The following is a 72,089-nucleotide window of genomic DNA, read 5'->3' as shown; positions in this document are numbered from 1 at the left end:
GCGGGTTTGGTGGAATTGCTGCGCACTGCTTTCGGAGGGCCGGGGTTTGTCTGTATGGTGGCACCTACGGCTTTAACCGTCTCGCCTAACGGGAGTAAAATGTCATCCTTTCTGAGTGGAAGCCCTGATGCTGGCCCTGCAGGCATTTCTTTGTTGACATTGGTCACTTTGGTTGGAAATCTTGCTGATGTTAGAGGCAGAGCCGGCGTGCCCCTGCTAAATGGTCTAGGAGGTGGGAAAGGACGGACAGGTGTCGGTGCGGCTGCTAGCCACTGGGGATGGTGATGGTCTGGTGGCCTCTCCCTTGGAGCGGGCTTGATGCTGGCAGCCGCCTGTGCCACATTGTTTCTTGGTCGTTCGTACTTTGACGACCTCCGACTGGCAGTTGCTGGGGCAGACTGACGATGCGCAATACCTCCTTGCCCTTGAGGAATCGGCAAAGATTTGTGGACACCAGCACCTGTTATTGGGTGAAAACGCAAATCCTCTGTTTCCCTAGTTGGGCGTCTCCTTCGCTGTTGTAGCATTTTGTCGGAAGGCTTCACCTTACCAGAAGCGCCGGCTGCGATGCCAACGCAGTTTTCCAAGCGCTTGTCGCCATCAATCCAAGCTGGCTCATTGTGCGGCGTTTCCGCATATTTCTGCGCCTCGGAAGCACGACGTAACGACGGCCGCTTGCTTCCTGGGGCGGAGGATTTGACGCGATGCCCTAGCGATTCGAGGTGAGCACGCTGATCTCGTTGGGCTGACGGTTGTCCCACTGTCCTTGGTCTATTATCACCAAACTTTTTGGGAAGCTGCGAGGTTTTCCGGCTCGTAGTAGAGATGACGACATGTCGGCACGGTTCAAGTAGATCTGTCCTTTTCATCTGTGGCGAGATATGCGTTCCAGAGAGCGGCGAACCTCAGCACGGGCTCTTCTTGTTCTTCTTCTTTAACTCTTTTTGCCGTTGCTGAGTCATCGTCTATTGAGGTATATACAATGAAATCACGAATACCCTATTGATTTACCTGAAAGATGTAAATGCTATTCTTGTTTTTCTAATGTAGAATTTATCTTGAATATTTCGCACTAGAGGAATTATTGCTAACGTAATTTCAGCCGAAAAGAAACATCCCTGGTAGAATAAAAAAAAAGCATATTTCAAGTGTGGTTGGGCCCTGTACCGTTTTTATACAAGAATCCACGAATACAACAACTTCGAACACATGCTCTTTCACATTGGCTGGTGGGTTTCTACAGTAATATCTATAGGTTTAGGACTGACTGAAATTTCGCACCTGGAGTATGGCTCGTGAAGTATGCTTGTACATGAATAAGCCACCTCTAACCGCATTACGAAGGGAGATAGCATTCTTAGACATTGGCAGCATAAACAGTGAGCGGTGATAGCATCTTTATAATTTTTTAATTCATTCTTTTTTTCATCTACATTTGTTTTTTTACATAGATATATTTAAGTCATTTTCTCTGTTTTTTCCATATACCACCGCGTATGAGGCAATAAAATTTTAGTTGGCAGTAAGCGCTTGTCATCGTTTTTTCCTATGTCCCCTGTCCCGCATTGCGCTGTACCACACTTTCTAAAATGGAAAACCAACTAGCCCAAACTATCACTCTTCTATGTAACACAAGGGTTTATTGTGAATGCGGGCTGAAGTTATTTCAATGCTGAATGCGCAAGAAGAGAAGAGTCGCTTATTCAGTCCGCTGAAAGAAAAAAAAGAAATCGGTCTGCTTTCTACGCACTCGTCAATGTTTTCATTCAGCTCAGCATCCAGTGCGCACGTGATATTCATCCGAGTACAAAAGAACCAGCAACTCATTTTGCCGTGAGAATTCAACTTTACAAAATGAAAAATGAAGTACATTGCGCACTCAAATCTTTCAATAAACGCACACGGCAGAATGGCTCCTTGAAGTGAAAAAAAAAAAAAGAATGTTTAGCCGAAACACAATGTTTCAACACCACGTGGCAGTTTTGTTCGTGGTTGGCTGGTTGGTTGGTTGGTTGAAAAACTTTATCGAGGTCCTGCAAGGCCCGCGTTAGCGCGCAGCGGGCGACTCCCACGTTGGGACAGTCAGGCCAAGCGAGTCGCCCGCACCGCGGGCCCGCTGGGCGGCCCAGAGGTGGTCGACCAGAAGCGGGCTGCGGAGGGCCGCCTCCCACCTGGCCGAAGCAGTATCGCGGCTAGTGTACGTTGCCTTGCACTTCCAGAGCATGTACGATGGCGTGGCTACGTCCCCACATGCGGGGCAAGCGTCAGTAGGGAGTACCTCGGGACAAATTGCGTGCATGGTGCTGAAATTAGAGAACGTCTCCGTCTGCAGTAGTCTGAGCGCAAGAGCCTCAGGCCAATTAAGTTTGTGGTGAGGGGGCGGACACTCTCTTCGCGCGAGGTGAAAACACTTGGTAATTTTGTTGTACGTGGTGGGCGCGTCTCCGCAACCTCGTTGCGGCCGAGCCGTCGCTTAGCCCGCGTGCGGCCTCGTGGGCAGACTCGTTGAGGTTGGAGGCAGCGCCCTCGACCTGTACAACGTTTGCGGGAAACCAGATTAGTGCGTGGTGCTTATTAACGTCGCCGCCGCTACACCGGAGCACGCGGAGAGCTTGCTCGTAGACGACGACACCCTCGAAACCTCCGACTGCCCGCCTCGAGTCGCTGTAGATGACCTCTCATTCGCCGTCCAGCATGGCCAGGGCAATGGCCACTCGCTCGGCAATCGCCGGGTGGTCGGTGGCCGGCGATTTGTTCTCGGTGTCCCGTAATAATGTCAATGCCTTTCAGCATGCAAGGAACACCGTGAAATCTCGATAGTTTATTGAAACCTCAAAGCTCTCGGAGGTAGACGCAAATTTTAGAGCTATCTCTCGTGCATTAGCGGCACTTTTCGCAAGATGTGGTGGTAATACGATTACCGTAGCGATGGGTGTAGCGGGAGGGAAATACTTTCCCTCAACCATTCGTGCCGTAATTAAGCATCTCAAACGCGCTTGCGGCACCAGGGTTGCGAGCCTAGCGGCATTTTACTATGCTAAATGTTGCGACGATGGGGCAGGAGACTAACCCACGTTACTTATAACTCACCGCCCCGCAGTCCGTGCTCGCAGCTGCAACGAGGAAACGTCGGGCTCAGCAGACCGCTGTGCAGAGAGCAGCGGGAACCGTAGCTCGCCGTCGACGCCGGACTGACAGTTCAGATCGTTCAACTAAAAACAAAGCGAAGAGGCTTCGCCGCGAAGACCCTCTACAGCGTCCTGCCGAAAATGGAACTTCTCTGGAATCGTTCCTCGAAACTAGGCTATGAATGTGCTGCGTGTGTTGCTCAGGTCTGCGACTTATTTTAAATACAGCAAAGCTATGCATTTAGTGGCAATAACAAATTAACAGGAGCTGTGTGCGCCAAGATGAACAACAAACGCGTGGAACACGAAATACGACAGATAGGGTGATGCACGGTGATGTGCATTAAACTCAGCCGTGTTGTTGCGACGTGTTTTCAACGACTTTTTGCCAGCCGAGAGCAGGAAAGCAGCCGTTTTCGGCTCCACCCGGCTTCTAGACTACCATGCTATACAAAACCAGCCACGTCACAATTCGGGGGAGGGTTTTCTCTTCGTAGCAAGACTCCCACCTTTGAATTCGAAATAATTCCATTGAGCGTTCGGATTTCATGATCAACATGTCAGAACACAAACGCTTCAAAAGTGCAAACTACAGTTCGCCTCGAATGAGCTAACCTTCGAGTTTGTGATGCAAACACATACATTGATTGTGAAACTAAAATAAGTTAGCAAATTTTGCGTAATATTCACTTCCTGATTCTATTTGTTCGCGGAAATTGCGTCGGCCAAAATGCATAAATCACCTGTACAAGCAGCATTTGCGATTTAGCACAGTGTTTCTTTAATTATAGATTGACCTGCAGGACGCCGAATAGTGGCTTTGTATCGCCGACAAATAGTGCAGAAACTCAGCGCCGTGCGCGTTTTCACGCTGTGTTTGCGGGTTCCATGCTGTGCTGGTCTTGTTTCCTTAGCATATCTCAGGTCTGAAATCCACTGTTTGACAGAATCCCGTCTGGACGGGAAGAGCCATGATGAAGAAAGGAAACGTCGACTAAGAAAGAAATATTTCTATTCTTGGTCGACGTTTTCGTTTTTCATGATATCAGGTCTGATAGAAGGAGCATTAAAGCACAACCTCAACGAGTGTCAGGAAACAGACGTAGCAAGAAAAGCTGGGCGTTTTGTAGAAATCATATTGGTCATTAAGATACACTAGCAACAACGACAAAAACGATTGATAAGAAAAGGACATAGAAAGCAGTAAAACGAAACTACGCGCTATGCACCGCGCGCATAGCCAGTAACGCGCTTCATCGAACTACATAAAGCACCGATTTTCGCACTTTAAGCTCAGTCGGTCACATGTGCTGCGGTCTCTGAGCGTGCGACTGGTGTGGTGCAGCCGTCTGGACGACGCTTGTCTCTCGCTGTCTTGCTTGCCCGCCTGTTTCTGCCCACTACTCCTACGTGGCAACCGAGAGATGGCGCTGCCGTCGAAGCCACGGAGTAGCCGCGGTGAAGGCCGACGACGCAGCCGCCGGGACCAGAGACGGGAAAATGATCACCGTATGGTCCGAGTCGGCCGGCTCCTCCACGACGGTGGCAAGCACCCTCACTTGGTGCCGTCACCGCTGCAAGGGCCACGTGAGGAAAGCGGGGTCAGGGAAGGCACCGCTAGCTCCGCGACGTCCTTTTCCGGGTGGCCGATGGTGCTGAGGTCTAGGAGCGTCGGTTCGTGGTGGCTGCAAAGTGAGCGCCATTTCCGCGCTTGTTTTTTCTCTCGTCGCGTCCACGTGCTTACGCGCACGAGTGGAGGCGCTGGAGGATGGCACAACCACAACGCGCAGTATCTGGGCTACGATCTTGTGCTCCGGCCCGGTGGCGGCCGCACAGTTTTGCGTGTTGACTCGAAATGTACTAGCGAATCGGGCGGCTGCTCTACCGATTTCATCCCTGCTCGCTAGCTGCCACGTTTACACGAGGTAATTAGGAGTTTGATGTTTCCCATAACATCTCTACAATGTAACAACCAGTTCGCATAAGCACTTGCCCTCGTGAGCGCGGCTGGGCCCTGCACAGCACAGCATAGGCACAATATATAAGCCTCGAAACAGCACAATATTGTCAGATGTGCGAAAAAGAAAGGCGTGAAAAAAAAAAAGAAAATTGCAAAGTACAATATAGCAGGAATATATCTAAATAATTCCTATTGAAAAATCCATATGCCCCATAACTCCTCTATCCAATAATCCGATATGAAACATATAGAATCCCATACAAAAACCTGTTTTTTCTGTATGTCATATGATGTTATTGGATATAGGAGTTATAGGGATTGCGGGGTTTTTCAGTGAGGATGGTGTAACAGATAATAATACATTTTGTTGAAGGCAAGGTACACATTTGCGTTAATTGCATTCTTTAACCTGTGATTTCAAGTACTTCGTTAAGGGGACCTGAACCTCTCTTTATCGAAGTGGAGAAAGGAATTCGAAGTGAAAATAGCCTATTTCAGAAACACATTGCCGCCAAAAATGTTTCAAAAAATTACTTCAATGCGTTCAGCAGAAGCGGCGTTATTGGCAATCTAAAACAGCCTCCATTGTGCTCACGTTCCTTCTTCAATGCCTTGCACTGCGAAGCCTATGGCGCAGTGGGACGTGCTCACAACGCTCCGCCTTCTAAATGTCACCGTGGGGTGCAGTTGAAATTTCATTTTGGATGTTCACGCAGGCGCCACGACTTCCGCCTTCGGTGCCTACGACGCGCTAAACCTAAGCCAAACGCGGTTGTCCTCAGTGCGCAGCAGTGCGCTTAGTCAGTGGGCTCGTGGCGACACATGGCGGCGGCGGCGGTATCTACGCCATATAGTCGACCGCAGCTTAATCTCAGCTATCGCCCAATATCAGCTGTTTAAGGGAATGACGAAATAAAGCGTCCAATGATGAAATAAAGCGTCCAGAAGAGGGTGAAGACAGGGCCTTCTGTTGAAAGGAGAGCGTTTGAGAGAAAGGTGACTTCGCGATACGCTTTGCAAGCTCCACACACCGTGTACTAGAGCTAAACATGGCTGAGATGTTCACAGAAGCGTATGCTACCCGCGGACTAAGTTATTTCACCAAGCCCGAGGGGTTGGTTAAAGCAGCAATCAGCAAGTAGTGTAATGTGCAATTTCATATTATAGCACCCTCAGTATAGATAGGTTGAATCAGATGGTACCAGAGCGGTAGTTTAGATTTTATTTCATTCGTTGAAGATCGTTAACGTAAATATTGAACAAAAGAGGACGAAGACTGGCCCTAAAGGCCTCCAGATCTCTCTAAAATCTGGGGACAGAATTTTTTCTTTATATGCATGCAGTGACAGCTCTGTTGAAAGTGGTTCGGAAAAAGTGAAATACATATTGGCCTCTAAAACCCACATCTTTGTCTCAAATAATTGTCTCAGACGCTTTCTTGAATCAACAAACAAAGCGACGATGACATTAGTTTCTCAATCGTTTGACAGATCAAGAAATTCTAATAAAAAAATTCCTCTAAAAAAGAGTTGTGCTGAACCACTGCAGACACCAAATTGTCCGGTAGATATTAGGCTAAACTTGTTAAAATGAGGTAGCCTTTGAATAGGCTAGCTGTCCTATAATGAAGTAAATGGAATATAAAATCGCAATAGGTGCATAGTTGTCACAATCTCTTCTTTAACCCTTCTTATGTACGGGCTTCAGTACACTTCAAAGGTTTTCGTGAAATTGGCTAGATGTTAAGGTTTTGTTTATAATATACAGCAATATCTTTTTGAGCGAAGTTAGCCACCAAATCTTTTATCTGACACTATCAAAATCTGACGATGTAATCTGCAACCTCATAACATCCCATAAATTCGTCTCAGACACCAATGGTAATAAAGCAGAATGGTCATTTCTAGATGGCGTTATAAAGTGAGAGCAAACGGGTAAACTTTGGATCTTCTGAGTGTAAACGAACCCCACTTGAGTGAATCGGACCGGGGTGCATTCGACGCGAAGGGGTAGGTTAGGGGCTTTTAGCGTGTCCGCTATTCCGGCAAGCGGGGGCGTATAGCCGGATGGCCGGGGGCGTAAACGTAAGCGGCCGGAGCGGTGCAGCCGACTGGTGGTGTAGCGCTCAACCAGATAAACACAGAGCTAAAATTGCAGTAAGCTACTATATTCTGCTTCGCTGCTGGCGCAAGTTTTCGGCAGCGGCGTAATTGTGAACACGAGAACACCGCTGTAGAAAATTTACACCCCAGCTAAGAAGAATACAGTAATTGGCTCAGTGTTTATGTGGTTGAGCTTTGCACCACCAGCTGACGCCACCAATCTGGTCGCTCACGTTTACGCTCCGCTCATCCGGCAAACCGCCCACGCTTGCCAGAATACCGGCCGCACTAAAATTCTGTATTAAGAAAGCGCACTGATTCGGTCCAGTTCGCCCCGGCTCAGTAGGGTTCATGACCGGTATCGTATAGGGGAAGGTCACGGCAGAGGGAGGATCTCACCATAGAAGATGACAAAGTGCCTCTGCATACTCTTTTCCAGGTGGGTACCGAATTCTCGGCCGCCGTCTATTCTCGAGCGCGTGTACATGCCACACGGAGTGAGTCGACGCGCGCGCTTCTTATGGATTGATCCGACCAAAAGCCTATTCGCCTCGATTCAACACGTTTTCACAAAACAGAGGACGGCAACTTGGCCCGACAAGCTTATTCGACCCGACTCTCCCATGAAGATGCTTCCGTGACGGTCGTATTATCTGTACAATACAAATGCGAGCAGGTATACGCGATGGGCATCAAAATGAGTGCACGTCTACCTAATTTTTGGTGGACTCGACTAATTGTGTTCTAAATAGTACCGCGGAACACCGCTATGGCATTAAATCGAATATGGCAGCGTCCATAGGTAAAGTTGGTTGAAGCACGAACAGTAACCCGCTTTGGGCACATCGAAGTAAATAATGCCAAGGAGATCATGTTGAGCCGGGGACGGTGGACGGTGCCCGTCACCTTACAATGCCACAGCTTAGTTTTTTACCAGGCCGTCATGAAATTACCTGAAACTTATGGCGCGACAACACGGATGCCAACGCCCAACCGCTGTGTGTTCATCTGGTATAAAAGCGCAGATTACATTGAGGGGGTGCACTCACGTGACGGAGCAGCGTGAGAAGCGCACGAGCGGCAGGAACTCAGCGAGGTAGGCCTTCCTTTCATCCCCGTTGGCGGAGAGCCACTTGAATGTGGCGCCGAACGTGTCCTCTACCTCGTTGGGAGCGTACAGGTGGTCATCTTCGAGAAACGTGCGCAGCTCCTGCGGCGTTCCGTCCTTCCAAACCTGCGCCACGTAAAAAAAGAAGAAACATAGTGTTCTCCGCTGTTTAAAAGGCGGCGCTTTTTGACGTCAACATGGGCAACGTTATGCTGGATATATAGAAAATAATGCTACATACACGCAAGATTCAAAAGAGCTCACTTGCGCTGCGATCGCTGACCAACCGTGCGAATGATGGGTTGTACATCGGGTCGTGGTTTCGGACGTCCTTAATGCAGTAATTGTTGCAATTTAGATTTCCGAATTTCCTAACAGTCATTTCTTTTTGTTTTTTGATAACACTTGAAAGCCACGAGTTTCTGCGTGCATGCGAAATGCATGGCTTGGTGGCAGTGAAAGCTTGGCAACGCAACGTGTCAATGCAGGCTCAAAGGTTCAAGGTGTCAGCGTCGCGGTTCACACCACCGTTTTTTAAACGCATCACCTCGAGCCATGTCCGAGAATTCTGAATAATGATTGTGAAGAGGCTAGAGTTTACAATGCCGGTTGTAGTAAGAAAGAGATGCCGCACTCATTATCGACGTGTGATACAAATCCACTTAACACCTGAAACAGTTGCTACCTCTCAAAGAAAATTACAAACTTTTTTCCTAGATATTCTCGAACGCTAGAGCTTGACGGCTGCTATTGAGGTAAACTAGTAATCGTGAAGACTTCATCTTTGCCTTTGTGTACTGTGCTGAAAGATGGTAGTGTCAGTGTTTAAACAAGCCTCTGTTTCAGTAATTTTTGTTAAGAGTTACTTGCTCAGAGGTACAGGCGCTCACCAGTACTAAAATCGGGCTCAATACTGTGACTATACATGCGTAGGCTGTCCCAACTAAGGTTTGCCAAGCAGTTCAACGAAAAAGAGATTAGAAAATACGTTGCTAGACCCCATTTTAAGCCGTACACTGTTCGGTCGTCAGATCGCTGACGACAGAACACCATTGGTGTTATACTTATATCCTGCGCCGTGTTCTATTTAATCTTGTTTTTCGTTGAACAATTTCGCTAACATTACATGGGAAACACGGTATACGTGTGTAACTTCTTTCAAGTGGCGTGGTACTCCTTTCGTCTCCTTGTGCGATTTATTTCCAGTTAGGGTGCTTTTTTTTGTCAGCAATTAAGAGTCTACACCTACGGTTTAATGCTCCTTGTACTGGCATTATGTACGATGAAGTGATGGTCTGCGTGCCTGCTGAGAAAATGGATCAAAGCATGCGGCCTCTGTTTTTACGTACTTATGTTTTTAAAATCGGAACGACTAAGTCACAGCCTGGGAGTTGCGCTTATAGAAAGATACGGCACAAGTGCACTTTTAATGATTATTCGAACGCCTCCCCAACGGCGCTGTCATGCGGTCCTACTATCGACGACGCGAGCGCGGTCCGTGGGTGGAAGATTACAAGACCTCCAGAAATGCGAAGTGCGTATGGCTCCAAAAACGAGGAAGCCAAATATAGGCACTGTTGCAATCGGCTCACCGTTTCTCCCCGTATGCTTCTTGCCTCTAGTGCCGCAAAGCAGCGGGAAAGAGAGACAAAGCGATTGTTAAGAGGAAGAGGCGCTATTTTTTTCAACCCTTTAGGAAGCACGGCTCAGCACCTTGGGGAGGGCAGGGGGACATAACGAGGAAATAAGACAGAGTAGGCCGAGGTGGTCATAGAGCCCCGGGCTATCAGCGGTAGCCGTGCAAGAAGTGGGAAGGTGTCCTTCGCAATGGCGGCTCAGAGGCCCACCGGTTCACTGATCCTACGGGCAAGGGCCATTGCCGAAGACGTCACAGAAGCCCCGGACTGGGGGGGAGGGGGGGGGGGCATTTTTATTTCGCCATCCCTGTCAATAAACTTGTTTTCATCATCGGTTCTCCCTGAGCCATGACAGCGCTCTGGCTTCAACTGCTGGTATGAGCATCGCGTACACACACTTTAAGCGTTCGAGCTTAGCAGCGGCGCGATAATGACGGTATAAGCTTTTATTGTAATACAAAAAAATGTCCGAAGGTGAGTGGAGTCCTAGGTCCAGGGCTCCAGTGCTAGCCGCAGCTGCCATGACCCGCTTAGAGAGGCGAATTTGGTCGTCTGAATGCGAGCTGAGCAGCGCAGCTTCCCAGGTCTCCGATGCACGGGAGGGAATGGGAGAGTAAGCTGGGTGGAATTTACAGGCCCACGTGACGTGATATAGGGATGAGTGTCAGGAACAATGTGGGAAGCCGGCTGTGTACATGGATGGATGTGTGGATATTCCGTAAAGTAAAGTTCATGGATTCCTATCTGAGGCGCCTTCTCAGAAGAAGACAAAGAATAAGTGCAAGTTCTAGTTGCAGACAGATCGGCACGCGTGCGCCACACGCGGCGAACGGTAGCCAACGCCTGAGCTACTGTCTGCAGATATCTTTCTTGCGCGTGTTCTAAATAAATCGGTGGCAGCCACCAGCGTCTGTGCAGACGCAACACTTTCGTTGAAGGCTGACCCATGCCGACGGCTTTTTGTACTTGGCATAATGGTACCTAGCCAATCACATTGAATTGGAAATAATACGAGTCTCTGCATTTAGGGGAAAATAACAGCACAGTGTATGATTCTTCCAGGCTGAGTTTATACGGCGCATTTCTCCCCTAGATATCTATATCGGCACAGGTTAAAAAATTCAAGCTGTCGCTGTCACAGATCGCTTCCACAATCAACGCGACCAAAAATGTGACCTTCACACATGGCCTAGAAAGCTGATCGGTTATAGTGAACAGGATAGGGCGCAGGTGTGCGGATGACAGCGCTCCACTGTGCACGACTGACCTTGAGGCTCTCGGCGAGTTCGAGCACCTTGAAGACTTTGTAGAGGCCAATGCTTTCGCACAGGGGAGGGTGGTAGGCGAAGTCGACGAGGAGCTCGACTTGTCGGATGCGCGAAGCCCACTGAGGCTTCTGCTTTGGCTCGGTAACCATGGCTTCCTTGGCGGGAATGAACAGCGCGTAGTAGCCGGAGTACCTGCGTACGATGGCGCCGAAAGTGATAATCATCAAATGGAATTAAAGCACACCTTTTGCCCGCACAAGCGGGTTATGGTTGGGAGTCTTGCAGACTTCCCTAACCAGATTGGTACGGAAACGCCTAAATCATGCAAAATAAGCAATGCCTTATAAACATGCGTTTCATTCGCGCTGCATACCTTTTGCGGAACGGCGAGAAAATACTGCAGATGTATCTCTTTGTGACAAAAGAATACACTAGAAGCAGCGCTGGTACTTGGTCTTCCGTGCGCGTGCCGCGTGACCTCGGCGCGAGCTCTTCGTGCAGTCAGCGTCGTCGTCTTTCGATTGCGAAAATCGATAGCTGTGTATTTTGTGCATCACGTATGGTACTGCTAAGTCCTAATTGGCCGCAGTCACGTAGACATTGAACGCATGAACAATTTGGCTCGTTCATTCGAGATGATTGGGACGTTCATTTACGTTCACAAACGCGCGAACGCATCATAACGCTTTTATACATTTTTCTTGACTCGGAATTGCCTTGGCTATCAGCCGTATCCCGTGGGCGATAGAGAAAAGTCGCAGTTTCGATTTTGGGTTTGCTTGGGGAGATATCAGGTTCCGTGTAAGCGAGTGCCTCCAGTTCCACTCGGTGAGTAATCGAAGGCAAGGACTGCCTTTATAACTCCTTAACTCCTTATGAAACTGGGCAATTCGAGCTTATGCATACGCTCAAACTGCCCAGTTTCTTAGCCCGAACACCATGGGGTTCGGGCTAAGAAATGGTCCATCTACATTTCAGTGACTGGTGAATAAGGTCTCGTGCTTTTTTATGGAACACAGTACCATTGAGATGCACGGAGGACTGACCACCACGTGAACAGACCATGCTGTACCGTTTGTGGCTAGGTGTTGCCTTTACGAACTCGTATGCTTTCCTTACTGGAATGGACAACAGTCCCATGTGCTACCCATGGAAAATTAATGAGGCGCTCGCACATATTATCTGTGTCTGCCCGCGATATAGTGTCCAGAGACAAGTGATGTGCAGAGTACTGGACCAGTTGGACAATCATCCACTATCAGAACTCAAAGCTTTAGGTCACTGCTCCGAACGAACATCCGTGTTGAAGGCTTTACTCGCGTTTTAACGTTGCTGCGGTCTACGGGGCTTCACGATAGACTTTAAGAATGCCGCCCCCTACCGCTCTATAGTGTGTGCGCTTTGTTCGTGCTCGTTTCTCTTTCTATCTCCCCCTTTCACTCTCTTTCTCTTTTATCCCCCTTAATGCTTCCCCCCGTGCAGGGTAGCCAACCGGAACTATCCCTAGTTAACCTTCCTGCCTTTCTCTGTGTTCTTTTCTCTCTCTCTCTCTCTCTCCCTCTTGTTGATCTCGACTATAGAGGCTTCTCTAACAGGGGTCTTCAAGAGGTTTATTGCGCATTATGCTGAACAAAGCATAGCACACAAAAAGGCTCAATTTGGGCAAAGGTGCAAAAATGTAGTATTATAAACAATGGAGACAACCTTTTAGAGAACACATTTTAGTAACACATTCCGAATGAATGTAATTGACTAAAAAGCAAACAGAAAACTAATTTTATAGGTTAAACTAACCACTCTATTCATTTCTAGGGATACGATGCTATGTGCACGAGCATGTTAGCCCATTAGTGAGAAGCTCAGGAGGGAACCACTGGTTTCGTGTGTTGGCGGACAATATCCAGCGCGTGATACTCCCACTGGAACTGCGCTGCGATGCCTTCAAGGGTCATCACTGAGTTCGGCCTACCCGAACGAATTATACCCGACCATGGGTCTTATTTCACCTCTCGGAGCTCTGAAACATTTTGTGGGAAAAGAAGTGTAATTCACACGTTGAACTCGCCGCCTCACCAAAAATCAAGTGGTCAAGTAGAACAAGTGAATCGAAGAGTGATACAATACATCTCAGTGTGTAAGAAACTGTGAAAGCAAAAACACGTGAGCAGTGAACACGAATCAATTAGTTTAGTCAGTGCGATCACTCTTGAAATGACCCTCTTGAAATGAACCTCTTGAAAACCCCTGTCAGTTAGAGAAGCCTCCATAGTCGGGATCAACAAGAGAGAGAGAGAGAGAGAGAGAGAGAGAAGAGTGCGCTCAGTGTGCAGCAGCTCCTGGAATTTTGCTCGAAGTGGATAGGGCGTGATATGAATGAATTCGCAAAACGGTGTGGTCGGCATATCGGTTGGTTAACCTTGCACTGGCGATCGCGGGGAGAAATTATGACTGCTGGGGACTGAAAGAAATCGTCAGAAAGAACTGCATGATGTTAAACTTTAATATAAAGCGAAAGGCGAGCTGCTTGGCGATGGTGCTCTCCAATTTAGTTCGATCTCGTAGTGAAGTGATGCTAGCAGGACACGAGTAATCAGCAAAAATAAAGCGCACAGCATGGTTTTGCGTGGGCTTGATATGAGTAAGGTAGGCCAGAACTGGATCCCAAATGGCCGAGGCGTACCCAATTTTTGGATGAACAAGTGTAATAATGAACCGCAGCTTGAGCATCTGGGGAGGGGCATGTTTTAGAGAATGTTTGATAAGGCCGAGTGAAAGGTTAGCTGAAGCAAGGGTGACGTACGTATGATAATGTCATGTTAGATCTGGCTGAAAGGGAATTCCAAGATATGTACGTATATGTAGTACTGAGTTCAATTTCGGCACGTACGATGTTGGAATCCGGCCATTATGTTGAGTAAATGACGCGAACTTTGTTTTGGATTTATTCACTTCATTAACCATGTGGTGCACCAAATATTAATATTAAGGTCGAACTGGGGCAGTTTATTATAGCTATCACTTCACATGTTATGGTATAGTAGGCAATCGTCGGCGAGAACTCTAATAAGGGAGGACACACAATTAGGCAGGTCAATAATATAAATTAGGAAGCAATTAGAAGCACCGGGCTTAGAGCACTATCCTGAGAGACACGTGATGTGACGTCCAAATAAGATGAATGACAATCACGAACGTCTGTGAACTGTGTTCTGTGCGAACGAAATTCTGTATTCCACGGACGACATGTTAAGCTGTGTTAAGGCGCCGGTCCTGTCATTTTTGTCCTTCTTCAGTCCTGGTCTTTTGCGCTTTGCCTTTACTCATTCAAGCATGAACCAACCAGCCCGAGCAAGAGTTTTACTTAAGCTGTGTTACTTTTAGTATAAACTTGTGGTGGGCAATACGAGCAAAAGATTTTGAAGAATCGAGAAAGATGGCGTCAACTCGAAAACCATAATTTAGCGCCGAGCGTAAATCCTGTACAAAACCAACGAGCTGAGTGCCGCAGGAAAATCTTCTGTCGAAACCCTGCTGTTGCTTACAGATAATACTGTGCTCCTCAAGGCAGTTCATGACCCGAGTGTAAAAAATCTTTCCATAGTTACAGATTGTATTAGTTAAAGAGATGGCGCGATAATTGAGCAGCAAAGAGCGATCACCTGACTTGAAACTAGAAATGACTTTAGCCCTCCGCCAGCCGTGAGGAAAGGGATGGGGTGGTAATGATTGCGAGACAAAGGCACAGAAGATGGGCGAGTGGCTAGGTGAGATATTTTAGGTGTCGTGTTGCTGAACCCGAGATGTTCAGAGGCGGAAAAGAGTTATTTGATAATGAACATCGTTTAATAATAAGCATTATTTACTAATTGGGCACTTCCAAAGTCGCAGAGAATGTCATCATTATGACTGCTAAGTGCAATTTCAGAATGGCTGCGCAGGTTTAGAACGCGCCGAAAACACGGCGGATTAGTTGGGAGCAAGGACGAAATGTCATTTCCAAAACAGGTACGTCTCCCACTTTTTTAGCAAAGATTGGTACGCTTTTTGGCTTAATTGGTAGCGTTTCCGTGATTGTCACAGACAATTTTTGTCGGCCTTCCTCAACAGCCGTTTGTTTCTTATTGTTCAGGCGTCGTAGCCGATTGTAGAACCCTGGTTTCGAGTTAGATCTTATTTTGGCATCTTATTTTGGCAAGAGGAATGCGCATGTCAAGCCAATGGCACGTTTTATGCGTTGCATATTGCAATCACTGAGTTCAGCCCTTGGGCGCGACCGGGCAGCCACCATTGGGGGTATGAGCCACTATGGTGGCTCATACCCCTACACTAGAGTTTTATGCGTTGCATATTGCAATCACTCAGTTCAGCCCTTGGGCGCGGCCGGGCAGCCACCATTGACGTTTAGCGCAACCACGTGACGTGACGTCACGACAGCCGGAGGAAAAGCTGGGCCCCAACACAATATGCAACGCATTCTTGGCTTAACCAAGCTAAGCCTGGCCATTTATTTATACTGAAGCTGAAAACAAAAGCAAAGTAAATCAGTGTCGTGCGCCAGAAGTAACGCATGACCTAGTGCTTGGCTCCTCGGGCATGAGCGTCGAGGAATCGGAGGCCACGCTGCTACGTAGCGTAGATACAATGGATACGAAGGCATGCCGTGACGAGCCCTCTAGAATCCGAGACCACGTGCTCCGATTGGTCTCTCCGTGGTACAACAGGGCGCGACGACAACAACCAGCCCGATTGCCCGTCGCGTGCGGCTGTCAGCGACAGGTTGAAAATGGCCGAAAAATCTCAGGCGTGGTGCGCAGAGATTTTTTAAAAGTCATAGCCACACCACCAGGTGCAAGCATTGTCTGCTTAGGTAGTGCTTAAGAAAAAGAAAAAAAAATGCAAGGAAATCAATAAAATGAAATAAAGAAACCAACGTTTTCCAGCTCTGCGCATTTTCCAAGATTTCTTTTTCAGGGGTATATGGTATATGCTCGAATACGGCAGCGCACTTCAAAACAAGGACGTCACGCAGAGTAATATGAGCGCTGTACTACAGGTCGGCGCTCGTGTTAAGTGCGGGTAACCTATTACACTGCTCAAAGAAGCTAAGATCATTTCTACTGGAATTCCTTTTCGCTGCCTAATACGAGCAGTGTGTGAAAAGAAGTGAAGGCACTTTCTTTTTTATTGATGACACTGTACTTTTTTTTCTCGCTTTCATATTTTCATGCAGGCTTTCTTCGATTCTTCCTTCCGACGCTGGCGTTAGTGGGAAGACGACGGCATTCTCGCCGGTCGTCAGGGTTCGTCGAGGTGTTCCGTGCGGCGTGATTGAGACGTGGTGGAGGCCTATATCCATAAGGCTACAGGGAAAAGAATAAGAGAGGAAAAGGAAAGCAGACAAGAAAGAGTATGTGGTGCTTGAGACGGAAAACAGAATTAGAGGAAAGAATTGCACAGAAACCATCAACGTTGATTTCCAATGCAAGCAAACAGCGTAACACTTCTAGAAAGCTTTGCTCTATTAAAAAAAATCATGCGTTTCAAGGCGTAGTTTTTATTGTAGTCAGGATATTTAGGCAGCAAGTTTTTCGTAGACAGTTTCTTTAGAGAACGAAGCCGCTACTGAGCACGCCTGTGGGGCGCACTATGGGTGATATACCACGTAAACCGATTGTCATATGTGCATTCTGTAGCATCATTGTCTGCATTCGTCTGCTTAGGTAGTGCTTAACAAAAAAAAAAAATGTGACAAGGAAGTGAATAAAATGAAATTAAAAAAAAAAAACTAACATTTACCAGCTCTGCGCGTTTTCTAACGCAGCCGCCACAGGAACAGGAGGCGGCGACAGAAGAGCGCTGCAATTCCCGAGCGCCCCATCGCAGCATCTACACGACGTCCGCAAAGTTCTCGCGCGGCATTACATGTGTCTAAAAGAGCTAATTGGCCTTCCCGGCGCCTCCTACACAGCAGGCTTGTGCACTCGTGTTTTATGACATCGTGCTACTTGGACCGAAATTTCCATTGCTAAGCCCAGCGTGTCAAAAAGCGGTGACCTCAAAATCGCCGCGGCTAACTTGCGAGCATCCCCGTTAGATTCTACGGCAGTCGAGCAAGGTAAAGCAATGACGTCAGGAATTGGAGTGCGCCGGCCTTGTGCTATCTAGGAGATGTAGGCGTTACGCGGTGAACGCACGAAACATATCACATGACGGGATAGATTGCAGCGTAAGCTAGACGAGGCGTAAAATAGCGACCATGAATACAGGACTTCCACGCGCGTGAGCTGCATCATCAGCGCCTCAAAACGCGTTTGCGACGCCTTCAATCGGGTGTTCTTGACGCGTAGGTCATCTTGCCGCCATCGTCGCCTTTAGTAGCTGTTGTCGTGGCACTCGTCCGCTTTCAACGCCGCTGCTCTATAGCTATAGACTCGGTTACCAGCTTCCCAGTTACACCTCACGTAATATTGTCAGCCCACAAAACTTTTCTCACACACACAACAAGGGGTGTTGATTGTTGCCGTGACATCGGACGACACATACCAGGGTTGGCGACGTCGTGAACGATGCAGGCCGCGGACGCACTGCAGTTCATGGCGATCTCTGGAGCCGTGTACCAGTTCTGGGTGGCTATGTCGTAGCGCTCAACCAGCGGCACAGTCGTCAGTCCTGTCAGAGGGTGAGGAGGGAGGTGGGACGCAAACACGAATCGAGGCGCTATCGAGAATGGGTAAACTATCCGTGAGCACTGCAAAACAACCTGTCTCACAAAAAAAAATCGTTCACCACAAACAACTCAGCATGTCACAGCATGTCAATTGTGCCCCGGATATCATCCCGCGCGTGAAACGGCGTCGCGCCAAACGTCCACGCATCAGGTATCGTGCAGATTGGGCACCATTGTGTTTACTGCGATATCAGCTACGAGCGCGTAAGTAGGTTTCCTGTGTCCGCATGTCCGTCAATCTGTCCGTCTCACTATGATCCGAAGTCGCAGAATATACGCGTGCTTTTGTTGTCTTCAATAAAGTACATCCCTGGAAGGTTTCATCTGCCATTTGACTCGTGCTACTTTAAAATCTACCAGTTTCGTCGGGCGACATACAAAATTACTTTTAGTCATTTTATTTAGAACACAGGTCCAATACATACGAGCATTTGTCTAGCAAACCAGATTTTTTTCAAGGGAATTTTCCACGTCTCAGTAATTTCTCTCGTCGTATTCGAGTGCTGATTGCCGTGTTATAGTTTGTTAACGAAGCTTTCCCTCAAGTCTAAATATTTTAAGGCAGTTTTCCTAGCCTCTAAAGCCGCTCGAGTTCGCTCTTCTCCTTGAGCGGCCATTTTTCCTAGAAAGTATGCCTTCCAAAACCGACTATCGCGGACAACATGAGTCTCTTTCCACGTAAGTGTGAGGCTCAGAGGAGGAGCTGTGGCGCTTGAAAGTAGCCTGGGGCCTGACGAACCAACCGACTGAGCTATCTTTCCGGGCAACATCGAAGGGTCACGAGTTCAAATCACCTGTTATGTTCCGTTTTTTTTTTCCGCCCCTTTTTCTTTCTTTTTTTTTCTTTCTTTTAATGTCTTTTCCTTTATTTTATCACTGTACGGGAACCCTCCTAAAAAAAAAAAAAAAAAAAAAAAAAAAAAAAAAATAGATATATATCTTCAAATATGTAAGGCCTCACATGTGCAGGTCATAAATACGAGGTTCTCTAGCCGAGTGCCATCCATGCGGTATAACCGAGCTCAGATTGGTCCACCTTGACTGACCAAGTAGGGCACCACTGTAGGTTAAATGAGGCGTACAACTCCTGCGGGACCCGCCGTGGTTGCTCAGTGGTTATGGTGTTAGACTGCTGAGCACGAGGTCGCGGGATCGGACCCCGACCACGGCGGCCGCATTTCGATGGGGGCGAAATGCGAAAACACCCGTGTACTTAGAATTAAGTGCACGTTAAAGAACCCCAGGTGGTCGAAATTTTCGGAGTCCTCCACTACGGCGTGCATAATCAGAAAGTGGTTTTGTCACGTAAAACCCCATAAATTAATTTTTAATATAACTCCTACGGGGACGGTAGAGTATCCGTCTCCAGTGCAAGAGGACCGTGATTCAAATCCCGGTGCCGCGCTATTCTCCACCGGAAAATACAAAAAAAAAAAAAAACCGTGTGTTGAGAAAATTGCACAAACAGGCCTGGAGTGCGGCCTGATCCCGGTGACCAGAACCGGTAACGCACTCTCTCACCAGAGCAGGATTGGCCACCCTGGTGCAGTACTTGGCCACAACCTCCTATATGAATACAACAATCGAACCCCGGCCCTCAGTCCCCAGCAGCCGCGAAGCAACTGACCACGGCGGCGGTCAGATCTGTGACGCTGCAGAGGGTGCTAAGAATACCTGGCTCCGGACAGGCCGCCATTGGAATCTGAACCTGGCAACGTTTAACGTTAGAACGCTATCTAGTGAGGCGAGTCTAGCAGTGTTATTGGAGGAATTAGAGGGTAGTAAATGGGATATAATAGGACTCAGTGAGGTTAGGAGGACAAAAGAAGCATATACAGTGCTAAAAACCGGGCATGTACTGTGTTACCGGGGCTTAGCGGAGAGACGAGAACTAGGAGTCGGATTCCTGATTAATAAGGAAATAGCTGGTAACATACAGGAATTCTTTAGCATTAACGAGAGGGTGGCATGTCTTGTTGTGAAACTTAACAAGAGGTGCAAAATGAAGGTTGTACAGGTCTACGCTCCTACATCTAGTCATGATGACCAGGAAGTCGAAAGCTTTTATGAAGACGTAGAATCGGCGATGGGTAAAGTCAAAACAAAATACACTATACTGATGGGCGACTTCAATGCCAGGGTAGGCAAGAAGCAGGCTGGAGACAAGTCAGTGGGGGAATATGGCATAGGCTCTAGGAATAGCAGAGGAGAATTATTAGTAGAGTTTGCAGAACAGAATAATATGCGTATAATGAATACCTTTTTCCGCAAGCGGGTTAGCCGAAAGTGGACGTGGAGGAGCCCGAATGGTGAGACTAGAAATGAAATCGACTTCATACTCTGCGCGAACCCTGGCATCATTCAAGATGTAGACGTGCTCGGCAAGGTACGCTGCAGTGACCACAGGATGGTAAGAACTCGAATTAGCCTAGACTTGAGGAGGGAACGAAAGAAACTGGTACACAAGAAGCCAATCAATGAGTTAGCTGTAAGAGGGAAACTAGAGGAATTCCGGATCAAACTACAGAACAGGTATTCGGCTTTAACTCAGGAAGAGGACCTTAGTGTTGAAGCAATGAACGACAATCTCATGGGCATCATCAAGGAGTGCGCAATAGAAGTCGGTGGTAACGCCGTTAGGCAGGAAACCAGTAAGCTATCGCAGGAGACGAAAGATCTGATCAAGAAACGCCAATGTATGAAAGCCTCTAATCCTACAGCTAGAATAGAACTGGCAGAACTTTCTAAGTTAATCAACAAGCGTAAGACAGCGGACATCAGGAACTATAATATGGATAGAATTGAACAGGCTCTCAGGAAAGGAGGAAGCCTAAAAACAGTGAAGAAGAAACTAGGAATAGGCAAGAATCAGATGTGTGCGTTAAGAGACAAAGCCGGCAATATCGTTACTAATATGGACGAGATAGTTCAAGTGGCTGAGGAGTTCTATAGAGATTTATACAGTACCAGTGGCACCCACGACGATAGTGGAAGAGAGAATAGCCTAGAGGAATTCGAAATCCCACAGGTAACGCCAGAAGAAGTAAAGAAAGCCTTAGGAGCTATGCAAAGGGGGAAGGCAGCTGGGGAGGATCAGGTAACAGCAGATTTGTTGAAGGATGGTGGTCAGATTGTTCTAGAGAAACTGGCCACCCTGTATACGCAATGCCTCATAACCTCGAGCGTACCGGAATCTTGGAAGAACGCTAACATAATCCTAATCCATAAGAAAGGGGACGCCAAAGACTTGAAAAATTATAGACCGATCAGCTTACTGTCCGTTGCCTACAAAGTATTTACTAAGGTAATCGCAAATAGAATCAGGAACACCTTAGACTTCTGTCAACCAAAGGACCAGGCAGGATTCCGTAAAGGCTACTCAACAATAGACCATATTCACACTATCAATCAAGTGATAGAGAAATGTGCAGAATATAACCAACCCTTATATATAGCTTTCATTGATTACGAGAAAGCGTTTGATTCAGTCGAAACCTCAGCAGTCATGGAGGCATTACGGAATCAGGGTGTAGATGAGCCATATGTAAAAATACTGGAAGATATCTATAGCGGCTCCACAGCCACCGTAGTCCTCCACAAAGAAAGCAACAAAATCCCTATAAAGAAAGGCGTCAGACAGGGAGATACGATATCTCCAATGCTATTCACAGCATGTTTACAGGAGGTATTCAGAGGCCTGGAGTGGGAAGAATTGGGGATAAAAGTTGATGGAGAATACCTTAGCAACCTGCGATTCGCTGATGATATTGCCTTGCTTAGTAACTCAGGAGACCAATTGCAATGCATGCTCACTGACCTGGAGAGACAAAGCAGAAGGGTGGGTCTGAAAATTAATCTGCAGAAAACTAAAGTACTGTTTAACAGTCTCGGAAGAGAACAGCAGTTTACGATAGGTAGCGAAACACTGGAAGTGGTAAGGGAATACATCTACTTAGGGCAGGTAGTGACCACGGATCCGGATCATGAGACTGAAATAACCAGAAGAATAAGAATGGGTTGGGGTGCGTTTGGCAGGCATTCTCAAATCATGAACAGTAGGTTGCCACTATCCCTCAAAAGGAAAGTGTACAACAGCTGTGTGCTACCAGTACTCACATATGGGGCAGAAACCTGGAGGCTTACGAAAAGGGTTCTGCTGAAATTGAGAACGACGCAACGAGCTATGGAAAGAAGAATGATGGGTGTAACGTTAAGGGATAAGAAAAGAGCAGATTGGGTGAGGCAACAAACGCGGGTAAACGACATCTTAGTTGAAATCAAGAAAAAGAAATGGGCATGGGCCGGACATGTAATGAGGAGGGAAGATAACCGATGGTCACTTAGAGCTACGGACTGGATTCCAAGAGAAGGGAAGCGTAGCAGGGGGCGGCAGAAAGTTAGGTGGGCAGATGACATTAAGACGTTTGCAGGGACAACATGGCCACAATTAGTACATGACCGGGGCAGTTGGAGAAGTATGGGAGAGGCCTTTGCCCTGCAGTGGGCGTAACTAGGCTGATGATGATGATGATGATGATGATGAAGTCCGACTACCACGCAGGTTAGCATAATACAAATAATCACAAATAAATGCAAAGAATATACAAAAATAGGATCAGTGGAAACATGGTTCAGAAGTACAACTCTCCATAGCGACTATTACAGTTGCATGCAACATATGTAAGCGTAGTCACATACACACAATGTCCCATTTAGCGTTGCATTTGTCCTCCTCAAACGGTGCTTTGACAATACGTTGGGTGAGGGTGACATCTTAGTGAGGCACACCACACCAGGCAGCCGCTCAAGTCTGGAAGCTTCTAAGCGTCTCATAATACCGCCGTGAAGAGCAACGCCGCCCCTTGCCGTTGCAAGCATGCCATCCATTTCCGTCTATCTTGTCCGACGGAAGCCAAACGGACGTTCTTCAATGCGTAATTTATGGGTTAGATGAAAATATTTTTCGCAGGCTAGTTGGTTCAAACTGAATTCTCTGCTATATCATCGCTTGATCGCTGCAGCGTGAGCGATCTAAGCTCATAGCAGACGCCATTACGAGAATTTTTTAAAGTCTTACCTATTGTCTAAGCCGAAAGAACAGCGTCATCCAGTGGCATCGTATCGGTCAACTAACTAAACTAACTTATAACCAATTAACAAATATCGAACTAATTAACCAACTAAATATTTACAAAAGTACAAGTACTGAGTAATCTATCTACATAATTATTTTAGTTAAACCGTAAATAACTGACTAAACCAACTCCGCTAACTTAGCAACTTGAGAATAGGGTAAATAAATATATAGATGATGGAAACATGTAGTGTGAGGAATGCGAGTTGAGGACGGGGGAGGGGGAGGAGGAAGGGGAAGGAAGAACAGAGGTGGGTGCACGTCTATCATACAGCACTGCCGTGTATAATTTAAGCACAAACGCCTCGCACAGTAAACAAACCTCCGGTTCATGTCGAGTTTGGAACATGCAGAAAAAAAAATGGGAGAGAGACCCCTTTCCTGGTGAAACCACGCAGCCTGGCCATCGCAGAGTGGCAGATTAACGCCCTTGAACTATCGTCAGCGCCTCTGAGGCCACCTCCTCTCCATATCTGAAACTTTCGACGAAGTTTACTGACCAGAAGAGAAGCATTGAAGGACCCTGCTCCGACCTTCGATGGCAGTTGCGCCGACGGAAAGGACGCAGTGCTCTAGCTGGCGCGTTCACCAGCCGTCTTCGCTTTCCTAAACGGTTAATCTACACGCAAACTCGCCCACTTAGCCCATTTTCCAAGAATGCTCGTGTACTTGGAATTCGGTGCACATCAAAGCAACTCAGATTGTAAAATTGAATACACTAAGGCGTACCTCATAATATGATCGTGGCTTTGGCACGTGATAAGCCCGTATTCAAGAGCCATTCTTTTCTGCACGTCACAAAAATAAACGTTGACCCTAGAGCACAGCGCGCGACAGCGTAACTGTTCCTCTTTATCTAGTACGCAGAGGCGCCATTATATCGACTTCTTGAGGCTTAAGTGGGAACAACGAATAATTTCTGGTACGGCCTATTGAGCTATTACCAATAATTGGTTGGGACGCCGTTCACCTGCCTTACCATTGAATCCTCCAACGGTGTAGATAGATCCTTCCAGCACGACGGCGGCAAAGTTGCTCTTCGCGTGGGGCATACTGGGCAACTCTAAGAAGCGAGATTTCCTCACGTCGAGTTGCTCCACTGAAAAGCGTGAATTAAAAGTTGGAGGAACAAGTCAGAATGCTTTTATCTTGTTGAAGCCAAGTTTCCATTATGTTTCAGGACACGCAGAGTTACAAGAATCATACACATGCAACGCACTGCTCGAAAGTGTGCAAGAATGGTGTCTCCGCTGTTGAGTTACTGCATAATCCACCTAAGAGCGCCAACCAATCGGCGCCATTCTGCACCTCTCCCCTCTAACTAGACGTAATTGTTGGCAGCAACCAATAGGCCGGTGAAACAGCCTCTCCTCTAGCCTATCTACTCTCGGCGGATGCACTTTTCCTTCATCACCACTTCATGGTACCCTCCCCTGCACCACCCACCGACCACAGCATTTAAACCCCTCGGAGGCCACAACCCAGTCTCTACTGAAATATTCACTTGTCGCTTACCATAGTATATGAATTTGACGGGGCTTTGTTAAAGAAGAAAACCTAGTGATCGAGGCGGCTATGATCCCTATATTCGGTTTACTTACCAAGATTGGTCTTTAGTAACGAGAACAATCCGCCACGGTGGCTTAGTGGCATTGCTCTACAAAGCACGAGCTCGCGTGATGAAATCCCGCTAAAGCACCCGCTTACCCTGCATATGGAGCACGTTAACGAACCCCTGTTGGTCCAAACTGATCTCGAATCCAACACTACGGCTTGTCTCATAATGATATCGTGGTTTGGCGCATAGAACCCTAGAACTTAGGAAACCATGGAAGACTTCTATCAATCTACCTAACTCGCCACATAACTCGCTACATGACAAGCTGCATTGTCGCTCCCATCGTCAGAGGACGCTCGTTATATCAGAGAAGGTGCAAAAAAAACGAAATATAGGAGGCGACGCAGCCCACAATTTCCTGCAAAACTCTTTCAAAAAATTCCACGTCACATTATCACCAGCGCCAACCAATAGGCGCCGCTCTGCGCCCTCTCCTCTCAATAAGACGTGCGGCTGGCAGCAACCTCCGAGTGTACTCCGACGTTGAGAGCACCAATTTTCAACTCTCACAGTAGCGTAATTTACGAATAGAGGCTAGATGATTTTTTTTAGGTGCACTAAAGTAGAATTTCAAGCCAAGTTATGCAGCTTCATAAAATGTCATCTTTTTCCTAAACTTCGGGGTTTCACGAGCCATACCACGATCTCACTGTGAGGCATGTCGTAGTACAGAATTATTATCACTATTATTATTATTATTATTATTATTATTATTATTATTATTATCATTATTATTATTATTATTATTATTATTATTATCGTCATTATTATCATTATTATTACTATAAAAAAGTGCTTTATAGCCCTTTATTATAGTAGCCAATAAGAAAATACTGAATCACTCATGGCCCAGAAAGCCCTAGAAAGGTGCCAACTACAGTTGCTCGTTTGACCTAATCAAGGATAATTAACAGTAACTGGCACCAAGTACAGCTTGTATGATGCCAACTTTGTGGAGTGCAACAACAAGGAAGCAAGGCACCCTGCCCCGCATCATGTTGCAACACGTTCGACAACCCGACATGCATATCGTCAGGCCTGATAAATACCATCCTCATAGTTACATAAAAAAGAAGCATACTGGATGATAGCCGCGCGATGCCGTTGTATCCGCCCATGATGTACAGTGTGTCCTTGTGCGCGATCACTTTGACGCCACTGCGGGGCGAGGACATGGTCAGCACCCGGGTCCAGACATTGGTAGACGGATCGTAGCACTCTACGGAGTCCAGGACCTCGCGACCCGTGAAGCCTCCCACGCTGCGTGAGTATAAGTGCCGCCATTACCACTTTCATAATTCAGTGCACTGCAATTAGGTGTACTGCAATAATGAAGTGCACTGTCTTTGGGATCTTTGGGAATCGTTAATTAGCCCCGTTCTGCGTGATTCATAGCCATCCCTCGTGCATTTTCGAGCCACGAGTATATCGGCCGTCTCCTAGCCCTCACGGATAATTCATTTACATTCCCCCGCTATTGCTTGAAATCAATTTCTTGAACAAAGTAACTACTATACAACACTTATCAGTAGGTGGATACTGTGACAGTGTAACAGAGCTACTCTGTAAAATGTCCGGACGTTATGCACGAAAGGGAAGGCTAAATTAAGAATACCAGAACCTAATCAGCTTTTGCAAGTTGTGGGACGATTTCTGGTTAGCCAGATGTCATTAATCATCATCATTGCCGTCATCGTAATCACCGGTGGGGACACTCGACTCTCACGCGTCCCCGATGTTGCTTTCCCCGCACGACACTCGTGTCTCCTGTAACCCGGCTTCGCAAGGTAGCTAAGCGCTGGTGGTGGGCAGTGTGGTTGCAGATCGGTATGCGAGATGGCGCAAGTGTTGTGCTGCAAATGCCACTTAACGGCGCGGTTAATCGGACGCAAAAGGGATTAGTCTTTTCCTCTTTGACTTGGGTTCGGCGAGTGGCGTGGATGTTTCGCGCATGCGTCGAGACGCTTCGCGAGACCCTACCAGGATTGACGAACGCCTTCGTTCGAACGCGACACGGTTCGCGCGACCATACACGCGAATGATTACGCGTTGGTGTCCCGCATGGGAGCGAACATATTCGCTCGCTATCCGGTCGCGGCGAGTTACACTTGCTCGAATTGTCGCGCCCCCATCGACACGTTCTATGGGTAGTAATTTGGCTATCAGGCATTCACAAAAGGCATTAGTGTATGAAAGGCAAATAAGTTCCCTTTGAATTGTTTGCACCACTCTTTTGTCGTTCCTTTGTCCCAAGAGCACGGTTGAGATCCCACACATTTTTCGCCGATCAAGTCGATCAAGAAATTTCAGCCGACAGCCGCAGACATCTATACAGGCCGCTATGTTCACTCTCCAAAAACCGATTTGGAATAGAGTGGATCCGAAAACGACCTCACATGTAGATTCGCCCTCCAGCTGCCGCAGCGCTGGCGTCACTACGGACGACGTTCATGTTAGCCACCATGGACCACTGGTTTGCCTTGACGTCGTACCGCTCCACCGTGTTGGTGCGAACACGTCCATCAAAACCTCCCATGGCGTAGATCTGACCCTGCGAATACAGGAGAGCGGGTTAACGACCGCCCGTAGAGGATCCCTACGGTACCCCTAGCGGTGGGGCGCGCAACTACACAATAAGCTGCATATGACGCAGCATGCACTACGGGAATGAACTAGCATAGAGGAGGAGCAAACTTGGCGAGATTTTTTTCTAGCGGAAACTGTATGCGTATATCCGCTCCCGTGCATTTCATAACTCTATCAATCTACAATCTGCACAGTTACCCCTCAATTCAGTGTCCCGCCTAATGTATCCCTGCCGATTTAAAGTCAAATCAAATGCAATAATCAACAAATCTAAAAAAAAAAAGTCACGTTTCGCCCGAAAGGCGAAGCATCGATTGCGATAGCAAATTAGTAGACAGCAATATCAAGCAAGGATAGTAGATTTATCGGCCGTATAAACTCGTAAACATTCGCTTACTAACTAAATTAGCAAGCAAGCATGGTGTCAAGCGCACACGCAAACATAAACACACCACACTAGATAAGCGCGGACAGTCGCTGTCAAAACACTGGCGGGAGGAAGAGTGGCAGCAGCAGTGAGCGAATTGACATCCGTGCTGCCTCTCGCTTCGACTCCACATAAGCAGCGAGAACACAGAGCACAGGAAGCTACGAGGCCTCGGCGCACCTAGAATCCAGATCGCTTTAAATATAGGGCTCACTTGGCAGCGTTTAGGTGCGCCATACGCAGCTGCCGCAGGAGTAGGACGCACCCTCCCCTCTCCCCCGGTGCCTAGCACGTGGTGGAAGACTGCGCGCTTCCTGTCTAATAATAACCGCAAAACAAGTGACGTGATAAACAAGCAACACAGTGCTGTAGATGTCCATAGGGGAACAGCGCCAAAAGATGAGGGACAAGAAGGGGAACACACATCATCGCTGGTGCTTGTTCCCCTTCTTTGTCGCTGTTCGCCTGTCAGGTATGTACCGACTAGCCCAGGCCGCCACGGTGTTGCTGTAGATGTCTCTGTTTCATTTTTCATTCTACACGGTGCTGTTACACAACCATGAATAACCAAGAGCCAAGAACTTCCGGTCTAGCGAAGATCCAGCACTACGCATACGCGGATAGAGCTAAAGCTACACTTCGCGAAGCCTCGCGCCGAATGTACAGCTTTTGAGGCCTTTCCCCATGGCTGCCTTTCCTTGTCCGTGCTTGCCTGGAGAACGGCGACGCTGACGTAGCAGCGTGCGTACGCCATATTAGCCCTGGCGCTCCATTTCGCGAGAGGCACCTCGAAGCAGACGACCGAGTGGTAGCACTCGCGGCCGTTGAAGCCGCCCACGAAGTAGATACACTGGTTGATCACCGCCGCTCCATGGTACGCCCTGCGGCGAACGTCGGCGAACACCTTTTAAACGCCTTGTACCGCCAACAGCTTTTCGAAGAATGGCTATGTTGCCTAAATATTTCATCAATGTAATCTACTTAGTATGTCATGTAGCTATATGGCTATATGGCATTTATTGTCAACGTAATGTCCCTCGCACTCTTTCCGCCGTTTTATGTGGCTAGAATAGTCCACCAACGGAAAACAAAGAAAATAATCTCCAAGGCTCTCAGTTCAGTGCTGGGCAGTATCTGAGATACATGTACCTTAGATACTCTCTTAGATACACTTTGGGTATCTTCTATCTGTCACATGATACCTCTGGCAAGACGTGTATTAGTATGTACGAAAGAATGTGTCGTGTCTATTAAGGTACAATATACTGGGGGGCTATCAGAACATCATCGCGTGAAAATACAAACATTGGCTGAACTTCCCTTCTGAAGCTGATATTGTTGTCAATAAGCCACCCGAATCTCCTCAGGCACTGAATTTTCTATTTGCTGGCCATAACATGCAAGCTGACAATGTTTCGTGCTTAAATGTCACAGCTATTAGTGGTGCCGCATGTACCGTGTTTCTACGTATACATTGCGATTGTGCGATACGGAACCGCCTTTGTATTTTACTTCTATATGTTTCGTTTTTTAACTCCCCCTTAAATTTCTTCCTGTTACAAATCACCAGGTAACCTAAGCTATAAGTGGCAGTAGTGTGAATAGTGGCGGTATCCTCCGACGCTTTGTGCCACCACAATACGTATGAACCTTTTTTGTGCTGCACATGCTTTCTCGTAAAAGAAGGATCGTAAAACGCTTGCACGTTGATGAATATGTCGATAACGAAGGCTTTAAGCCAGCAGATAAGTAGAATATGAAAAGTCCTTGCAGCTTGATGTGCTCTCAGTATACAGGATGCGTCATGAAAAATGTTGCTCCCAATGTTGTTGCTGCTGTACACCCGTCCGGCGATCCGGTGTTGCGTAAACGGTAATACGTTTACGGGCAACGTACAACTCCACAGTGGAAATACAAAAGGGGCAAACAAAAATCTCTGACAGCACAGCGTATGAAGAGCTTTCACGTTAAGCAGCTAAAGCAACCCCAATAATTTTTTTCGGAGCAAAAATATTATTATTTGAGCAAGAAGCACACGAATTTTGAGGTACTAGCATTCTTTCAAATGAAACAAGGTTGATCGGAGTTAACGAATTTCCAAGCAAACATTCTTGTCTATAGGTGCTTGCTGCTACATTACATAAGTTTGTGAATGTATCGAAGTATCTTAATATACAAATGGAAAGTATCGTATATAGGATAGAATAATGGCGGTAGTATCTTGAATCTAATCACGATACATTTGCAAAGTATCTTTTCCCAGCCCTGGCTATCTTGTCAGTTCGCTGTCACTACTTTGCAACCATTTTGCCGTCTGACTCCTCTAATTGCAAGTAATTTTACGGGTGTATTATGGGTATAATCGCATAAGGCGAATGTAAAAGCGTTCGTCAAGGTCGTGGTTTTTTTCAACGACACAGAGCAGCGTCACTTGTATCGACGTACTACTGGTGGGCGTCCCTCAGCCAGTAGTCACTCTTTCTAGCGCGTTGCCTTTCTCTACAAACTCTGCGAAGCCGCCGAGCGATAACAACCTGAAAAGAATTTAGTTTCTTTTTTTCTTTAGTGGATTCGTTACCTGGGCGAGGTGTACTGATTCCCCATCACGCGCCACTTGGCTGCCCGGCAGTTGTACGTGAGCATGTTGTTGGTTGCCCCCACTGTCCAGCCCCCGAAGAGAAACAGGATGTCCTTGGGCACGCGAGGCGTCAGCCACAGCTTCGGGGATAGGTCAACGCCGGCCACTACGCCAACCGCCATGGACTGCTGGTTGAGCGTCTGCGTGGAAAAACTAACTTTTACACATGTGTCCCATTAGTTATACCTGCCGATTCAGAAACACTTGTAAAGCAGACAAGGGTAAAAAAGCTAAGTCAGTACAAATTGACGAATGCTAGTCGAGATTTAGCTTGTCCACCTACGTATTCTGGGTTACCGGAGTAGTAGACCTAACGAGTCTCATGGGTAGCGCAATCGTGTGGTGCCTAGTTCTTTAATTTTTGATTTCAATTAACAGTAACTTAATTTTGATTATGTAAAAAGGACACAGTTAGTGAGCAATGATAGTCTGCTTATACATTTCTTGTTCAAATCGAATGCAGCCATGTTGTGCTTGGATAAAGAATACGCACTGCACTCTTCTGATGTTACTGGTGAATATGGTAACATCAGAAATCACACGACAGCTGGATAAAAGGCTGCAAGATTAAGCTGTTTAGTCAAAGACAAAGCGTCTGAAAGTGGTATGCTGTTCTGCGGGCGAAATAAAATACGAGGGGCATTATAAATGTGTGATTACACGAACTAATGAGCTTCTGGCAAATAATATTGGGCGCTCTAATTGCGCTCGATGTGACGGGATGGCGCCACCAACACGGTTACACGCATTTACGCAACAGCCGCAGGGAATGGGAGGGTTGTCGCTGCGCGAGACCTTGCGAGACCACAAATTTCTGAGCGTGTGCATACCGAATCAATACACGGGTTATCTGAAGAGGCGGACGTTACTAGTAAGACAAATTGAAGCACATAATAAACTGATCAGCAAAAAAATGGCTAAGTAAGTTCTAAATTACGCGCGCATTATGCAATTTACGAACTGTAGCCGGCGAGTTTGCAATACCTGCTTACTTGCACTTCCAGGAGGCCACCAGTTTCGAGATATTTACCAAAGTGTGGGACGAAATACACGTGCGTTCCAGTTACATTTATGCTTCAGTGTATAAAAGAGTGCTTTGTTAAAATAAAGTACGTGGAACAACAAGTGCGTTGTTATGATGAGTTTGAAGGCACAGATCTCCAAACGGGTGTCATTCTGGAAATTTGTTCCAAACGGATACGCTTTCCGAGCTCACCAGCTGCTATTCGTTAGTTGCAATATGTGCCGGAAAGTAAGTAAGTTGATTAGTGAAATTTTTCGCTTATGTGACTGTTTTTCGGTTTCTGTTGCAAGAAATGTCCGTTTCTCCGAATAACCGAGCTCAAGGACTGGAATGTCATCTGCAATAGGCAACGTATTCCTGACTCAGCGCGAGCCACTGTCCTTAACAGTGCAAGCATTATCTTTTTACTTCGCGCAAACGCTGCCGTAAGTTTCTGTAGTGTGCGAAGCTCTGACCAGACCTCATGGCACATGAACATGCTGAAATGTACAAGCAGGCAGTATTGGATGGTGCTTAGAGTAGTCTGAAATGTTTGACAAATCATGAGAAACACTTTCCCGCAATAAATAGTCACGTGACACGTCACAGATGGGGCATTCAATTAATTCAGATCTACTGCGCTGCTAGCGTCACCAAATGCATGCCCAATGCAATCATAGAGAGCCATAAGCAAAAAAAAAAAAAAAGAAAGAACGACAGAAACCAGCAACCGCGGCGCTTACTTTTTTGCCGATGTATGAGAAAAAGCAGCTAACCTGGCGGATCACGTTCAGCACTTTCAGGCTGTCTCCGTCATCCACGACTTGTGGGTTGCCGATGACTTTCTCGAAGTCTCTGCAACAAGACGTAAACTCTGCTGGGTAAAATGAAGGGGTACGAAGCGGCGTAAACCAGTAGGCGACTGAAGCTCAGCGATCACGACTACACACTTGCTGGGCTGCTACCGCTGGGCTCTTTGCAAGCGCGCTTTAATCACGTGATTTCACAACTGGCGGCAATAAATGCGGAACAGTAGACGGGATTTCATCCGCTAAAACACTGACTGCGCCTCACACGTAGGTGCATTTCAAGCAAGGCTTCGTTATCACCAGCGCTACCGAGTTTGGTCTGTCGTGGCGAGCGATTTTGGAGGCCCGGCTTGTAAGATAGGCACTATTTCCTATTATCGTTAGTCAAATGGCGTCAAACGTTTCAATAAAATGTACGCCACAGTAGTTCATACTTTCATACTTTTGCAAGCCCAATCAGTTCACATGCTTCGTGCATCTAAAGCATCGTCACCGTTACCTGCAAAATGTGCAAAGGGTGTCTTCGGCTTCAGGTGACATGTAAAAAAGAGTATACGTTTGACAACATCCGCCAGTGATTACGACATCGAAGCATACGTCGACACCTGGATTTACATCGGAGCCAACACGAAACCGTAACGTTTGCTGCCTCGTCTGCAAGAAGGCGGCAATAGTTTGTTAGGCTTTCTAGCGCATTCATCCACTGTGACACCGTGGTATACATCTAACATATAACACGGAAGTACCGGCGCCTCAAGTCCAATTCTCCGGAGAGCTCTCAAAAGCCACACGCGAAGCAGAATGTCGCGTCTCGGTTGTCCGTGTCATTCCCCGCCGTGAAAATATATACGGCGGTGTGTGTCCTTCGGGCGCGTTTCCGGTATTTGGTTTCTGTGCTTATGTTTAGCCGCATCTACACGTGTGAGACTGTGCGGCATCGCATTGCGTGTACGGGTAGCTTTATCATGTTGTGCGCGACATTCGAGGGCTGCAGCGTCTCCAGAGACACCACGCGTTGACGACTCGCGGTAAACAGCCTTGGAGACAGTCGGCGCGTTTTTCTTCTTTTCCTGTCAATGCAACGCGCTAACTGGTTACACGAATTTGCTGTAGTCTAACTGCTTTTCCCTCGTGTCCTATCCACTTAAGTGTAGAAGCGGTGTGGAACGTGTCTCTTTCTGAAGTGTCCCCGTGGCCACCGGGTTCAGTCCATGGCGCCGAACAATTTCGGAGGTCAGGTTGAGCCCATTTGCCGTCGGATGGCGCTACCGGCATCACTCACGATGTTCTTGTTTCTCTTTTCTTTTCTTCCTTTTTAATTTTGTTCTTGAGGACGTCAAAAGCCAATAGGAAAAGGAAAAATGGTGTGTTGAGCGAAAATTCTATTATAGAGAGATAAAGAAAGGAAAAGAGAGGGAAGTTAGGAAGTGTAGACCCGCTGGCTACCCTCTGCTGGGGTTATCGGAAAAGGGAATGCAACGGAGTCCCTTTAAAAGGCAACTCCGCCGATTTTTCGATGTCCACTGATCATTATAAAATTTTGAATATACGTTCTTTTTCGCCCTATCATTATCTGTGTCAAGCAATATGGCTGCAAGTCATTTAGTTTTCCCGAAAATTAATTTTAAAGATTCATTGCCTTCTCTACTGATGACTTTTTACTGGCCAGCCTGTGTTGGTTACGTCAGAGACTACATCGCCACCGTCGCTGAAATCGTCGCTGAAATCGCCGCTGTCTAGTTCGAAAAATCTGTAAAAGCTCCCTGTGTCGTCAGAAGACATCATCAGCTTCACTTGTTTGGCATTAGCGTCAGGTGTACAGCGTATTTAGCACGCTTTCTACTTGTTTCCATTATGATAGTGTAGGACCTGACGTCAGCGACTCATCGTGAAGCCACGCGAAACAGCTACGCGTTTCGATTTCGGTATTTCGTTTATTGGTTATCTAAATTATTGATGAATTTCTAAGCAAACTGAACCACCATACTGGTGTCAGGTCTATCAATGCCATTTGAAAATGACAATATCCTAACATCCTAACGCCAGAGTTGCCCTTGACGCTGATGTGTCGTCCCCTTTTGCAAGAAAGCACTGTGGCGGAAAAAACCTGACACCACCATACTGGTGTCAGGTCTATCAATGCCATTTGAAAATGACAATATCCTAACATCCTAACGCCAGAGTTGCCCTTGACGCTGATGTGTCGTCCCCTTTTGCAAGAAAGCACTGTGGCGGAAAAAAGTTGCTTGTTTCACAGCTGTCACGTTTCATGACTCGCTGCAGTACAGTTCAGTGCGTTACAACTATTTTCTCAAGAAATGATCATTGAAATGTTGACCATTTACGGTACCGCCCCGACATGCATTCCCAGTATTTAGTTCCCTCAACAAGTACGGACTCGAACCGCCTTTCCCTCTCTAACGGTAACGCCAGAAAATTCAAGAAAGTCCTTATTGTCCTGTTATAGGTCCATGACAAAGCAAAGCATTCAGTACAAGCTCCGCCCACGAAACCGTTTTGCGCCTGCGTGCTTCGATATATACGTATGCTCAGAGAAATTATTCTAGGTGGCAGTTTCATCAAATGACATGAAATTATAAGCGCTACAATTCGATACGCACGGGCTCACGTGCGCCTTGTGACGTCAAGAGGTTGCACTCACGTGACGGAGCAACGTGAGAAGCGTACGAGTGGCAGGAATTTGGCAAGGTAGGCCTTCCTCTCATCCACGTTGGCCGAGATCCACTTGAGTATGGCGCCGAACGTGTCCTCCACCTCGCTGGGAGCGTACAGGTGGTCATCTTCGAGGATGGTGCGCAGTTCCTCTGGCGTCAGTGCGTGGAACTGGGTGGTGTTCTTCCACACCTGCATCGCGTACAGCCACCCTCTTCGACTGTTGACAAACAAAGGCGGCAGAAGCCTTCACGTTCTGCCTTTTTATATCAACGGGAACAGGAGCATTAGCTAAGCGACATGTATAATCTGCTTATAATTACATTTGTGACCTTTTACTATACACCCAGCAATCATGAGGAAGGAAATCAAGGAGTACGGGAGGTACGCATGCATATCTCGGCAAATATCTACAAAGATTCCGCACCTACCTTGGTTCTTTACAAGAAAATTAGAAAGTTACCTACCAAGAAAGGGGTGAGGCAAAGAGACAAAATCTATCCAATGCTGTTCATTGCATGCTCAGAAGAAGTATTCAAGTCATTAGACTGGGAAGGCTTAGGAATAAGGCTCAACGGCGAATATCTCAGCAACCTTCGGTTTCCACATACCATCGTTCTGTTCAGCAACACTGGGGACGAAGAAATGATTTATGACTTTAACCGAGAAAATGTAAGAGTGGGGTCTAAGATGCTGAAGATATGTTCGACAGCCTGGCAAGCGAACAACAATTCATGATCGCCAGTCAGCTTCTAGCGTCTGTACAGGAGTATGTTTATCTAGCTCACTTATGCACAGGGAACCCTGATCATGAGAAGCAAATTTACAGAAAATTAGAAGTGGGTTGGAGTGCATACGGCAGGCATTGCCAAATTCTGACTGGGAGCTTACCACTGTCGTTGAAAAGAAAAGTATACACTTATTGCATTCAGCCGGTGCTAAGATATGAGGCAGAAACTTGAAGGTTAACATAGAAAACTGAGGGGACAAGTTAAGAACCGCACAAAGAACGACGGAACGAAAAAATTTCGGGCGTAACGTTAAGAGACAGGAAGAGAGCGGTGTGGATCAGCAAGCAAACGGGGATAGCCAATATTCTCATTGACATTAAGCAGCTGGGCAGGCCGTAGTGTGCATAACCAGTACACCATTAATGTTACAGAATGACACCAAGAAAAGGGAAGCGCAGTCGAGGATGGCATTAAACTGAGTGGGGGTGAGGGAATTACGAAATTTGCAAGTGGAAATTAGAATGAACTAGCGCAAGACAGGGTAATTGGAGATCGCACGGAGAAGCCTTCGTCCTGCAGAGGAAATAAATATGGGCTACTGCTGCTGATGATGACTATAAACTCTACAGCCCCTCTAAAATGCAAGTTGTGCTTATAAAATTGTACAAATGGCCCAACTGCTACAAAGCACAGGCCGATGCATTTCGCTGCCAGTACTGAGCATTTCTTTAAGGCCCGTGCAAGGGAGCAAGTTTTGTAACAAAAGCTCCCTCACATTCTGCACTTACATATCCCTTAAGCATTAGATGAAATCAGGTGAGCGTCGTAAAAATTATTCTGATTGGCACTTATTGCTGAAATTCTGATGCTCGGCCGCGTTGCCAATAAGCATTCCTATCAAAATGTTATCTCGAAGCTTCGACTTTGAATAATCGGATAGTAGTCGCATAGAGCACATTACATGCAAAAGGCACGTTATGTGCTCTGTGGTCGTGGAGCACTTGCATGTTTGTACCTCGTCGAAGTTCCGCACCAAGTAGCGAAACGCTTCTCCTGCGAGATGCTCGTAGCCACGGCTAGAGGCCAGGTGGTAAATGTTGATGCAGCTTTCCGGATCGAGGTTCTTCTTGAGGGTACTCAGACAGTGATCCCGTATTTGGAATATCTGCGCCGTAGCAATAGCAAAACGTGTTGACTCTGATGAAACTTGCCGAGCGAAACGTGTGCGGTTAGAGAAACAGACGACACGGTCGTTGTGAAAAGTGCATATCGTAGCTGCAGTGAATAAAAATTCTTTGTTGTACTGGAATTTCGAGCACCTAGAGTCATCTGTTTCCGTTACACTAAGTATTGTCCAACATTTCAGAAAATATTACGAGATAACGCTGCACTAACTATGACGGTATAGAAAGAGCTCAAGCCGAGGAAGAAGGGGAGACGGGTGACTGTTGGTCAAACGGAGTGCATAGAATTCTCTTTCGATACTTTGCCGATGAACGGCTTCGCGGTCATGGTGACGTGTTGACGCGTTTTTCAATGCTGTCCAGGAATACATACCTATGATTCTGAATATTAATGTATTTTTCTTATGCAATTGGATGTTTTACTTCACGTTTACCACGGGTAGACATTTGGTTTCTATACATTCCAATCGATTTGTTTTAAGAAATCACACACAGGTTTTAACACTTCAAAGCAACAGTGTATCTACGAGGGAAACCATAGTGGTGCACTTGATATATATTTTGATCGCATGCATTTTGTTAACGTGCAGGGGAGTTCAAACGCACTGCGCTATAGCATTTTACCCCTCGTCGAAATGCGTTTGCTGCGGCCGCGGACCAAACCGTCGACCTTGTGTTCAGCACCACAGCGTTATAGCCTCCGAGCCAGCACGGCGAGTCCTTTCTATTACTCGAATAGGGGCTGTCGCTTGCAAAGCACTAGGCACGCCTCCTCATGTGGATACTCGCACGCCGGTACTGAAAGTTGCTCGCCGTCGTTTTGCTCGCATATTACAACTAAAACTGCCGCCTGCAGTGTACGCTTAGAAATGTCCAGCCTCGAATGGTTGATATTCCAGGACTTGCCCGAAATGGACTTACCATGACAACGGGCATCACACACCAATTCACTTTCTTCTTCTTCTTCGAAAGCCTGTTAAATTCGACAAAGGCGCAATTTATGGAGGGACACGATGAGACAACGTGACTGAATGGTTTAAAAATAGGATTATGTATTAATGCGTACAAGCTGCTTTATTATTCCTTTAGATCTACTGTTGTTTTTATTGCCTTACAATAGTTGCTTCCTGCTACCGCACAGATCATAGCCTATTCCCCGCAGTTGGTTGATCCATATCACATAGGATCAATCATTCCTGTCAACCAACCGATCTATTGGCAGTTTTCTTTTAAGCAAGGCAGGAAAAGCCTCCGATTAGCAAAATGTGCGGACCAATTCGAAGTTTAATTTACGAGGCTGCGTTGTCGTATCCCACCACCCAACTTTTACTTGCAGAGATGTGGTTTGGTCGTATCGCCTTTTTGCTATCTCTGCCATTTAAGACTCAGCGAAAATGTTTGCGAAATCTGCTTCGAAGTCTAAGGATGCCTTTATGGCATACTGTTCTGTTCCCGCTTGGAGCATCGGAATTCGAATACAGCCTCCATGGTGGCTTTGTGCCATTAAACAATTAGTGATCATCACCGTCATCAATTCACGGGAGCATGAACGGCTTGAATTAATACTCGTTTTTCTAGGAAGACATTAAATCACACCGCAGTGTTGATTTATTTATTTATTTATTTCCTTCATCACAGTGTAGTGTAACAGGGAGATATAGTTCAAGTTACTGTGTCATTGATCAAGTGACTGCGTGGCTGACCAAGTGAACAAATGAGTAGTTAATAACTAAGTGAGCGACTGAGTGATTAAATGGCTGTGCGCGCGACTGAATGACTGAGCAGCTAAATGACCAATTGACTGGGCGAGAGTCTATGTAAGTCAACGTGCGAGACACTGGAGTTAATGAGTCACCTCCTATCAAAAGGGCCGGGCTGCGAAAGACACCGGATACACTAAAGAGAATGCAGCCATCAAACTGTGCAAATTCAAACTAGTGACCTCGACCTCCCTAGAAGTCTGACCGACGGTTGCAAACAGGATAGAGCTCATGCTTGCTAACGACAACACTCCTCTGCGGCCCAGTTTGTGTAAATTAGATTTAAAGAGACCCTTTCACTAGCACTGCAGCCCCCGACTGACCTTGAGCTTCTCAGCGAGGTCGAGCACCTTGCCGATGTTGTGCAGGCCGATGCGCTCGTGCAGCGGAGTGTGGTAGGCGAAGTCGATGAGCAGCTCGATCATGTCGCTGTCCAAATCTTCCATCACCACCAGGATTGGCGGCGTCCACACGTCCTTCTGCGTCTGGTCCGGACTCATGCCCTTTTTGGCGAGGGTGAAGAGAGCGTAGCACCCCGAGAACCTGCACGAGGAGGAGGGTCGACAGCGACAGCGCAGTGATTTAGCATAGGGTGCACACGCTGCAAAAAGAGTTATGGGAACTTCCTTTGTTTTATAATAGTTCATCTTGTCTACTTGATGTCGTTGAAGTGTGCGTGAACTTGATGCTCACGCACAGTTCCCAACGAAGTTGTTTTCTGTGCTCTGGCTCCAGCGCTCCGAGTCTTGATATTGCAGGGTCGAGGTGAGCCTGCTGCTGCATTCTGTTCTTTTTAAGTGGCGAGTATATGAGCAGGTAAATTTTGTTTTTATTGGAGGCGCAGCCAGTTCAGGCTATAATACGCCACCAACTGAATCAATGCGTTCTAAAACAGCAAGTTTTGTAACGAAGTGTCATAGGTCTGATTTGTCAGTGGCTAAAGCTCTTTGAAGGTGATCTTTAATGAAACTGAATTTTCATCTTTCAGTAGAAGGGTTGGCTGTTAAATAGAAGCAACCCATGGCTCACTTATGTGCTTCCTATCTAAGGCGACAAAAGACTGCTCCATAGTAGCGGCATTCGGTGCCTACAGCTTCTCCACGCCCTCCTCACAAACAGTATGCTCGAATCACGTGACATAGCATTCCCGACAAAAAATGCTCAAGCGCACGCAAGGCCGATGACGATTACGTCTTGGCCTATATCTTGTCCGGCTTAACTGACTGAAACGGGTGTGACATTTAAGTGGTCTTTTTGTGTCAGCGTCTTACCGTGAGTAAAGCGAACGAACCATGCTATTTTCTGAGTAACCTTTCTTACATAAATGTTAAATTGCTGAGCCGAGTAGGCTTGCCGGACCGAAAATTTTTGACCGAGTCTAGCATACACACCATTGTTGCGGAATGTTGGTGGGCTTACTTCCTCTATCAATTTGGCGATTTCCATACAAGCGTGGTGGGTTGGTGGTCAGCCCGGCTTCTGTATCGAAGGGCTCTTGTCGAGTTCTGGCAAGCGAGGCCAGTGCGGCATATCATTTTAGTATTACCTTCACGGTGCAAGAAAACACACTCAAATACATGCGTTCTGACGCACACAAACACTCAAGAAACGACCACACAGCGCCTGTGTGAACCACGGTATTGGTGTCCCCCACCCGACGTATATGACGTGTTCCCGGCTCTCAATATCATTGTCGCCTCGTGCAATCAGCAAAAGCATAGCCTTTTGGATCATCATTTAGTCTCTAGAGGGCGCTACCCTCAGAGGCGTGCATTGGGGCACCACCTGTTGAAGCTAGGTGACGTAGCGCCATAGCCGGGACACTGCCATTGGTGCCGTCCCACTCCTTCGGAGAGGAGGACATTGAGGGGGAATGAAAAGCAAATGTGCTCGTAGTACCTACGCTCATTCTATGTCTCAGTCGACATGTTCACTTAGGCGAGCGGGTAGAATGTCCGTCTGCAGGTCGGACGCCGCAACGAATGCTACGTCACGCAAATGCGAACGTATTCCCGAAAGCGGTGCCAGGCCACCGTTGACAATTGCGACGCAATGCGCTTTGATTGGCTGCCCAGTCGAGCAACAAGAACACTACAATAACGCAGTGAGTGCTGTAGATTTTTCAATTAGGACTGTAGACTGTTGCGCTAGTTAGCGTTGCATATTGACCATTGAGCTAAGGAAAATCGTCGGGAAAAGAGGCCAGGCGTACAGGACAGAGCGTGTGTCCCAACAATTGTTGCGCTCAGCACAATGATCGTTCAGTGACTATTATTCAGGGTTACCAGAGTATGAATAGAACCCAGGAAAATGTTGAATGAAGGAAGCGTACGGGGGACTGACCCCAAAATTATGGACAATCTCTGGTACGCTTCATTTATGTAACGGTCTGCGATTCCTACATAGACTGTTCTGTCAGAAAGGCTATGTCATGGTGATGGGCGCATACTGTGCGGGAATAGAAAGAACGAATAGCGCTAATTGAAATGCAGGCTGTTCTCTTCTCGTTCTCTTGAATCGAAGCGTTAGAACTAGCAGCAACCTAAAAATCCCTTTCTGACCCAACTCTTCCTCCGTTTGCATTAACTTGACCAAGTGGGGTCGATTCCTCTCGTCCGGTGGAAGTTAGGTCATCGAGTTCCGTGCAAAACTTATCGCACTTGGAAACGTTGGTGTCGACCAGCATGAGCGCTTGAAAAACGGCACGTGAACGGCTTCGAGTCTAGATTGCAGCCGGTGAGAAAAATGAGAAGATACGGCAGAGTGTTCTAATTGGCACTATCCGTCCCCGCACAAAACGGCACATGAACACGACAAAGTCGTGGCGAATCGGCTTTCTGTCTGGTTGAAATTCTGGTGGTGAGAGGATTCATGCAAATGATAACGGGTAGAGCCAAGGGAGCTCCCTCGGGACATGGTGAGAAATTCCGAATGCATGGAAAAGTGGACTTGATCCAACCGCTCGGCGTGTAATGCAATGAAACCTAGTCGGACTACGAACTGTACCCGCGTACGTCGGGAACTGGACGCGAGCGGCTCTAGTCGGCCGGCTAGAGCCGCACATCTCCGATCGACTCGTAAACGACTGTGCGGCCACTGAGGACCGACCGGCCCGTCAGCACAGACGTAAGCGCAACAATCATACCAGAGAAAAGTAGCGAGAGAAGAACACTCACTTGGCAGACAGTACGAACCGATGTGCCCAGATATCCGCACCGTCGGCCGTGCGGAACACAACGTCGCAGTACTGACGTATCTTCCTCTGGTCTCGCAGTCCTGCCATGGCCTTGGCAACCGCTCCCGGGGCGAACTCTCGTGGTCTGCCGTCGTCGTGGAAGAGTTGCGCCGCCTCGGACGAAACGGTCACCACGTAACCGTCAGCACTCCTGCCGGTAGCGTCGCCCGTGTCCATGTGCTTGGCTGTGCCTTCAAAGGCGGTGCACATCTCGGGAAGAGCACGAAGGAGCTATGCGCAGGGCAAGCCGGCGAAGCGGGCCACAGGCAAGTGTTGTCTATAGCCGCACTGCCACACCAGCTGCGCGCCCAGAGGCAACAGCACGCCGTTCCGACCGTGAGCCGACTGAGCAACGTGCCGCGGCTTGGCGGGTTTAAATGGCCCGCTACCGGCTTTTTGCACGCGCTGCGTGGCACGCAGTTCGTTGCTGCTGTCAATCTCGTCTTCTTTTTCGTTGTTGCTGCTGTCACTGCGACTGTAGTCTCATGAAGATGAGAAGCGGTCTATAACACCAGGGTTTCTGTAGTTACATCGGTTTCTCGAGACCCGTTACTGTCGTGCCTTTCAAGATTCGTGCCACATAGGGTACGAGACGCTAATGAATTCTTCTGGTAAGCCCGAAGACCAGGACAACTTAACTCCGGGGCGACTGAAGTTTGTAAAGACGACACTGAAGTTCTTGCGTGATGCGGAAACAACAGCAGGTTTTTTTTTTGCTTAATTTGGTTTGTTTCATTTCGCGCTAAATCCTTCCAAGGAAACTTGCGGGCAGATGCGCATGCCGCGCACACACAGGGACATTCGCCATTTCTGACTTAGCTGATGGTGATAGTGCCCTAAGTCTTCAGTGGTTCAAAATGACCAGCTTGTCAGTATAGAGATATCAACTTGACCTCCCCCCCACCGCCCTCCAGCTTTTTTATTAGATGAGTGTACCCATCAGCAGTGTAACACGGGCTGTCGGTGTATTGTGTTGTCTTCTTATCATGATGATGATGATGATGATCCCCAGTTATGGCACGCACCCACAAAGGGGGATAGGCCGTGAATCCGGTGGCAGGTTGCAGCGCGAAAAAAGTACAGGAAAGAAACTACACATTCAATAGGAAAGGCACAAAAAAAAATAGTACTGAAATTTGCGAAAGAATGGAAATAATATAATATAGCAGATAGAAGATTTTCATAAGAGGCTATAGAGGAGCAGGTATAAACATTATTTATAATAGTGATCCGATGGTAGAATCTTCTACGGTGGGTGCGACCATAGTTCAGTATGCCGTGGCTTCGAGCCGAAAGCTTGACCCGTCTTCCCCAATCAGTGGTGGTCTTCAGGGCTTGAGACTGTCAGCTGCGCCTTCCACTCCTCGACGGTTGGTCCGATGATGGGTGGTATTGATGGATTGCGCCCACTCCCGTGCCATATGGCAGGCGGTATTGACTGCAGAGCAAGAGGTGCAGTTCTAGTGCAACTCATGCGAGAATGTGGCGGTCTTGAAGACTTTTGTTTCTTCGAGATGTCCAGAGCTTATATTGAAGTGTGACCTGTTTGGAATTTTTTACGTTCTGCTTACGAATCCGGGGTGTCTGATGTTTTTGTTTGCTCTCACTTTCCCGTTCGTTACCGCCAAGACTAACCCCGTTTCTCCCGCGGTGTCGATGTCTCGAGTGTTCGCCGAGGCCGCTGGCCGTTCACTCTCTCTGACCGTTGACAACGCTGATAGCGCGTGACACCCTGTTCTTGCATTTTGTGGCGTCAGTGTATCCGACTTCTGCTCCTCTTCTCGGTCCTTCGTGGGCCTCGAGTAGAGCTCATGCTCTCGCTGCCTCATTTTCTCGTGTTCCGCGTGCATGTTTCTCAGGACACTGACCGCCACAATCTTCTCTCTCAGGGGTAGAGGGACCCACTGACTGCTGTTGGATTCCCCTTCGACTGCGTAGCCCACTCTTCTTAGCGTGTGCCTGCCTGCCCCTGCTCTTAAGCTTGGTTTGCTCAGTCTGACTTGTCTTCTGGACCTTTTCTTGTTCTTCTAAGTGTTATGGATGCTCAGACTCAGTAGCGTTGGTGTCAGCATCGTAGGGGAAAGCCCCATTGTCATCTTGTAGGCATTTCATATTAGAGTGTTCAGCTTGTCCATCTCGCCCTTCTTGAGACTCTAGTACGTGTCTTGGCTGATTACCAGGGCTGGTATTAAGTTGAGCGGGTCCAGCTCCTTCAGATCGTGCTTTGCAAGAGGAGCGTGAGTTGCGTAATGGTCTCTTGAAACTTCTGAACAGTGATGAAACTGGCACTGTCTTTCTGAAAAGTGAGGCCAAGAATACGGAGTACGTACACCTTACGCATGGCGACTCAGTTCAGGGTCAATGTCGTGTCATGTATGTCCTGAGGAGGCCACCCTCTCGTCCTCTCTTTTCAATATTAAGGGCTCCAACAGTTCCAGGGCGCACGATAGGCTTCAGCAATGTAGTGTAACACCCGGTCCTGTCGTTGTTGTTGTTCTCCTAAGTGATTGGGGCGCATACCTACAGGGAGGGATCGGCCATGAATCGGGTGGTTAGATTAGGTGTAGGTCGATGGTTTCTCGTAGGGCGTCTTTCTCTGTGTCGCTAACACAGAAAACCTGCGGGGATCGGGTAGGAGTTACTCGGTATCCGCCCATAAAGCACGCGTCTGCAGTCGCCGGGCCGCGATGCGTCGGAAGTCATCTGAGTCATACTGCGAATCTGTCGGAACTGGGGCGGACGTGTCGACCCTTATACTACTTGCCTCCCGCGCAGCCGTGTGGGCCCTCTCATGTCTCTCTAGGCCCGTGTGGTCCGGTATGCAGTGGACAGTTATCTTGATTTGTTGTTGTGTTGCACTTGCCAGCTCTTCTAGTTAGCCCATCTTTATGTTAACACTTTGAGTACGCCGCAGCTCGCGGTGCACTTCTTGCGAGTCAATATGCAGGTGTAGCTAGGCAGTGGGCTGTTCATACAGCCTGGCTGCACATGTTTGCCCTACCAGTAAGACAGCTGTAGTCTAAGTTATAGAGAATATATCAAAGTTTCTGGTAGATATTGTGTCGCTCCATCAACTTTGGATAAAGAATACAGCTGAAGTGCTTTCGGGGGGCGTTTTTAACGAATGTGTCCACATATGCGATGAGGTTAGCTGTAAGGTCGGAGTAGGTCACTGTGGTTTGCTGGTGACATCCAACGAAGGCCTGGCGCCGTTCCGTTTCATCTGGATCCATTCAGGGTCGAATCAAACGTGCTTGGCTCAACCAATACGATGCTGTCCCAAGGGTCTACAGGTGGTAGTATCACTACTAGACTGGGGTCGTTCTGGCCGGTGAATAATAGTAATTTGCCGCACTGAAAATTCCGATGCACTCGGGTTTAATCAGTATTGAACTGGGCATCGGCTGTGTCCCAAGCATTAGAGTTAGCAAAACAAAAATATAGACATTATTGCCGACAGGTTGGCCAATGTGCATATTCGTTAAATTTGTTAGTCTGTTCCACTCTGTTATCCTTCTCGGAACGAATGAATTCTTGAGTGTATAGGTTCTTGCAAAGCAGAATGTTAAGAAAACGTGGCTTGTCATGTCTTATTTTTCTCGTTGCAAGTAGTTTCAGGCAGTCGTGGATACTTTTCAAACGTGCGAACAACATCGGCCTTTTTAAAGAAGCATTATAGCGCTCGAAAACGACCTAAAGATGTCATTAAGCACAAGTTATGGCCACTAGATGAAAACACACATGATGCTGTCTTTTGCATCGCCGTGCACAATACACAAACATTTGTTAACGCGAAATCATGCTTGGCTGAGTCAATCCAGCTTTAGTTGTGTATGGCCTCTTTCGCGAAGCTGTCAACACAAAGAAAAAAAACCTGGTCTTGTATAGTCATCGTACATAACTACTGCCCGAAATAAATTAAAAGCTTTAAGTCTCAAAAATATTGCGCGGATCTGCATAATTAACTTTAACCAATGCGTTTGTTGAGAAACTGCTGTGCATCAACGGCCGGATGCGCTTGCTCTAAATTTCAAGTAGCACTTGTGCTAGTATGAAGATCCACTCAAGTGCGGTCCCACATTCCTCGGGTTGCTCCCATAACGCATGAGAACATGTTGCACTCGCTCTACCCTAGGCACCTGCGTATTTATAGAGATGCACATACCTATTGCCGCTGGGTACGTACCCATCGCATCTATGTCTACATGTTCTATATATAGTATATATGGACAAATCAATAAGGTATACACGTCACAAGACCATAACCGTTCACTGCAGAAAACATATAATTTATAACCATTCTTTACCAAGCAAAGCATGCTTCGCATTACGTAGATGTTAACTGGAGTCTATAGGGCCCTATATGGTAAAACTAATCCAATCGATTCTTATTCAAAACATTATATTTAATTAACTGCCGCCGCAAGCCTCGGGCAGTGACCCCGCACCGTTATTTGAACCAACCGATCAGACAGTCCCCTCGTTTATAGGAGGTCAATTTCGTTGTTTAAAAAAAAATAACGTTGCCTAATTTGCAGGTGTTATAAAATTGGCTGCCAAGAGGTGAGCACGACACAGCAGTGGTGAGGGTTTCAGTGGGGCTGAGCTAGAGCAGTGAAAGTAGATGATGGGATGACGAGGGTGGTGCCGGCGTCTGCGATCGACCCCCTTCCCCTTCCTTTGCTTGCGGTGGCTGGTCGAAAATCGCGATGGCGTGCAGTGGAAGCTTAAAAATGCCGCTAAAACACATCCTCGCCCAAGAAGAGTTGGCAGTGCAATGTCGTAAGCGTGTCGAAAGGACTTGAAAACGTTATACTGCCATGCGGAAATGTTTATTATAATTAAATTAATTCATGGTTCTCGGCAATGTAGCCAGTGTCCGAATGATCAACTGGCAGAGATCTCCTATTCCTTTCGGAACGGGGCATGTAGTCTGCAGCTGTTCCGAAAAAATTATTTCGGCATTTTAACGCAGCCTTTGATGCTTTCGCTTCGCTTTGGCGTGGTGAGTTTTCGCAGTTTTGTCACGTCGCGTCAAAGAAAGGCGAAATTGGTGACGCCTGAAAACTTTTGACCGATAGCCGAGGTGAAAGGGAGAAACGTAGAATCGTAGGCGTAGACGTACAAGCGGAACTAAATATTTTTATTTTGTTTGGGCCCGGGCCCGAGGCAAGGGGTGCTACCGTCTAATCATGCATAATCAATGTGTACACGTCATATGAGATGGTGAGTTTTCGCGGTTTTCATGCGGTCGCACGAAAGACAGGTGAAGTGGGGCTGGGCCCGAAAAATGTTTCACAAATCATGGGCGGCAGATTGCGGAAAAGGAATAGAAAGATTTGGAATAGGTTTGCGTTATAGCGCCCCTAGTATGCATAATATTTTTAACGCGATAGCGTTAAGGGCCCTGTGTCGCAGAAAATCTGGCGCAGGCGTCCGACGCCTCGCGTCCGAAGTTGGACGTCGCTTTGGCAAAACGAATTTCCTACCACCCCTCTGACATTGTTCACCACATAGTCTGGTTCCCAGCTCACATGGGACCAGACGTATTACCGGGTCACCTGAACCCCAACGAGATAGCCCACTACCGTGCGCGAGGTTTCGTATGCCGCGACGGGATGGTGTCTCGGGTGAGCTCGGGACAGCTCGTCCACAGTGATCCACTGGTTACTTTTCATGAAATCCCCTCTCATTACAGAGGGAATAGGCAGAGTTTTCCTTTCCCCCATCACGCTCAACAGGCCACAAGCTAGCACGCTCCGCATGCTCCAGACGGGGTCCTACCCCTCTAGGGGCTTTTTGAACATGCTCCACCCGGACATCGATCCCCTCTGCCCAGATTGTGGCACTGAATTTAGCTCATTAAATCACATGCTCTGGCGGTGCCCTGTGTTACAGGATTTTAACCGAGAAGAAGACTGGATGAAGGCCATCACAGACCCGAAACAAGACATCCAGCTCCTGGCTGTCCAGAGGGCCCGTGAACGAGCGGAGAGGCATGGCCTCTCTGTTCCGACATGGGACTAGCCAAGGCTGGGTAGGGACTTGCAGGCCCCCGCTTAGCTCCTCAGTACCCCAATAAAGTCGTTTGCTGCTGCTGCTACCACGCATACTCAACAACGTAGGCCCTCCATGTGGTGCAAGGAAATTAGTGAGCTCATTGAATTTCTCAACGTAAAATACGTAGAAATATCATAAAGTACAACATACACACAATCTACGGACATAAAGCACCGGTATTTAATGTGAATATACGTCAAAAGATATTTCTGTTACGTAAAAAGTAAAAAAATAAACACAAACCCCTTTTCCAGCGTTCATACCATTCATAGAGCGACCATAGCCTCCCATATTTGCGCGTGCAAATCTCAAAGGCCATAAAGCGGCGCGCCCGGTTCCTTGCGAAATCTCCAGATGGCGCTCGTTTCCGCCACATCGTGGCCCATGCAAGAGGCCGCGCATCCACTAGAAAGCTCACCTTCGTGAATACCGGTCACCGCCAGCGTTTCCGGGTAACATTGCGGTTACGCAAGCGGTAGTTGCCGAGACGCGTGAGAAGCACTCAGCGTCCTTTGAACGCTATCACGTTCCTCTCTCAAAGGGGAAGCTTGAGTGTCCTACACATTTCTTTTTTAATTTTGCCCGTTCTGGCAGGATTCAAACCCACTTCCTCGTGCTCAGTAGCCTAACGCTCAAGCCACAGAGCACTCCGGAGGGCATTTACATCATAGAGTTTCCTGCAAGTATTTGTGGGAGAAATTACGAATGACACATTTGCACAAACAAACATTACGCAAGTTGTATTTCAGAAGAAAGAGCGAGAAACAAAACGCACGATAGATTTAAATACATAGCGTCGCGTACGTTTCGCTGCAGACGCTGCCTTCTCCACTAGCTTGGTTTGCAAACGCGGCTTCACGAGGATCTACGGCTCCGTCATGGCCGTCCGGTCAATATATGTAGGCGGTCGTCGGAACACCGTCTTCAGTGCGCAAGTTCAACGTCAATATCTCAATTGAATAGTTACGGTCGCCACCGTGGCGGCTTGTTTGCGGCGGTGCGGTAGGCCTACTGTTTTGGTTGGTCCACAGCATGTAGTATCCGAAGAAGAGAGCTATACCTATAGCTACCAGAAACACGCACATTGCAGCAATTTTCTGCAGTTCCAGGGTCTGTTCTCGGTTCGAATATACTACAAGTCGCTTAGGCGCGTTCTCTGTTGTCTCGGAATATCGGATCATCCCTGGAAACGATGACAGGCGCTTCTGGTTCGTGCGTTTGGGTGGCGAGACAGCAGTTGTGGTGAAACCGATGCCCGACGCGCCGACGCTGCCTTCCAACTTTGACGGCGGCCTGAATGGGTCGAACCTTGGCACGTCGGGAGCGTTCGTCAGGCCTCGGAGGTCGGTGAGTATGTCGTCTGCGGCGTTCGGAGCTTGCTGGCTGGGTCGCCCAATGCGGGGTCGCGGAGATGGTCTATCCAAAGCGCTCAGGAAGTGGTCCGAGTGCGACTTCATCCTCACGAGGGCAACCGGCTTGGCCGGAAAATTCACTGTCCTTGCTGCTTCACCCTTCGCATACTTCGGTGATGACAGCGAAGGCTTGATCGCCCCGGCCCGGGATGCTCTTGGTGGCGACATGATGGACTTCTTGGGTAAGCGAGCTCCCTGAACGTCTTCAACTGGTACGACGTTGTCCGCCTTTTTCGCAGCAAACGTCGACCTGCGCGAGGGACGTGTTCTCATCTCGGGATGTTTTATGCTGGATTTCTTTGTACTTGGCCCGAACCGCTGTGGAGCTAAAGGCTGAGCAGAACTGCGCACGCCCGGGGCTTGACATGGGGGAATAGCGAGCACTCTTTTCTCCGCGGCGCGGGATTGGTGCCTGGAACGGTTCTCTACCTTCTCATGTCTTGAAGGCGACTTGATATGCGTGATAGGGTCTGCAGCGTCCGCTATTTTCAGTGGAAATTTTGAATTTCGGTGGGCAGTTACCGATGCCTTAGGTCTGTGAACGGCGGCCTCACCTCGGGTCCCCTGTGGTGACGAAGATGCTTGTGCCGGTACCGTCGGCATGGGGTACAAACATGGCGTCACAGTTCCTTTAGATTTCGTCGACCTCCGAGATTGGTTGCGCTTTCCACCTGGAAGTCCGAGAGCCGCATCCTGTTCCGCCGCTGCTGCTTCCAGAGATTTGCCGTGCTTATCCGATGTAGCTGGTTGGCGATGCGGTATTTTCGCTGCGTTGGACATTCTTAATCCGGGATGGAGTGATGGCTGTTTGCTTCGGCTTGCTGACGGGACCTTCACCTGGAACCCTGGAGAGTCCGGCTGAGCTTCTCCTTTCTTTTGTGCGGAAGGTTGGCCAGGCAAAGGTGACGTCCCGCCTTGAGACTTTTTCTGCCGCTGAGGAAACTTTCGTTGCATGGACACTTTAGCGGAGGGAAGACGCGGCTCAGAAGGCCTCATCGCGTTCTGCATTTTCGATCACGTCCCAGCTTCAATCAAGCACTCTTCGTCGTCTTGTCCTCGAGATTCGCAGCTGCGGTAATGATGATGGTGAAAAGGGTTTTAATGCCAATTAGTTCTCAGGAGGTTTGCCCCACTTGGTGATTTTTCTTGTTGTTGTTGCCTCAACAACACTATGACCATATGCAACTGTTATGCCACCAACTTAGGTCACTTAGTCTTCTTTCTCTCCATGGATCATGCAGTCCAAAAAAGAAATTGAGATTGTATGGCAACGTTTTGTCGTCGGTCACAATTAACGTGATGATAATATGATGGCTTTTATGAATCTTTTTTCAGTGTGCGCTGCACAAAAATTCCCCAGATGCTTTCAGCAGAGCAATTACTAAAGCATTGATCAATAGTTCTTGTTTTTTTACACAATATGCAGTTTGTGCTTTAGGGAACAAAGGATCACTTAGTCTTCTACAACGCCTGCGCAGGAAGTGTCAAGGTATGATGCCTAAAAAATTCAGCCCTTGCTCTTGAATGCACATATTTTCTCAACGTGATTCCATAGATCAGACACTTTAAAATACACAAATGTAGTACAATAACTAGCATGAGGAAACACAAATATTTATATTTCAACAAATCATAGAAATACCGATACAGCGCGAGAAAATTGAGGAAGAGCATCATCTAGGAGTAAATAATTCATATACGTGTATTATACGACAGCTTTAGTGACTATCTTGACTTGTTTCACCTCTTCGATTTGTGTTTAAATTTGCCTGATTATTGACGTAACATGTGTTTAATGTAAATGTTTTGGTGTTGCTTCCCTGCAATAAAGAACAAGCAAATCACAGCTGTTACAGTTGTCCTGTACGTAGAGTTTCATTACCGTCTTTATTAAATTCTCATGTCTCACGACACGATTGTTATAGCGCAGCACCGGAACAGGGCCTAAGTTCCCAAAAATGCTCTTACGCCGGAATCTTTCGTAAGCGCGATTGCTACCCAATCCTATTGCTGGACATACTACTAGTGATTACAGCATGCCTATGGTAAGGAGCACTAAGGAAATAAAAACTTCTTGAATCACGCCCCAGGTGTTCCGAAAAAGGTGGAGCCACCATGTGCCGGACATTAGGAATGACCTCTCCTGGACATCATGGCTGCAGTAGCAATAACAGGAACAACAACGACGGAGAAAGAAGAATAAGGCAACAACTTACAACTGTTGTAGGCTTCCCCGCCTAAATTTTTAACTAAATTTTAAATTTTTAGCCAGAAACTATGGGCCATTTCTTTCTTTCTTGCCACCGCTTCTCATCCCTATGGAAGAATGTTATTCATATTTCCAGCTAGTAAGCTGGGTTGAGCACTTACTAACCAAACATTTCGTCTTTTGGTGCCTGGAAAATAGGCACAACCCGTAGGTCGATGACTAGTGCTCTACACAAGTACATTGAAGCGTCAGCAAGTTCTTGCCGCTAGGGTACCAGCCGTGGGAAACCTTATTTTTAATTTTTCCTAGATCTTATAGGCCCTCTCAAAATTTCTGTTAGCATTCATTTACCTAATGCTTCGTTTTGAATGTTTACCTTTGCCCATTCTTGCTATTTTGTTGGATGCACTTTTCAGTCAACCCAGTGTGGCCTATTCCCCTTGTAGGTATGAGCCATGTTTTGAGACAACGACAACAATAACGTCAACTAGGCGCCAGGTCGCACGTGGTAATTTCCAGTAGCAGGTTACTTAGCCTGTGAAGATCCGGCTTGACCGGCCTAGTCGGACACGGCCTGCTGGCGTCTCTCGGCCGGCCGCTAGTGTGGACATGTGGCGGGCAGGGTGACTCTTGCGTTTGGCTCGCTTGCTCGCCCCGCTCGTCCCTACCCACCGCGCCTACGTGGTAGCCCAGAGATGTACGCTACCACTGAGGTCACGGAGTAGCCCAAAGACGCCGATGACCCTGCCAGTAAGACTGTCGACCGTGACATGATCAACATGCGGTCCGAAGCCGTTGTGCTTTTCCACGATGATGACAAACAGTCTCAGTTTGCACCGGGTACTGCGGCTAGAGCCATGTCTGGACTTCAGGATCAGAGAAAGACGCGTCAGTTTTGCGACGTCGTGCCTTGAGCCCCAGATGGCGCCGAGATCTGGGCGCACCAGTTCGTCTTGGCCGCCAAGTGAGTGTCTTTCTTCCAGTCCGTTTCCCTCTAAGCACACTCGCGCTCACGTCTCCTTGCGGACGTGCAATAATCTCATCCAGGTGCAGTGATTCTACAAGTAGAATATCTGGTCGCTTCCTTGTTGATAACTTGCAGTGCCGGCGTTTGCACGTAAACGCGAAAAGTGCGGGTCCAGGTGGCCGGCGGGTCTACCGAGGCCATCGCGATTCGGCGCCAGCAGCGTTTTCATTATACGACGAGCCCAATTTTTCTGGCTCAGATGGTAGTACTTTCGTTTGCATGAACCGTTTGAATGAAGTAGCGAACATTGGAATTTGCGCAATAATTGCCGGCTTAGATCCGAGTTCCTTTGTGATCTTAAACCTCGTGAATCAATCAAATCAATTGAAAGTGCATAAAGCAAAAGCAAATTCATCAGTATACATTTTTTGTCTAATTCAGCTATCAAATTTATCGTGCAGAGTAACCGTGGACTATGTCGCCTGCTTCTGTTACCGCGCACTTTGACTTCAGTCGTCGAACGCTTTGCGGCTGAAAACATTTCTTAAATTTGCCAGTGTACAGCCGTACCTTCAATCACTGTAATTTTTATGACGCTTGCAGTTGGAACGTATACAGGACCACTGACTTAACACCGTCAGGAAGAACCGCGAACCGGAGAGCTGCATCGACACTTACCACCTGGACTGCCGCCGTCGATACGTGTGGTTCGACGGAGAAGCCTATCGCTACATCGCGTGGAACTTCGACGAAGTACGAACATTGAAGTGTTTCTCAATCACAGATCACACAATGTGTGTCTGCGATGACTGCCTGTGACTGACAAAAGTTTTCCGGGATGCAACTTTATACCAGCAGAGGACATCAGAGAGTTTATGCTATATTTGCATCCGCATGCAGAACTCACAACATAAACTTACGTTAAAGCTCTTTCTCTTGCACCTGTTTTCAGAATTCTGTACTGGCTTTCAGCAACGAAGTGTATTTTTGTAACACTTGTACCAGTTGCACCATTTGTATGTCACCCCTATGTTTGGTAAATTAATAAAGAGAAAGAAAGCAATAAAAGCGCATAGGAAGTTGGTTTTTTTTATGAAAGGCAGGAATGATAAGGTAAAGAGAATCGAAAGTGTACGAAAAAAAAAAAATAAAAGACATGCCACAGACGAGAACACCGAACAATCACCACTAACCGAGATGGCCACAGGCATAAATTAGAAAAACGACAACGTGCATCTACGCGCAAACTATGTGAATAAATGAGGCTGGTTCGCGTTGCTGAGAAACTAACATTGAGGAACCCGTGCATTTGCGCTGGTTCGTGCCACCTTCTCTGCAGTCTCGGGTTTGTCATATTTCTGATCAACAAAGAATGCAGAAAACACGCAACGCCAGTGGCCATACTGAAATCTCGGAGGATACACTGTGATTTGCCGAGTTTTCGCTAGAGGGAGCTACAATGCCGAGCAGCGGGAAAGGCAGATCCTTCGAAAAACCGCTAGAGCAAGCTTTAGCTCGGGCCCAACTCCGATGCTGCCTATTCAAATACATGTAAAACGCAGAAACACTTTTCTGAGATAGGCACTGGGTCGAGATCAGTTAAGTTTGTTGCACTTGAGAGAGAAAAATTTCAGTGCCTGTTGGAAGCAGAATTTTGATTTCAGTCCTGGAAATTTAATACGAATTTTCCTAAAATTGACAAGCTTGAACAATGTACAAGCATGACGTTTACAATTTCGTATCTGTGTACCAAGAGCAGATGTGGCAATTCTGCAAACTGCATCAGTTATAGTATTCAAAGCAGACAGATTTTATATATCAATTGATATCTTACGTGAATTTCTTACATTGTCTAAAGAGGTTTTGAAAATCCTACCAGCATATCGGTGGTCAAATTGAGAGCCATGTCTAATGCATGAATTTCGTCCGATTTATATGTATTTTTACATTCCACTGACAGAATTGTGATATCGCTTGAATTGCTGAGTTAGAGTTGTAAACTTGATAGTTTCGTCTACTGAAAATGTGCAACTTTCAGGAATTGTTATTTAGAAATTGGCGGCGTATATAAGAAATTCGCTACCAGCAGTCACTAGATTTTAACATTTTCTTTTATGTGCTACAAACCTCATTAAATGTAGTGCAGTGGTTGCCGAAAAAAAAAAAAAAAATTCTCCTTTGCCTTGTATTTACATAGGAGTCCCCAAGCTAAAGCTTCCTCCTAAGACATGAACATCGAGCTCTTACGCAGAAAAAGAAAAAAAAAAAAAAACATGATGCCCATGAGTGTATCCAGATCTCTGAGGCTTCAATGGTTTGGCGAGTTCATGCTAGATGGCGCTGCCATAGTGCGCAGCACAGGGTGCCTCGATCCGCGCTGCTCCGGGAGGCGGCGCTGACATCGAGGCACCCTAGTGCAGCAGGGAACGCAGATCCTTCACAAAAAGAAGAAAAATAGCGCCAAGGCACGAACCTCATGCATTTAACTTCATGTTTGCAAGGAGAATGCGTTTACAGAAACCGCTTTTGCGGCTTCTCGCATACACTTTTCGCAATAACGCTGATATAATGTAGCCAGATTGTGAATTCTCTGTGGGATGAAGCCACCGACTCTTTCGCAATCAGATTTCGCACATCTCTCAAATTTAGCAGCGCATTTGGATTATGTCCTCGTCTGCTTAATCCAGAGCAAATGGCAACTAAAGGTCGGCGGCTGCGATTGTGGCCAGTGCTGGCGCCCCTGAGTGTGAGTAAGTGAAAAACTTTATCAGCTCTAGATTCGCTGGTCTTCTGCGGTCTTCAGATGGCTTCGTCCATCTTCTAGCACAACGGTCGGTTGCCCTTAGTCCAGGGCTCCGCTGGATGCTGCTGCCAGTTGTGCTCTCAATGTTGCGGCGAAATTTAGTACGCAGCATTTTGCTCCATACCCGCGATAAACTCGCCACTGATTGTTTCCGGTTTTGTGGCTATCGAATGACGCAACAAGAAATGCTCTTGCATGTGAAATGTGTTAAAGCCCCGGCACTGCACCGCGTCCACCGCAGTGGACCACGGTGCCGTGGTGCCACGGTTCCATGGTGGTCGACTTCTTCGTGTGGTGCTTCAACGGCAGCGAGTGCTACCACTCGGTCGTCTGTTGACGTAGTTCTCGCCAGATGGAGCTCCATGACGAACATGGCGTTTTCACGCTGCTATACGTACGTAAGTGTCGCCGTTCTCCAGGCAAGCACGGTCGACGAAAGGCAGCCAGTTTACCAGTTCGATCCCGGAGTGTAGCTTTAGCGTATATAAAGTGCCGTTCAATTTGGTGTTACCATTTAATGTACTGGTAAATAAGTTCTGGAGAGGCTTCCAAAGTGGAACAAGGTTCATGAAAGCAATAAACTGGTAACACGAATATAAAAAGCGAACCCACGTACGAGTTTCTTGGAAGGCTTCCCAGTTGAAGAAACATTAATCGGGAAACGACAGCCTTTCCAAGACGGTCGCCGAAACGCCTGAGCCATGACGCTAAGAAGCGCCAGACTCCACGAGGCTTAAGAGATCGTACGACACAAATGTGAACGATAAATAGGCCCGCCATTAGTGCTCTTAGGACGGTACGCCGAAACCAGAATCGGCATGGCCCGAATTGCCCTGGCTGGTGGCCGCTTTACACAAGTAATGCACCCTGAGCGTAGAAGCACTTCCAACATATTTTACATAATTTAAGAAAGAAGATACCTCCTGAAATAGACGCCATATGCGCTTTATTTTGTGTGCACGTATGGCATACTACTAGAGGTACCTGTAGTCTGTTACGTGGAATCGTGAGCTCTATAATTTGTTTTACAGCGAAGCTGTTACATGCACTTTCGCAGCTCTTTTGTGGACCGGCTTGAGACGGCGTATGTCGGAGCCCCAAATTTTTCTCTTTTAATGCACTAGCAGTCTTTGAATACCGCACTGACTTTCCGGGATGTATGTATGTATGTATGTATGTATGTATGTATGTATGTATGTATGTATGTATGCATGTATGTATGTATGTATGTATGTATGCATGTATGCATGTATGTATGTACCTAACCATTTTCCCGCCAACATGGGTCGTGCTGTAGTCTGTCGTTGAATGCAGGGTTACAGCAGTGGGCTGCTGTGCGAAGGAACAGGATTAGAAGCCAGCCATCGGACAAACTTGAAACACTGAGTATGTGGAAATGCGTACATAAATGCCGAATCTCATTGAAACTTGTTCCCGTCGATATGGGTCACTGTAGATGCGGGACAACGTATGAACCACTGTTCAATCGAACACCTTGGCGCCTACTTGGAACGCTAGGTACGCGCCAATCGGTCTGTGCTGGTCTTCGATGAACCTCTTTGATGCCAACTGAGGTCACTGGGAATGTGCCAGTATGTGTGTGCCGTTCTACGACGACAAAAACAGATCCTTCAAATTTATCCGATGCAGTGAGGAATCGAACCCCCGTCGCAGGGTTTCCTCGTGCACAGCAACCGAAGCTTTAGCAGGCAGCGCCATAAATGCACGGGTTATATGCGGCTTTTCGATTTCCGTCTTTCAAGCCAAGGCTTTAGCGAGCTACGCCAAAAGTGCAATTGGCATGTGCCGTTCTTCAATAAATATCTTTCCAACTTGGATCATTGTGTGTCTGCCACTGGGTGTGCGGCAAGCGAAAGGAACAATTCTCAGGGTTCGCGTGACAGGCTCCTTGCTCGGATGCTACGCGCGGACTTCTCGGCAACTTGTCCTCAGTCTACCTTATCGTTTTCTGCTTAGCGGGTTACCTAAGGGGTGTATGGCAGGAACAACGCTGGTGGCTGCGCTTGGTCTAACCACAATGCCTTATACGCGTTTTCCTGTTACATGAGTAACCCTTCTCCGCCCCGACGCTTGGCCGCCTTCCTCCTGCCTCCACGCTTCCGCCACGCGCTCATCCGTACCTTCCCCAGCGCGCGCTTCTCCTTTCCACCTCCAGATGTCTTTCTCCTCCCGCGCTCGCATCCTTCTCCCAGCTCGGCGGCCTCTGACTTAATCTCGTCGATTTCACATACGGGCATGTACGCTTGTGCGTAAAAAATAAGGGTAACGTGTTCACGATTAAGACATTGCCGAAAATTTATATCAGCAGCAGTTGTTGCCAACATGACAAATTTTAACCTAGATGCACACTCTGATTACGGTAAATAACGGCGACAACTTTGCGCGCGGACAATTTGTGGATTAAACCTGAGGTTGACGCGGAGCATTGATGTCGACTGGTATTTTCTTCATGCGTTAACGTGACCCGCCACCACCTTTCGTAAGATTTCTAAAGCGATGCTTTTGTTTTGGAGCCGGTGGGCTTTGATGCTGTTTTCGGGTGTCTGGTTGGACTGGGTTACTGCGGTGGTTATGTTCGGTAGCTGTGGTCAGTGGTGCAACGAGTGGAGTGGTGCAGTGGGTCATTGTGCAGGGAGGGATGCGAACATTGAAGAGGAGAAAAGTGGCCATGCCACGAGAAGGAAGTCGGGAGGACATGTAATACGCCCCGGTTGTTTGGCGCAAGGCATGACGTCACAGGGCGAGTGAAGGGCGTGTCGCGGCGCCGATTTGCTGGCGCGGGCGATGCTGTCATTAGGTGCGCTGAGACGGCACTCCCTGCAAGGAAGCAGGAATACTAACCCTTTTCTCTATGCAACCTCTTTCTCCCTCTGGTGTCAATTTGCCGCAGTGGCGGAGTGGGCGTGACCGCTGTTACCGAATCGCTTTGTTATAAAAGCACAATGAAGCCACCCACGTCAACGCATACGGTTATTAAATCTTATGACATAATTTAATTTCAATGAATCTTTCAACTGGCTGAATTGAAGAATTAGGTATTTGTGGTATATAGGAGGCGCTGACGACGGACCATGCCTTCTCATTCCTGCAGCTTTTCCTCAACTATTTTCCGTGGAGCAATTGGACGTGAGGACACATCTCTTTTCCCAGCTTCCCAGCATGTCTTACCCGAAGAGTAACTTCGCAGCCGCCTTGCTCAATGGCTGCATCTACACACACGGATCATTCAATGGTGAAACGGGCCAACGCATATGTTAATATTGCGCATAGCGTTGTCAAGCTTATTTCGTGAATACCTCAATGGATCAGGAACCCCCACGCGTTCTCACGTATGCTTTGTGAAATTTCAATGAAGGTTTACCTTTACGCTTAACGAAAACAGCAATAATGAGTTGTACTTTTGCGTTATGCGTGAAAATATTACCGCCATAATACGGGCACTATGCCATGCATTGCGTCCCCGAGTATCCTGGTGTAGATATGTTCAGGGATGAACGCTTTAGAATACTGTCATCGAGCACGATGCTAGAGTGCCGACTTAAATCATTGGTGCAGAGAATGATGCCGTTAGAACGTTTGCATATCCGATGCAATACCAGCGCTAATGCCGTGGCGCCATCTGCTAGGCATAGAGGAGGAGAGTTTCCTCGGCTCCATGCCGCTTCCGTTGGCATACCAGCATTAAGAGGAAGCTTTAGCTCGGGCCCAACTCCGACGCGGCCTATTCAAATACATGTAAAAACGCAAAAACGTTTTTCTGGGATAACCCCTGGACCGATTTTAATGAAATTTGTTGCTTTTGAGAGAGAAAGTTAAATTCTAGTGACTGTTGGAAGCGGAATTTTGATTTAGGGCTTGAATTTTGTTAAAGAGATTTACAAAATTTCAGAAGTTTGAAAAAAATAGAAGCAAGAAGTTTACAAACTAATAGCTCTGCATCAAGAACAGATATCGCGGTTCTGTAAACGGCATCCACTAGATCATTCAAAGCGGACAAATTTCATATGTCATTTTACATCTTACGTGAGTTTGTTACGTTGTTTACGAGGGTTCTGCAAAAGTTGTAATTACATATTAATAAATTTTTTGAGATTCATGTATAAGATGTGAAATTTGTTCGCTTTAGATGTGCTATTAGGTACAATTCACAGAATTGCGATATCACCTATTCTTGCTGAGTTACAGAGTTGTAAACTTGATAGTTTCGTTTTCTGAAAATTTGCGATTTTCGCCAATTTTTTAAAAAAAATTGACGACCTAAATCGAAAATGCGAAACCAACAGTCACTAGATTTTAAGTTTTTCTTTTAAATGCAACAAACCCCGTCAAATTTGGTGCTGTGGTTGCCGAGAAAAACGAATTCTCTTTTTACATGTATTTAGATGGGAGCACCCGAGCTAAAGCTTCCTCTTAAAACGAGCAGCTTTGCAGAACTATTTCAAGCCATCGGTAATACTTCTTCCTCCACTTGAGAGCAACTTTTTTTATTTATGGAAAACATTTTGTTATATTAAGGAACCTCTTCATTCATTAGCGTTTGCCCTCAGGCCGGGCAGTATATATAGAGCAATGACTTATTTGGGTGCACATTAAAAAACCAGGTGGAGAAAATTATTACAGAGACCGCCCTCATTATACTCCGTGCCTCATAATCAAATCGTGGATTGGGCACGTAAAACCACCGAATTTTAAGTAATCATAAGTGCTGCTTAAGTCGTTGACAATACTAATTTCATATACTGTGTATATATTGTGGTCGATCCACACAAGACGAATATGTTGCTGTCGCAGCACATACAGGTAACGGAAACAGAAGCAAGCCACTTCGCGCAAGCCCACCTTTCCCAGAAACCCGCACTGCCTCGGCCAGCCAACCATCGCTCTAAGCGGGCGTGCCAGAAGTCCCGTTAACCGTAATAGGAAACTGCTGCCATCTTTGGACGCGTTGTCCCTACCTGGTTGAACCTAAAAGCGTGCGTCGGTTGTGTCCGATCGCGACCCACTTCGTGAACGCAGGAATGAATTGATAGGAGCTTCTCGTGCTCCCTTGAATTGAGGTGCTGGGCAATACGCACGCTCAAACTATCTATAGTTGGTCACAACCTAAGACCAAAAGGTTATGTGTTCGCGGCACAACTCAAGCAGAATTTTCACGGATGCACCATTCAATTAGCTTTGCTTGTTTCCGCAATATGAAGTGCCTTTGCTTGTTTAAAATGGTCATTTTCACTGCACATGTGTGCCCTTGTTTCACTGGTTTTGGGAGTAAACCTGAACGTCTCGGCAAATTTTACGGGTGATCCTAATGTCACTGGTCAGCCAGAAGTAATACTCTAGCTTTTTTTCATAATTAGCCTAGCATTTTATAATAGCAGAGCAAAATCGTTAAGGAGCGAGCGTACTCCAACTGACTCGGCTCTCTTTCAGAGGGGAAGGACAGGTGAACTGCGTCCTTGTTTTTGGAGCTTGTACAGAATCCTTCAGTTGTCACCGAACGTTGTATGTTTTACTTACCATCATTCTTGGGCGGTCATGGCTGCCGCTTCCGCCAGCGGCGTTACATTCGCCCTCTCCCGAACGCAAACGTTACCGGTAATACACCTAATTGTCGGAGTCATGGTGGTAGAGTCATCGGCGCCCGCAGTGAGAAAAAGCTCAAAATACCTGGACGTCGTCGTAGCCAGCACGGGACCACGAACAACGGCGACGCCTCGTGCTATTAAAAAGCACTCCCCTATTGCCAGTGTTGTGTGCGTCAATTCCTCTTGCCTCGTCGTCTCAGCGATCCGGTTTCCCAATAACAAAACACCGCGGACCGCGTCGATTTCCGTCTGGACACGCTTACCTTCATCCCTCGCCAAAGCCCCGTTTTTTTTTGCATTATTTACGCGGTGCTGAAAATCCTTGCCCTTTGATTGCTGTTTGATAGAGGCGGCAAGTTGGTCTGGTTGTGTTCTGCTTGGACGTTCACACAACAAGCGTCGTTTATTATGAAACAATGCCGCAGCCGCGGGAATCAAACCTGGGGCCCCTGTTTTGCGAATCGGTCGACTTATGCTGCCAAGTTTGCGCACGACGAGAAAACGATCGCGTTCTCGTTGTCTTATCGTCGTTACGTACAAAGGAAATTTTTTTTTGCATCCTTTGCACACTCGACGTCAAGTGCGCAGGGTGTTCACACTCATAGCCATTGTTGTCGCCTCCGTCTTAACGTCCACGGTGCGCATAAACACGTTGTCGCTATAGAACATCAATCGGGCAGGCATACTTCTCGGCATAGTTTTCTTATTGCAAACAAGCCAACAGTGCCGAGCGAGGAAGGCACACACACCCAAACAGTTCGAAAGAACGTGTGGCAAGCCCAAAACTGCCATTGAAAACGTGTGGCAAGAACACCAGGTCGAGTTGACGATAATGGTATGGCGACCGCAACGACGAGGACGACTAAATGACCACGCTTCTTCAGCCAACTCCGAGCAATCTGGGGGCCAGCTGCCGTGGGTACTAGACAAGCCACTTCCCTGATTCTCCACACGCGCTGACGTTTGCTGTTGTTGGAAAGGAAACACCATGATAGACAAGGACAAGCAAGTGGACACATAGAAACATTTCTGCGAGTCCACTTGCACAACCATGGCTCCCGTTCCAAAATGACTGACAAACTTGGTAGCTTTAGCTGAGCAGCTGGAATTCTGTGAGCCAGACTGATTGCGTTGCTCAGCGATGGTTCGAGTATTCTAAGTTTTCCATCATTTCCGGCGTCGAAGGGCTCTCGTACTTCTCGCGAAATCGCTCTTACATCCAAGTTCATTATAGGTTATCGTGCCGTTCGTCGAGCTCCACGACATGGGCGATCGGAAGTGGTACGTAGCACCCGAGATCTACGAAAACTGCGGTGCGTCGACCGCCTGTGTCGTTCGCTTCGCCACGAGCACCAGTAAGCGTCACCAGCGCAATCACCATGCTGAATCACGTTTCATTCACGTTAAAGAACGCCGGGTGGTTCGAACTATTGGTTCTGTAGGCCAAACGTCCTGTAAAAGGATCGTGGCTGATATTTCAAATATGTAGGATATATCGCGGTTTCTGTATGAAGATCGCACTGCATTCTTTGTTCGTGCTAAAGATATTCACATGCTTTACCATAAGTAGCAAGGGTACTCGCAAGTGCAAGTAGCAAGCGCATATAGCAAGCGTATTCTTGTGGTCTGGCTGTATAGTTTGTGCATGGTCCTTATCGCTAAATGAAGTGTCCATCCTGTATTCCATACGCATCAATCGGTTCCCTTATCCCTTATGTATCTGAATCAACTGATTTCGCAGGTATACACTATAAGGTACCTGGGAGTAATTTAGGATCCATACCTAGATTGGCGTCCTCATAAAAAAAAAAAAAAACGTTGTGAGAAAAAGTAAGATCGCTCTCGGCCGGTGGACGAGAAAATTCACCGGAAAGTTTGGTAGGCGTAGAGATAGTGTACATTTATCGCGCTTATGTAAGACCCATTCTTGAATTTGTTGTCTGCCGATATCTGGCTCTCCAAATGTAAGTTGCAACGTTTATTTATGATAGAGAGACGGGCCCTACTTGAGTGTCTTGGCATTCCTAAGTATGTTGCAAACTCTGTGCTGTATTTAGAAGTAAACGTTCTAAATTCCGCCTGGAGATTTCAGATGATAACAGTAAAAAGTTTTCTTAGTGCATGCGAACGTATTCCCGGAATAAGAGACCTAGTATTTATCGCACAACCAGCACTATTCTTTTATTCTGTGTGGCCAAGATACAAGCTCCCCCAAGTCGTCCTTACGCAGAGTCCTTTAGCAAATATGAACTTTAACCTACGATAAATTCAATGTGTCACCTCAATAAAAACATGTAATACTTGAATGTTTGTAACGTCTTTCCAAAGAATGCTAAATGCATTGCCAAACAGACACTAGTCTGAATATTTAATGACTATCTGAAAGATATTCCCTCATACAATGTACTGTCCTCGGACGCCTCACATAAAGATGAAAAATCAGCGATAACCATTTGCTCGCTAACACTATCATGGAGCTTCACTATCCTTATTCCCGCTTACACTCCATTGTATGCCACATCCTTATGTATGTCATGTGATTACACTCCAATTCAATACATATATGTATGCCATATGATGACGCTCCATTTCCCGGCCATATGCTTGGCCGTATACAAAGTTCCGAAAAATGTGTCACACATAATATTGCTCGCAGACTGCCTGTCAGTTCTTATGTCGCTAGAACGCGCAAATAATTCACTACTGCACCGATTGCGCTACGCTTCTTTCTTCCGTGTGATGTTAAAAAAATTCGATTTTGTGGATACCTGGTCATTGTGGATTAGCACTCAATGTGACTGTATGGCAAAGAGCTTGGCAAAGGCAGCGCTTGCGGGAGCAGTGAGTTTCTTTATACCTAACCTTACTCTGCTAGCGGTAACAAGATTCCGAATGCCGCAGGAAGTTCTAGTATAAAAGTGGAAAGTTGGTATACATTCATAATGGTAACAGCGCGAACGAAACAACGACGGAGTGAAAGGACACAGGACAGCGCTCATCCTGTGTCCTTTCACTCCTTCGTGGTGTGTTCGCGCTGTTACCATTCTGAACACGTCCTAGGTAAAAAAATGAGCCACCTCCTTGCTGCAGATGATGGCGAACATTTACCGGTCCCCTCGAATGTCCGGTGTTGTCTGTTTCAGCAATGCAAAGTTTCCGTTACGCTATTACGATGCGGAATACCGCAACTAACTCTGTACACAAGTAGGTGTGGGTTCGCACCGTCGAACTTTTGTGCATCATGTGGGTATATGGAATCACTGGAACATTTCGTCCTCTTCTGCCGAAAATATAGTTCTGAAATAAATACCTACTTAGAGCAGCCCCTATCGCGTATGGGTCTTCCTCTCTCGGTCATTAATGTTCAATCTTTTGGGGCAAGTACCCTTGGCCAAACCCGAAAGGAAGTGTGTCATATTGTACATGAATACGACATTGCGACTGGAAGGAAGGAAGGAAGGAAGGAAGGAAGGAAGGAAGGAAGGAAGGAAGGAAGGAAGGAAGGAAGGAAGGAAAGACGGAAGGAAGGAAAACTTTATTTGGTCCTGCAAGTAGTGATAATTGCGACTCGAAGGCGCTCATGTTAAGCGCATTTTTCTCATTATTTCCACTGAATCGCGATAGTTTCGTAATATAGCATCTTTCTTTAATTTCGCACGACCCCTGTTCAAGAAACGGAAACAGAAAAAATAAATTATATTCACTATTAATTAAATATGAATGGTACTGATGAATAAGTTAACAGGAAGCAAGATGCTCGTATGTTTCCACTGAGAACCATGGCCAATCGCCCCTCCACCTCCCCCCCCCCCTCGTGCGTACGTGCCAGAATTTTGAAGGAAAAAGAATAAGAAGAAGAAGGAAGAAATTTACCATCCTGTAACGCTTCAAAAGAATAGGCAAGAAGACCTGAAGAAAGCCGATATAGCAGGCAGCAGGAAAACACGCAGAGGCTTTTGGCTAGGCGCAGCGCTGAAGGTTCGAAGTTCGGCGTTCGATCTAGCTCTGCGATTACGAAACGAGTTCCTTGATTCTGGCTTCTCCTGCTTTGGGGGCTTAGGTCAAGTATCGGGTGGCATTTTCGTTTCTCAGCTCGTAATTTTCCGTTACTATTTTTCTTCATGTGTTTTTGTGTTAGCCTTGCTTGACGTCTGTATCATCACCGGGCTATGGGGCTTCCCCGTGGTCAGCCTCGGTAGCTCCTCAGGAGCTGCCACTTGAGTTTTTCCTTCGCAGTGGAGCCGGCAATGTTCCTGTGGCCATGGTGCCCACCGACGGCGGAACGATCAATGTGAAAAATCCAAAGAGGATTCAGGGCGAATTGCAGAAGGCCTCACCCCACTTCCGACAGATCGTAGAGGTCCGCCAATTAGGCAAAGGGGGTATACTATGCTGCTCACCAGAGCAGACCTGTGTGAAAGAACTACTCAGCTGAACCACCTTCACTTCACATCCGGTGAGCTGTTTCATACCGCCACATCTCGCATGCTCTAGAGGCATTGTGCGAGAGGTAGACGTCACTTTAACCCCTGACGAGATTTTAGACATGTTCTCGGTGGCTGGAGTCATATCCGTTTACCAGTGTAGTCAAGTAATTGACTATAAAAAGATACCAACAGAGTCGGTTATAATTACATGTGCTGGGACGATGCGCCCTACAGAAATTAAGGTTTGGCCCCTAATTTACAAGGTAGGAGCTATGGCTCCACGCATTCTACAGTGCAACAAATGGCGATTTGGTCACAGCGTCAGGGGCTGCAGATATGCACATCACCGCCGTACTTGTGGAGACAACCGCAATTTTACTGATTGCTCATCGAAAGAGGAGAAATGTTGTCCCTGTGGTGGTGGTCACACCGCCAACTACTCGAATTGCCCTTCAAGATCACAGGAAATGCAAATTATAGATGTAATTGAAAGGAGACGTTGCTCACGCCGTGAGGCTGTTGTTGAGGTTCCGGGGAGACCTAAGGGATATGCAGGAGGGACAGCCCGTCAGCAAATGGTTGCAGACTCAGCTCTTTCTAATTCTATTTCGACAGCGGTCGAAAAGGCGTTGTCAAAAGCTATGGAACAATTAACATCAAACCTGTCGGAGACGCTAGCTCAAGTGTTGACTTCACAAATGACTCAGCTCTTCGGTCCTTTAGCGAGTTCTAATGCTAGCTCACAGATTCTTACACTGACCCTAACATCGAATGCTCAACAGCTAATGGATCTCTTATCAGTTATTGTAGAAGGCGCAAACAATGCGAGGCCATCAACTTGAACTCAGCAGACCGACAACGGCCGCTTGTTTGGATCAGTGTCGGAAAACAACCAGGATGTAGAAATGGACCTCCCGACGCTCAAACGCACAAGATCACCTAAGGATAATTCGTCGGTCTCTGTGCCACACTCAAAAAACAAAAAGTTTGTGTAAGATAGTCTTTCCAAGTCAGATTCTAATTCTAACTCTTCCAGCTCTGTCCCTGAATCAAAATCCACAAAGTACGGTTAAGACAGTATTTCGAAGAAAGATTTTCTAAAAGACAGCATCTTAGAGCAAGCGGACTCTATAGTAGGCATTAATTCATCATAGGTTATTTAAAGATATTACAGTGGAACTGCCGCTCCATTATTTCAGCAGCTACCGATTTAATATGTTTTTGCTCACAACTTCCTCCCGACATTATTCTTTTGCAGGAAACTTGGATTTCCAATGGCCAAGATTTTGATATAAAACATTATCGTTTATTTCGATTGGACCGTCCATCGAGAGGCGGAGGACTTGCTTTTCTGATAACAACTAAAATGTGCCACAAAGCAAAAGTTTCCTATCAATATATGTCTACGGAGTGTGACATACTAGCAATAGATGTAACTATTCCTGGTTGTTTTCCCACAGGCGTGCATGATACTCGTTTCCTCGATACCGTTGTCAACTCTTGTAGGAAAGAAATTGTGGTAGCCGGAGGCTTTAGTTCGCATCAGGTGTCTTGGGGCTTCAAAACGGAATCATGTGGAAAGCGATTGTCGGGCTTGGCAATTAGTCAAAATATTTGTTGCTTAAACACGAATTCAGCTACCTTTATTCAGGGCCTTTCTAAGTCAGCATTGGATCTTACATTTGCCAGTTCAGGAATCTCCGTAACTTCCTGGTCTGCTGCAGACTCAGCCTCAAATAGTGACCATCTACCTATTGGGTTTGATATTGTCTGCCCTGTTATTCCCCTGGGGTCTCCAACGCGGAGTTTTGTCAACGGTCAGAAATTTCAGAGTGTCTTGAAAACGGTCCTCAACTCCCAGAAAAAGGTACCGAATGACATCAAAGCCATGAGGCTTTGCGCTGTATCAAATATTTCCTTTAAAAAGTCCCAATTTAATGTTAACATAAGCAAAATTACTACCATCTCCTTGGTGGAATTCGCATTGCACGCGGAATTATAGAAAACGAAAAGCCACGTGGAAGAAATTACTTTACAATCTGTGTCCGATTAACTGGAGTGATTATTAATTCGCAGCTGCTGCCTTCAAGAGAGCAGAATCGAATGCCAAACGCGAATATGATGAAAAACATCATGACTTCCTCTCTAAGCCCAGCCACAAAAAAGCTCTATTCAGATTCCTTCGATATAGAAAATTCATACCGACACCAGCGAATACTCAATCGATAATTCTTTCACCACGCGAGATATCTGCTTTATTGGAATTCATAGGAAAGGGCTTAGCGCAACGCTTAACATCAGGTTTGCCGAATGGGCCACTAAGGCCTCCCATCGCCGATGACTTTGTGGAAGTCACAGTGTCAGAACTGTCTAATGTCCTTAGATCCCTGCCTGCATCAGCTCCAGGTCCTGACGGCATTTCTAATGCCAGGATAAAATTACTGTTTCAAATGTCTCCGAATGACATTCTGAACACAGTAAATTATTCTCTACGAAATTCTTGGATTCCACAAGAATGGAGGACAGCCAAAATTATTCCGTTGCTTAAAAAACAAGGAGCCGGCTACAATCTTGAAAACATTAGGCCTATCTCTCTTACGTCAAATATGGTTAAACTAATTGAAAGAGTTTTATATGATCATATGATGGAGCATATATATCAATATTCGTTACTGAGCCCATGTCAAACAGGTTTCCGGCCCGGTCTCTCCATTTGGTGTGCGCATGTAGATTTAGAAAGCCGCATCCAACTTGCTCAACATAGAAAAAAAGTTAGTGCTTTAGTGACTCTTGACATCGCAAAAGCTTATGACAGCGTTGAGTACTCTCTACTGCTGGACAGATTACAGTCCTACAATTTTCCGAGATATATAACGGCATGGATTTTTGAATTTGTAAGAAGCATAAAATTTCATTGTTTTCATAACAGCTTTTCTTCAAGAAAGTTCGATCAGACAAGAGGGTGCCCCAAGGAGCTGTCTCCTGTACTATTTAACCTATTGATGAGTTCAGTACCACTGCACCAGGATGCGAATCTGTATGTCTATGCAGATGACACTGCATTTTTCGCGACAGCTAGAGACATCAATTCTCTTCACCTGTCTTTGCAAACGTACCTCTGTACTCTACAGACGTGGCTTGACAATATGCATCTATCACTAAACGTTAACAAAAGTGCAGTCCTTGTTTTTCCGCTTTCCGGGCCGTTACAGTTATCATTAGTATATGAACAGAGAACCATTCCTGAGGTAGAGTCACTTAAATATTTGGGTGTCATATATAACGGAAAACTTAACTGGCGTTCTCACATAGAGAATGTTAGAACGAAGGGGACCCGAGTCGTAGGTTTACTACGTAGAATCATTAAACGACGTTCTGTTATGCGAAGTGACACACTAATTATGATTTATCGTATGTATGTAAGACCGATTCTAGAATTTGGCTGTATTTTATTCTCCGGAAGTCCAAATATAAATTAAGACCTTTTGTTCTGTTAGAAAGAGAAGCTCCTCGACTATGTTGAGGTCTCCCTAAATTCGTTGCTAATAATGTATTATACCAGGAAGCGCGCCTACCTACCCTTCACACGCGATTCCGCATGCTTACAGGTTCAAACCAACTTAAGAGCTTATGAATCTTCACTAAAAGGTGGGCAATATGCATTTATTAGTGAACCAAATCCATTTTTTGAGAACACGTAGTCACGGTTGCGTACCCCACGAGTTGTATTTGTGCAAGCACAATTAACACATTTAAATGTTGGCCTTAGAGAAATAATTCCGCTTCATAGGTTGTCACGATCCCTCAAAATTGAATTTGCAGACATTTTTCCTAACAATGCAAAATTCATAGATGCATAGATTCTAAAATATATCTAAGCTACACATTCAACAAAATGCACCTGGCTAAAATCCAACTCGGTAGCAGTAGGTCCGGAAAATAAACATACGATAAGTTGCCTAAACACACAGGCAAGCAGAGCTAGAGGTGCGCACATACACGCACATGTAAATGCAAACGCACACACTCCCACACACGCAGAGATGCAGACGGACAGTTCGAGGCTTTCCCGCAACGTCCCGGCGCATCACCGCACAACAAATCATGCCGAACACTCCCATCCAATTACATTATGGAGGCGGCGGCTGGGGCTTGCAAGTGCGAATGGGCGCTCCAACAGGGGAGCTTGCTCGGGCAGCAACTAGAGGGCGCGCGGGGGAGGGTGTGTGTGTGTGTGGAAATGCGAACGCATTAGGTAGGCTACATTGACACCATGACAGGGCAGAGTGAATGGATCCGGCAGCAAAGAGGATAGAAGAGGCGGGTGGGAGTTGGCGCACCGTTCGCGTACCCGCCGCCATTAACCTCGTGATCCCTGCACTCCGAACATCCACCGTGTACGGGACGAAGGCTGCCGATATAGCAACAATAAAAAAAAAGGGGGCAAGAAAAAAACAGTGAGAGAAACTGAGGTCTCCCCTCCAAAACTGATTGTAGCCATTTTTCCTGCTGTCAGCGTCGCTGCCTCGCTGGCTGTACTTTTTCGCTGCAACTCGCGGCGTTGCCGTACGACTGTAGCAAAGGTTCCTCGCTGCCCTTATCTTTGGGAGACGCCCAGTGATATCGCCCGGCGGGAGCTTTCGGTGAATTTCGTATTTTGATCTAAGCTTCGACTGCGGCAGTTCGAAATCGCAAAGCAAGTGTGCCACGCTTGCCCACACGTTGGTAGCTGATGATTCGCCGATGATTGTGAATCCGCAAATCGCGCTCGCCGTTGAGGCACACAACCTTGGGCAAACGTGGCACGTCATTAGTTACGCGAAATCGGTTTAGCTACGCGATTTTCGCCTTTCCTATGCATTGTATGTATAAATTTCGGGCTGATTCTTAATTATTGGAGCGTTAGCACCTTCCTCATCTCTATGCGTGAATATATGCGCGGCCTTGCAATGGTCAATATGACGTCGTAAGAGGCATCTTGGTGCTGCACTTCGCGATGCGCTGAGGGCTTGCGAAAAAGGCAGGCACTAGACTGAAGCGAAGGTACCGTTGGAGAATTGAATTGAGATGCTCCTTATTTGCCTTCTTCAACTGCATCCGTCCAGCTTCAATCACTCTGGTCCCACCCGTGCCACAGTGACGTCTGTGTGGGCCTCAAGACTCCTGCCAACGCTGCTTCCTCTATCGCTGCTGTAGCTACTAGGAGTGTCGCGGTGGGAGAAAAGGCACGGACCCAGCGAGCCGGCAACGGCGAGCGGAGACCCGCGCCGAGTAACGGCAACTTCGAGGATGACGTAGGCCCTCGTCGGGGCGCGCGAGCGCCCAACTGCAGGCATAAATAAAGTTTCTCCAATCCAATCCAATCCCGTATGACTGAGATAGGACGGCGATATCACATGCACTGCATACTTTACAGCATTTCTATATAAGTTGAGCGCCAGTATAGGAAACTCTCAGACGTTCTAGGCCTTAGTTGAGATTATTTTTTTTTAGAACCGTTGCGAATTGCTCATTAGAACGAAAATGCACGGACATGCTTCCGGCTAAGTTGTCTTGGCATGAGTATACGTACTTCAGGCTTTAGTGATCCTTTTACCTACGAGCACTAGCGAGCCAAATATTGCTTTTACCCATCCGTTTGCCCATCAATTTTTCCGCCCTGGCTAGCAACAAAGGAACTCCATGGGCTGCATTTCTGCTTGCGCCACCCGGTAAGCAGAAGCCACGGGTCCACAATCTCAAAGAATGATAGGTTTCTTTATTGGAATATGACGACTTGCTTTGCTATTTGCAAGAAACAAAAGCCACATTACTGCCCGGTTCACCGAGCCTGGCAAAGTGTTTCGGAGGTGTCTTTGTTCGACAGTGGCGCGCTAGAATGCGGGGTGTTATGGGCGGCTGAAGATGTGTTAGGCTCGTCATTTGAATGTTCTTGTTTCCCCCGCTGGTGACCTTTGATTTCTTTTGTGGCGCCGAAAGTAAGGGCGAATGTTTAGCGTCCAGGCCGCAGTATGTGACATTCTTGTATTACGATTCACGTGACTCTTTTGTCTCCGTGCACGAAATGCGTAAGAACACGGAGAACAATGTGCGTTCATTTCGTCGACGTATGGTGTCAATCCACACACGCGCACGGCCCGAAATCTTTTTTACTCTAGTTATTTTGGGCGATCATTGCTTTTACTCTGTTACAGTGAAATCTAAAAAAGAGAAAGCAAGAGAAAAGAAAAACTACAACTTATATATGCACCTATAGGCAGCGACCATTTAATCGCACTCGGGAAGCCGCAAAAGGCAGGCTATAATTAGTGAGAAACATTTCTTGCTGAAAGAATAACATTGCCACATTTGAATTGTAGTGATAGCTGCAAATCACACTCACATAATGCGGCGTGTCTAAAGCCGGTTTCAGACAAAGCTAGCGTATGTGTCACACGTTGGCCACACTTCGTGCACTGCGAGAATTAGCTTTGTCCTGCGTTGCCCGCATTGAGCTCTCCTTCGTGTTCCATATCCGGTATCTCATTCACAAAGCTTCACGGCAGTCTAATAAATTGTGCCTAACTTGGGTTCGAATAGATGGAAAACATATTTGCGACGATGAAATAAACTGTACTATAAAGTTGTAAATTACCGCCCTTCAACCGATTTCGAGCGTGGTATTATGCATTTTTTTCTCAATGTTGACATATGAAGGGACTACATTAACGGGTCCTTTTTTTTTTTACCCTTCTCGTTGTATTTATTACAACTAACAAAGGATGATTAAAAAGAACCAAAAGGCAGGTGAGCTATATATGTCTTCTTGATTTACAGAACGACAACAGCCTTTGAGGAAAACACTTTAAAAATAATCTTCATCTTTTTCACACACTCCTTG

General features: G+C 46.9%; 1 protein-coding gene across 1 annotated transcript; it reads right to left on the bottom strand.

The window, feature by feature from the left end:
* Positions 1 to 16,377: 16,377 nt before the first annotated feature.
* On the bottom strand, positions 16,378 to 42,106 carry LOC129385319 (kelch-like protein 10). Its single transcript, XM_072289370.1, has 12 exons — positions 41,670 to 42,106; positions 38,817 to 39,036; positions 36,565 to 36,714; positions 34,808 to 35,010; positions 32,113 to 32,191; positions 30,274 to 30,473; positions 28,408 to 28,576; positions 27,079 to 27,233; positions 25,764 to 25,942; positions 24,044 to 24,163; positions 17,747 to 17,872; positions 16,378 to 16,563 (listed from the first exon to the last, which is right to left on the bottom strand). Exons 1-12 carry the CDS (start codon positions 41,936 to 41,938, stop codon positions 16,550 to 16,552), a joined length of 1,884 nt encoding a protein of 627 aa, XP_072145471.1. The 5' UTR covers positions 41,939 to 42,106; the 3' UTR covers positions 16,378 to 16,549.
* Positions 42,107 to 72,089: the final 29,983 nt, after the last annotated feature.

Source organism: Dermacentor andersoni, chromosome 7 (assembly GCF_023375885.2).
Source record: "Dermacentor andersoni chromosome 7, qqDerAnde1_hic_scaffold, whole genome shotgun sequence".
Classification (NCBI taxonomy): domain Eukaryota; kingdom Metazoa; phylum Arthropoda; class Arachnida; order Ixodida; family Ixodidae; genus Dermacentor; species Dermacentor andersoni.
The sequence above is the reverse complement of the archived record's forward strand: the minus strand, read 5'-3'. Positions and strand labels throughout refer to the sequence as shown.

Excerpts from the sequence above, each read along its gene's own strand:
- LOC129385319 (XM_072289370.1), bottom strand. The coding sequence starts at position 41,938 with ATGTGCACCGCCTTTGAAGGCACAGCCAAGCACATGGACACGGGCGAC. Across the intron at positions 32,192-34,807 it reads TTCTCACGTTGCTCCGTCAC|AGACTTCGAGAAAGTCATCG; the intron begins GTGAGTGCAACC and ends GTCTTGTTGCAG. Across the intron at positions 28,577-30,273 it reads AATCAGTACACCTCGCCCAG|GGCGTACCATGGAGCGGCGG; the intron begins GTAACGAATCCA and ends CGTTCGCCGCAG.